The sequence below is a fragment of the Malus sylvestris genome, chromosome 2, assembly GCF_916048215.2.
Source record: "Malus sylvestris chromosome 2, drMalSylv7.2, whole genome shotgun sequence".
Taxonomy (NCBI): domain Eukaryota; kingdom Viridiplantae; phylum Streptophyta; class Magnoliopsida; order Rosales; family Rosaceae; genus Malus; species Malus sylvestris.
The window spans coordinates 37010613-37081063 of record NC_062261.1 but is presented as its reverse complement, the minus strand read 5'-3'; the positions used below and the strand labels follow the sequence as shown (position 1 = coordinate 37081063).

General features: G+C 36.5%; 7 protein-coding genes and 1 pseudogene across 8 annotated transcripts; 5 read left to right on the top strand and 3 right to left on the bottom strand.

Moving 5' to 3' along the window:
• Window positions 1-5261: 5261 nt before the first annotated feature.
• On the bottom strand, window positions 5262-8374 carry LOC126599580 (zinc finger protein WIP2-like). The gene is made up of 2 exons (XM_050265978.1): window positions 7587-8374; window positions 5262-5943 (listed from the first exon to the last, which is right to left on the bottom strand). Exons 1-2 carry the CDS (start codon window positions 8283-8285, stop codon window positions 5545-5547), a joined length of 1098 nt encoding a protein of 365 aa, XP_050121935.1. The 5' UTR covers window positions 8286-8374; the 3' UTR covers window positions 5262-5544.
• Window positions 8375-16257: 7883 nt separating this feature from the next.
• Window positions 16258-25721, bottom strand: LOC126613718 (tubulin-folding cofactor D-like). The gene is made up of 17 exons (XM_050281294.1): window positions 25427-25721; window positions 24450-24997; window positions 23816-23918; window positions 23237-23413; window positions 22632-22823; window positions 21565-21681; window positions 21257-21361; window positions 20629-20799; window positions 20323-20538; window positions 19958-20156; window positions 18975-19180; window positions 18650-18874; window positions 17997-18557; window positions 17638-17904; window positions 17306-17350; window positions 16981-17166; window positions 16258-16826 (listed from the first exon to the last, which is right to left on the bottom strand). Exons 1-17 carry the CDS (start codon window positions 25634-25636, stop codon window positions 16536-16538), a joined length of 3819 nt encoding a protein of 1272 aa, XP_050137251.1. The 5' UTR covers window positions 25637-25721; the 3' UTR covers window positions 16258-16535.
• A 557-nt stretch (window positions 25722-26278) lies between these two features.
• Window positions 26279-29159, top strand: LOC126603707 (ADP,ATP carrier protein 1, mitochondrial-like; annotated as a pseudogene).
• Window positions 29160-35986: 6827 nt separating this feature from the next.
• On the top strand, window positions 35987-40707 carry LOC126583951 (E3 ubiquitin-protein ligase BIG BROTHER-like). Of its 2 annotated transcripts, none has more exons than XM_050248510.1 (8): window positions 35987-36554; window positions 36987-37165; window positions 37588-37816; window positions 38256-38290; window positions 38472-38516; window positions 39236-39363; window positions 40062-40170; window positions 40288-40707. In XM_050248510.1, the coding sequence occupies exons 2-8, from the start codon at window positions 37025-37027 to the stop codon at window positions 40336-40338; spliced, it is 738 nt and encodes a 245-aa protein (XP_050104467.1). In that variant the 5' UTR covers window positions 35987-36554; window positions 36987-37024; the 3' UTR covers window positions 40339-40707. The 2 variants fall into 2 exon arrangements, with proteins under 2 accessions (XP_050104467.1, XP_050104472.1); XM_050248515.1 differs by lacking the exon at window positions 35987-36554 and adding an exon at window positions 36561-36686.
• Window positions 40708-42586: 1879 nt separating this feature from the next.
• LOC126611555 (uncharacterized) lies at window positions 42587-45446 on the top strand. Its single transcript, XM_050279860.1, has 6 exons — window positions 42587-42958; window positions 43072-43124; window positions 43432-43487; window positions 43583-44206; window positions 44420-44594; window positions 45056-45446. The coding sequence occupies exons 1-6, from the start codon at window positions 42811-42813 to the stop codon at window positions 45212-45214; spliced, it is 1215 nt and encodes a 404-aa protein (XP_050135817.1). The 5' UTR covers window positions 42587-42810; the 3' UTR covers window positions 45215-45446.
• Window positions 45447-46205: 759 nt separating this feature from the next.
• On the bottom strand, window positions 46206-48495 carry LOC126611566 (uncharacterized). Its single transcript, XM_050279867.1, has 2 exons — window positions 48075-48495; window positions 46206-46781 (listed from the first exon to the last, which is right to left on the bottom strand). Exons 1-2 carry the CDS (start codon window positions 48278-48280, stop codon window positions 46778-46780), a joined length of 210 nt encoding a protein of 69 aa, XP_050135824.1. The 5' UTR covers window positions 48281-48495; the 3' UTR covers window positions 46206-46777.
• Window positions 48496-49707: 1212 nt separating this feature from the next.
• Window positions 49708-53428, top strand: LOC126610673 (ATP synthase subunit O, mitochondrial-like). The gene is made up of 6 exons (XM_050278781.1): window positions 49708-49962; window positions 50373-50423; window positions 50833-51076; window positions 51966-52078; window positions 52950-53036; window positions 53121-53428. The coding sequence occupies exons 1-6, from the start codon at window positions 49828-49830 to the stop codon at window positions 53247-53249; spliced, it is 759 nt and encodes a 252-aa protein (XP_050134738.1). The 5' UTR covers window positions 49708-49827; the 3' UTR covers window positions 53250-53428.
• A 5020-nt stretch (window positions 53429-58448) lies between these two features.
• Window positions 58449-62101, top strand: LOC126586335 (transcription factor MYB83-like). The gene is made up of 2 exons (XM_050251160.1): window positions 58449-58824; window positions 61074-62101. Exons 1-2 carry the CDS (start codon window positions 58514-58516, stop codon window positions 61774-61776), a joined length of 1014 nt encoding a protein of 337 aa, XP_050107117.1. The 5' UTR covers window positions 58449-58513; the 3' UTR covers window positions 61777-62101.
• The last annotated feature ends 8350 nt before the right edge of the window (window positions 62102-70451 follow it).

The window sequence follows — 70451 nt, the reverse complement described above, 5'->3', positions numbered from 1 at the left end:
GAGGTAGTACGGGCCTTTGAAGTCGGCGCTGTTTGCATTGCCATCGGAGCTAACAGAGACGCCGCTCAGGGGAAACGGTGAGTACACCTCGGCCGTGGAATCGTCGTGTAGGAACCACGGAAGGACGTGGACCGTTGGATTGGGACGGTGCGGTTCTCTGAGCATCATATTTTCGGTGGGTTTTTATTTTCCTTTTGCGGTGGATGTTGGTGTTTCTGCGGCGGCAGAGTGGGCAGTGCGACTCCTTCTTCGACCACTTCATAATGCAGAGAAGCAGAAGTAGTGGTCGCAGCAATCGATTTCGCCTCTGATCACTTTGCCACCGTCCAGGAAGCAAATTGGGCATCGCTGAGAAGATGAATTTTCGGGTTCTTGGGGTTCGTGGGGAATTGAGCCTGGAGGTGGTGCCCTCGATGAAAAGAATTGACTTTGGCCAAACAACGACGGCTGCTGCTGTTGCAAAGGACTAGTACTACCCTGCTGTGTTGGTAGCAGCGAATTGAATATAAACCCGCCTGCCGACGATGGTCCGCCGTTACCACCGCTGTCCCAAGCCACCATTCTCTGGAATCTGTTCATCTCTTGCTGTTGTTGGTTGTGGTGATGCTCTGCCCACGAGCCGGGGGATGAGCAGAGAACCATCAGGCCAAGAATTGGGCTGAAGATGGGCAGAGAAGCTGGGAGAATTGGGCCGAGAAGTTTTTTTAGTCTTCGGCGCCCTTCTTGGCGAAAAAAGATGGCAGAGGCAGAAATTCGGCAAGAGGAGGGGTGTAGGTGATTGGAATGGAGAAGGGTTTGGTTGGAGGAGAAAACCCGAAGTGGGTTTTGAGAGCTGGGCTTATTGGAATTTAGAAAGATGGGCCGCCCTCCGCCCTTTTTTTTTTCTTTTTTTTTTATGTGGAAAGACCCCACTTTAATATATATATATATTTCTGGTTTTTTTTTTTTCACAAAGAAAATGTTTGTATTTGTAATAAAAATAGACTCTCAATAGTCAAATATTTAATAAAATCATTTTTTTTTTATTTTGATGTGACTGAACTCGAAATTGAATGCTCGAGCTGCCTACGTACCCTTCCAAAGAAAAGATCAAGTCAAAACGTAGTTCAAATGAGCGATGAATTTAACAATGATTTTGATGATGATTTTGCCGTACACAGTTTATGCTCTTGTGGGCCAGGAGTTTTGGTGTTGCCTTTTATGCTCATGCAGTTTAGGCTCGTGCAGGCGAGGAGCCTTGTGTCTTGCAGTTTAGGCTCTTACAGACAAGGAACTTTGGTTCGTGCAGTTTAGGCTCGTGCGAACAAGGAGCATTGGTTCGTCAAGCGATCTGAGAAAGTCGTTCCTCGCAATCTTTATAGCAAGGAGCCTTGACTGAGTAGTTGAAGAAGTCTTCTGGGAAGATGTCACGCATCGTGATGGGGATGGATGATCTTCGCGTCGCAATTTCATCATCTTCAACACGTTCACGTTGCTTTGAAGGTTGACAATAGCTGCTTTGCCCCCTTTCCGATTGGTGGACTTGTGGAGGAGACGTATGCTTCTTGTGCAATTTCTTAGGAGTGACTTGAGTCCATCCTTCAACTTTGCTTGTCTTTGAGGATGCCCCCAGCGGTTGAGGTGAAAACTTTGAGTTGGAAGAGCCAAAAGTGATGGTGGTATAGTTTGACTTCACCACATCGTCAAGATCTAGCTCGATGATTCCTTTTTGAGCCAGCTTCATGATGAGATCTTTCAGCACGAAGCACTTTTCTGTCGGATGACTGATGAAGCGGTGGAATTTACAGTACCTTGGACTGTCGGTGCGATTCATCTCTTCTGGCCGTCTGCACTCAGGCAAGCCGATCACCTTCTTTTCCAGCAAGTCTTCTAACATGGCAACCACATCAGAGTCGGGGAATGGATAAGTTTTCTCCTCGAGCTCCTTCAAAGTGCGTCTACTCATCTCTTGATCACGAGAGCCTTCGGCTTGAATCGCCTTGCCTCGTGTAGGGATTTTGACGGGAGTTGTGTTGACTGTCATTGCTTCCTTGGTGGATTTCCACGCAGCCTTCTCCACCTTTGTCTCAAGAACTTTTTCGTTCTTGTAGTCGGCGATCGGTTCCTTCTTCCCATGATGGGCGATGCTTAACTCCATGTCATGGGCGCGGGTGGCTAGCTCTTCGAAAGTCCGTGGTTTGATGCCTTGGAGGATGTATTGTAAACCCCATTGCATGCCCTGGATGCACATCTCGATTGAAGAGGTTTCCAAGAGCCTATCTTTACAGTCGAGGCTTAGAGTGCGCTATCTGTTAATGTAGTCAATGACTGGCTCGTCCTTCCACTGCTTTGTGCTCGTCAGTTCTAGCATGCTCACAGTGCGGCGGGTACTGTAGAAGCGGTTGAGGAATTCCCTTTCCAATTGCTCCCAGCTGTTGATGGACTCAGGCTCTAGGTCTGTGTACCACTCAAAGGCGTTTCCTTTCAGCGAGCGCACAAACTGCTTGGCGAGGTAATCCCCTTCGGTCCCTGCGTTGTTGCAAGTTTCGACGAAATGTGCAACGTGCTGCTTTGGGTTTCCTTTTCCATCAAACTGCATGAACTTTGGTGGTTGATAACCCCTTGGCATCCTTAGGGCATCAATCTACTTGGAATAGGGCTTCGAGTAGAACAAGGAGGTATGTGAGCTCCCTTCGTACTGTGCCTTGATGGTGTTGGTGATCATCTCCTGCAGCTGCTGGATAGAAAGAGATCCCATGAGTGCCGCTGCTTGGTCTGGCTCCGGCTTCCCATCTATTTTCTTCACCGGGGGTTCTTCGTCTCCGCCAGCTCCTCCCTTTAGTGGATCATCCTCTGGGTCGGGTTTATCGCCGTCCTGCGCCTCCAGTCGGTTGACTAGTGCTGCAATTTGCAAGTCTTTTTCTTCCACAGTTCGGGTTAGCCTTGCGATTGCTTCATTCATTTGAGCCAGCTGCTCATCGATTGAAGTTGCTCCAATGGTCATGACTTGCATGGCTGAACTGCCGCTCGAATCGGCATCGGAGAGCATGGATTCGGAGTATTTCCTTAGACTTTCGCCCCTTGGTGCCTTTGGTGAGGCTAAGGTGATCAAAGGCTCGTGCCTTGGGTGCTCTTGTTCCCTTGGCAGAGTTGATGCAGAGGTGAAAGAGGCGGCATAAGTAGCTCTTGCCTTGCTTCGAGTCGTGATGCCTAAAGTGACACCACTTGCGACGAGGACGCTCTTGTTCTTTGCGCCAGTTACGGGAACAGTTTGAGCCTTCCTTGATGCCATTGATTTTGGAAGTGTGCTCGAATTTCTTGAACGGAGAAAGATATGAGAGGTAGAGATTATCCCACCGGGCGTGCCAATTTGTGAACTCGGAAAATTCCTGAAACGAATGAGACAAGAACAAACGTGCACAAACAAATATTTGTATTTGATGATTTTGGGTTACAATCTCTCTCTATTTTGATCCTCTGATTCGATCTCCGTAAGGTGTTGATTTATGGATATTTCGTTGATCCAAAGGCCGTCGGGACTTGATCTTGGATGAACTGTTGAAAGTTTCTTCAAAGGGCCGTGGGCTTGATCTTTGAAGGTGGATTTGAGCGGATCTTCAAGGAGCCGTTGGGGCTTGATCTTGAGGATGAATGTTTCTTCAAGGGCCGTTTGAAGCTTGATCTTGAATAACGGTGATGAGCGGATCTTCAAGGGCTTTTGGGCTTGATCTTGAATAACGGTTAGATGTGTGGATTTGTCGACGTTGTTGATCCAAAGGGCCGTTGGGGCTTGATCTTGGATGAACGGATGATGAACGATGGTGCTTTCTTCAAGGGCCGTCGAGTCTTGATCTTGAATTGGTGGATGGTTGATCCAAGGGCCGTCGGGGCTTGATCTTGAATTGGTGGATGATTGTTGATCCAAAGGGCCGTTGGGGCTTGATCTTGGATTAACGATGAACGAAGAACGAAGAAGGCTTTCTTGATTCTTCGGGAACCTGGATGGTTGAGAGCTTCGGAGTTTCAGAGCTTCAGAGCTTCAAGGTGTCATATGAATTGGTCCCCCCAAATGAATGAATTAGCCTTCTATTTATAGAAATTTCCAAGGCCTAATTTTGAATATAATATTCCAGATGAAATAAGTCGTTTCTGCCAGGTGTTGACACATGTCCTGTTTGATGACTTTTCCAACTTATTTCGATTTTCATTGAGTCACACGCTACGTGTAAAATTTATGTAATACATGAGCGTTGACACTTTGATTTATCGGTCAACATTTATTTACCGAAATTTCGATGTCTACAGTTATGTTTGTAGCTCTTTTTACTTATTATTAATGACATTTTTAAACATGCAATCAGTGAGTGCTAAGTTTTGTTTTGATTTAAGTGATTGTTTTCTAGCATCAATACATTGTCCTACATTTTTTAAGACTTATCTTAAGGAGGGGCGCTTTTATAAATTTCATACAGGGCCCCCAAAATCTCAAACACAGCCCTGGGGGGGGGGGGGAAGGAGATAACATGACATATTATTTTTTACTATCTTCCATTATGTGACCCTTTTTAGTATTTAGTTTTTGGGAAAAAGTTGATAAAGACACATTATTATAAGGGTAATGTTATGAATACTAAATTTTCTAAATTAAGTGATATGGAAGTTGACAGTTGAATTATTACTTAAATGCTGATTAACGTGTTTATTTTTTATTGGAGACACATCATTTAATTTGGAAATTTAATCTACAAATTTAATTTACATTACTTTTACTACAATAAATTGAAAAGTGGGATAAATCTAGACAGTGTTGAACATTTGCTAAATTTGGAGACTTATTTGACAACTTTTTTGGAGTACAAAAATGCTATGTGACACTTCAAATTTAATTTTGTGAACTCTCTTGGAGATGCTCTAAAAGTTATCCCATTTTCATAGTTTTTTATTATGTTTACATAAAAGTTAAAACATAGTGCTAAGTGCTAACTACATGTTACACCCTCTAGGTTTGAAGTTATCGCTAGAATAAATTTAGAAAATTCAATTTTCTCATATTGCACCTTAAAGTATTGAAATTGCATCAGTATTTTCTTTGGTTTGATTGATTTTATGACAAAAGGTGTAAATTTGTTTTTTTTTTTTCAAGTTTCCAACCAATTGTATTATTACACTTGGTGTATCGAATCGTATTCCCAACAAACTCCTGAGTCAAGTTCCCAACACATTGAAAAATCTCTCCACACTAGGACCTGAAACTGAAAATTGATGTGGGAAAAAGGTGCCTCTTCAAAAAAATTCATCAATTTATATTATCTCAACCATGTATACTATCTTAATTGTATTGTTTACAGTTGAAGTTCATAGGTTGAAATATATGAAATAAAAATATACATAAGAAAGGCAAGGCCAAGTTACCATATGTCCATTCATGAGGATGAGGAACAAATATACATTTGGAGATAGTACATAAGAGCTCAAGGTAGAGATATGACATACACACATCAATCTTAATTTTGCAATGTACACCGTCTTGAAGCCTCAGCATCATGTTCGATTTCGGGTGCGGGTTCATCTTCTTTCTTCGAAACACTTAATATCGAACGATCCATGGCCATGACCAAAGGCCTTGATGTGGTCTTTGAGAGATCGCTTGTGCTTAAAATCAGAGCCACAAATGCAATACCAAATCTTGCCACAATTTTTCTCATGGGTTCTCCAATCACCTTTCACAGAAAATGCCTTGCCACAGCGTTTGCACATGAAGGACCGGACACCGTGCTTTCTCTTGTAATGTACCTGAAGAGTTCTGAAGTCTTTGAGTGGCTTTGCACCTATAGGGTTGTCAATGTTGTGCTTGCAACCTGGTGCACAGCAGTAGCAAGGGAGTCTTAGCATGGCTGTGGGTTGAGTTCTCTTTAGAGAGTCTGGTCCTTTCCTGTATTGAGAACCATGCCCCCACATATGCATCTGTACAGTTAATTAATTTCATGCATGTGGAAGAAGAAGGAAAAACAAAAAAAATGATGTTAGAGCCCAAAGATGTATATATATATATATATATATATATATATATATATATATAATTCCATACAAATAAGAAACCTAATTATATGCACCAAGAACTTTTGACGCCTTATAACTTCTGCAAGTTAAAGCTATACATTTCAAACATCGATGTATATAATATGTATGAATAATACTTTTCTCTTTCTCTTCAAATAGAAATTCTTAGATTCATACCAATTACAGTTAACATATGTGTTTCTATTTTCTCTGTGTTTTAACAAGTTATGCATAATTTAAAAAAAAAACGATTATGGAAGGATGCAAGTATTATCCATATATAAATACCGATATGTTGCCTATGAGAGAAAAAGGAGCAGAAAAAATATACAGAAAATTGGCAATCTTCTTGCACTGTGAAATGAATGTCGTCACTTTTGTACCCGTCACTAGGTGGAGTGAACGAAGCTAGAATTATCATTGGCCAAGAAAATTCATCGTTTTTGAGGTAGGTATGTTTTCAGGCGCAGGAAACAAGTTTGATATAGGGACAGAAAACTATTAAAAACTATGTCAAACAGGTACCTTTCACACATTTTTTTAGCCTAGAAGAAATAATCCACATTTATATTCCCCACTAAGATGAAAGTTTAGTTTCAAAAGTCCTTAGGAGATTCAAACGTCAATAACATACTAAGACTTAACGAATAAAAAAAATATGTAAATCATAAATTAATTCCATATAAACTATTGCAAAGTTTCTTAAATTTTTGACATGGGACATTATTCACATTCTCACATGCTTAGCTAAATTTTTAGCTAAACACGTTAACAAGTTAATTAATTGGATGATTTGAAGCACATATATGTAGTGTAGTTTTGTACTTGACATGAGCTTACCGACCCTAATACCATGAAGAACTTCTCATATATGGGATTAACTACTTCCACCGATTCTAAATAAGAGGTTTGAGGTTTGAATCTCGTGGATGACGAGTTTGATACCAATTTATTTCCCGACCGTAGTTAACATATAATTGTATCAGGAAAAAAAAAAGCATGTCATTAAATCTCCAAAAATGTAAAATGCACTACAGTATTCTTTAGTTCTTAATTCAACTGATTATGCAAATAGTAGTATACATCCAGTTGCCACCAATTGATATACATCGTGATCTCTCCATCACCTTCATCATAGCTTCATCTTTTCTGTTAGTGAAGCTGTCCTGCTAGTTAACAAGCGTTGGTACCGGAAGTACTACTACTTCTTGGTGTGTGTGTGTGTGTGTGTGTGTGTAATTAAATTGCTTCTGCAGCAGTTTAAAATTCTGCGCCAGGGAGGCTTTTTCAGATCAGAAGGAACATGAACATCCAAATATTAATGGTAAGAGTACACAAATAAAAATCAAAGACACATGCATACAACACATAGTTTATTAAGCCACAATTAATTAAACACGCACAGGCGACCTCACTGAAACTAATTAACCTTCAATGGTAACTGAGGAAACTAATTAACCTTGATCCAGATAAGGAAATAAGAAATTGCAAGGCAATAAGAGAATTTGTAAAGGGATTTCTTTCTCCATATGTATATAAGGAAATACCTGCAAGTTATTGTATCTGTTGAAAGTTTTGGAGCAAATAGAACATGAGAACTGAGTTGGGCCACTAAGAATCTGAGCAGGGGTGGGAATCCAGTAATTACCACCCTTGTTTAGTCTGTCCACGGCCACAATAGGGTTACCTGATGAAACGACATGACTAATAGTACTACTGATCACTCCTTCCGTAATATGATCATGATCTGCAAACTGAGATTGCACATTACCAGAATTAGAAGAACTTGGGAGGCCTATGTGTAGGGCTACACTCAAGTTCTCGTCGTCATCACCGTCATCATAAACAGCATCATATTTGTTCATGGTTTCCACTTCCATTGGAGTAATCGTACTGCTGCTTGAGGGCTCATGACCACGTTCCTCTTCTAGGACCCCTCTAGGGCTTAATAAGTTGTTTAGTAGAGGAAGAGCTTCTTTCAGAGGAGGTGAGGAAACATTAATATGGTCATTAATGGATGAGGGCATCTGGCTTTGACTATTAGAGGATTTGTAGTCAATGAATAAATTATGTGAAGAGTAAGAGTGTGGAGGATTGGATATATTCAAATTAATGGGGGTACCTCTAGAGGAGTTGGCAAAAAAAGTAGCAGTAGAGAGCAATGAAGGGCAATGGTGAGGGCGGAGAGGCATAAAGTTGATCCATCCATTATTGTAGAGATTGGAGGAGTTATAGGGGTCTGCCATGGTAGAAGAGTATTCTCAGTCTCAGTGAAGGACAGTACTGTAGAAAGACACAGTTTTGGCTGACGGTGTGGCACTTTGGCCACAGAATGAGATTGGAATATATATAATGAGAGAGAGAGAGAGAGTATGATCCTGCAGGTAAAAGAAATAAACTGAAGCTGTGGAAAGTCAAGAAATTTTTACCACCCTGGGTGGCAAGTAAAAAAACCAGAAATTGACAAGATGGGGAGATAAAGTCAGGTAGCAGACCTGCAGCCTGTCTCCAGAGAGAGAGAGAGAGAGAGAGAGAGAGAGAGAGAGAGAGAGAGGAGAAGAGAGTGACGGGAATTTAGCTAGGTTATTTTTGGTCTTAACATTTTCACTTTTTATATCATGCTTCAATCAATCAAGTCGTTTCTTGATGAGGGTATGAGTCCATCCATGCATTTGCTCACTTTTTATATCTTGCTTCAAGCAATCAAGTCATTTCTTGATGAGGGTCTGAGTCCATCCAGCATTTGCTTGGATGGGCGTGAACAATGTTTCATATACATGCAGTACCGCTCCCTCTTTCTTGCTTTGCTGGTCAACAAACTCGTGAAAGCAGGTGTGACGTTGGGGTTTGAAATTTTTGAGGTGTAGTCTTCAAGTTTTTAGGTGCTCTTGAAAGGAAGTCAAAGTTCGAATTCTAAAACGAAGTAAGATTCTCTCCCCTTCTAATTCTTTCTCTTCTCTTTCTTTTACTCTCTTATTTTTGTTTTTGTTTTTCTCTTCCTATAAAACAAATCAATACAAGATGTTAACATGATTTAATCGTAACCGTTTAAACAAGAAGAGATAGAAGAGGAGAGAATTTTGGAGGGGAAGAGAATCTTACTCCCTCTAAAACGGTAAATACTTCACATCTTTATAAGCCCTTTTAGGGGTGGGGATATTCAAGCCAAACACATATAGCATGTGTGATCAACTTACTGTGATATTATGAAGAAAATTAAAGTTCTATCTAAAAATAATTGATTATAGGGTGAAGTGTTAATTTAGTCCCTGAATTATCACCTCAGTAAAAACTAAGTCCTTGAATTATTTTTTCAATAAAAGAAGTCCCTAAATTCATTAAAAATTGTTAATTTCATCCTTACTGTTATATTCAAAGTTATTTTATCCAACTTTTTGTCAACCACGAGTTGGTGACCTAGTGGTAAAGGGCAGATTGCGAGGCTTCATTCAAATTAAAAATTGGAGGTCTTAGGTTCAAAACCCGTTGCTGGTGTAGAACTCAGACTTATGGCCAGGGGAGGCTGAAATGACTCTGTGAATCTTCTCGGCCCCGGAAGGGGTGGATAACCGTGGCTTGCCCCCAGTTGTCCCCCTTAAAAAAAAAAAGGGATGTAATTTGCAGATTTTAATACTTCAAGAACATTTTTTTTTTTTAAATTTAGAGACCTAATTTTCATTCAGGTGATAATTCAGGACCTAAATTGACAATTCACTGTTAATTATAAGAGAGGAGCTCAACTTTTTATAAGCAAGTATAAGGCCCTTTAACTTGACAATGTTAAACAACACCTCCACTTAGTCACACCATTCAAATATCATCCATAAAAAATCAACAAAAAATTAAGGGTAAATTACACAGTAGCCCCTTAGGTTTTGAGGTCTATTACAACCCCATACAACATCTTTAAAACATTTCACTTTCATACCTCAAGTACTATTTTATTTCAATATAATACATCCATTAGATTTTCCATCCATTAATCTGTTAAATGCTGACGTGGCTGCCACATTTGTGCCACGTGGCAAAAAAAGTAATTTTTTAATATATTTTTTTAAAACCTAAATCTTCTAAATAAATTATAAAACTAAAAAAAAAAAATCAAAAACCAAAGCCCACTTCCTCTTTCCTCCCTCCTCCCCCCCCTCCAAAACTCAACCTGCAACCTGCAACCCAGAAGAAGAAGAGGAGGAAAAAAAAATCATCTTCATCTTCCCCATGGCACCCATCGCGCACCCACCCCCTGCACCCACCCTCTTCCCTCCTCTACACACCCCACCGCACCCATCTTCTTCCCCATCTTCATCTTCTCCGCAACCCAGAAAAATAAAAAAACAAAAAACAAAAAAAAAACGTCAGAGACACCTCCCTGCAACCCCTACCCCCGCAAACCAAAACCCAGAAACTTTCCCACCCTTCCCCCCACCACGCGACCCACCTCAGCCATTATCCCCCTACTCCCCCCCCCCCCCCCCGACCCCAACGAACTCGACCCACCACCACCCTAGCCCAACCGGAAAAAAATTCACTCTCTTCTTCCCACCCTAAATCCACCACCATGAACCCGAGCTCTCCGACCTCGTGCACTGGAAGCTCGCCCACCCAAATGGCTACCCCTAAGGCTGCATCTTTTGAACCCCCCTTCCTCTCGATCCGGTCACGGCTTCCGACCCACTGCTCCTAATTGACTGGAGCTCGCAGGCCCCGCTCCGAATCGACTGTGTTCCCAACTGGCTTGGGTTTAATTGGCATTTCTGAATTTTTTTGTAAAGATGTGATGTTGCTTTTGTTTTGTTTGATGGATTTGGATAAACAAAGCAGGGGGTTTGAGGAGGAAGACGACGGCGGCGGGACACGGGTGAACTGGAGAAGAAGGGTAAGGGTGACGGTTTGTAAGGGATGAGAGGTGTGGGTCTGGGGAGAGAGTAGGGATGGGAGGGTGAAGAGGGAAGAGATGGAGAAGTGGGTCGGGGGGTTTTTGGGTTTGTATGATTTTTTATTTTTTATTTTAGTTTTATAATTTATTTAGAAGATTTAGGTTTTAAAAAAAAAATTAAAAAAAAAAAATTTTTTTTTGCCTCGTGGCACACATTTGGCAGCCACGTGGCACAAATGTGACAGCCACGTCAACATTTAACAAATTAATGGATGAAAAATGTAACAGATGTATTATTTTGAAATAAAATAGAACGTGAGGTATGAAAGTGAAATGTTTTAAAGATGTTGTATGTGGTTGTAATAGACCTTAAATCTGAGAGGCTACTATGTAATTTATCCAAAAATTAAATATCATTTCGTTGATTTAATTATTATCTTGGTTATTTTAAGTGTTCAAATAAGACATTGTTCATTTGTTTATTTACCAATAGAAGTAATTAGCCAAACTTGTTGACACTTTTTAATTGATATTGTGGAATATTGTATGTAAGACCACTTGGATAAGAGAGTGTTGAATTCTTGAAGTGTGTTATTTTGGTGTGAAATCACTGTTATAGTCTTAGTCAATAAAAATAAAATAAAAAACCATTTTTGAGTTAGTTGAATTTCCAATGCGAGAAATTGATTTAGTTTAATCATCGTTGTGATCATTTTATATGACGTTCTTCAACACCATAAACCACTATTACACCACCATCTCAACATATGCGGCTTGATTTGTATCGTACAGTCGTTGTGAGATAGGAAGAGAAAGCTAGAGATGAGAGATTTTTTAATATACCCAAACATGAGTTGGTACACTATTATTATAATATAAGTGGAACGATAGTTAAAAAAAATATATATATTCTTTATTATATTATGATAACTTACCCACATTCGGAATATATAAAAAATTAGGAAAACTAATGAAAAGAGCTTAAAAACTTTGAGTTTTAATGATAAGGACAAAATAAAAGGTAAAGTGAATAGTACCATGATTGACTTTTTAGTGTAAAAATGTGGTTTTTCGTTAAAGTGAACAGTACCGGGAGCTTTTTGTTAAAGTTCCCTAAAAAATTTCTAGAGAGAGAGTAGCTTGCTCTTTAGAGCAACTCCACCCATGGAGCCCTCCCCCCTGGCAATCCACTATTCAATCCACCCTATTGAACAGTAACTGCCTTAAATGAATAGTAATTACCATTAATGAACAGTAATTGTCATTTACATCTCCACCCTTGGAACCCTCCCCCCTGGCAATAAGCAATAAAAATAATAGTTTTTTATGTTTGTTTAAATAATAAAAAATTACAAAAGCTATCTCTCTCTCTCTCTCTCTGACACAAAAAAAATAAAAAATTACAAAACCCTCGGGCCACAGGCCCGTCGACTCCCCACCCCCCCCTTCGCTCGACCTCCCACCCTCACTCGGGCCCTTCCCCGCTGGATTTGCTCCCACCGGCCAGAGGGCCCTTTCTCCTCGCCTGACGCTCGAGCAACCAGCAAGACTGGAGTTGCTCTTAATTAATACTCAAAGGACAAGCTGCAGGGGACAATTTGAATTGTGACATGTTTTCTTTGACTAATACTGGAACAAGCAAACTCATTGCATATGTTTTTCAATAGATGTAGTCGTACTTGGTACGAATCACTCGTCATTTCATGATAGAAAGGTTCACATGGTATAGGCATCATGGCCTCTAACTTTGTAACTGAAATTTAAGTGGTGTGTAATTTCATGTTTTTATATTCCGATTTTTAAAGGTGCGTTTGGATCAGGAATTTTGAAATTCCATAAAACTTAATCGACTTAAATTAGTTAAGAATGCACCACAAATTTATGTGGAGGGACTTTTAAAATGATCAGATGTTATACATTTGAGAGGAGCTTTGTAGTAGCCTTTTAATATTTGAGATGTAGACCTCGTCTTGGTGATCTATGATTTTATATTGACTAAAGTTTAACTAAAATGACTAGAGACAGCTGTTTTTAGCAAACTAGCAAATTTTTATTCTATGTGGCTGCTTCCTACTATCTTCTAACCATCTCCATCTTCTACCTAGTTATGATCGTGCTTTCACTTTGTCAAGAAAAACTTTCTTGGCGTTGATCACTTTCTCACTCTATTGAAGAGTCTTTTATAACGGTTATAACTTAATAGTCAACAAATCTTGGAGTAGCGCTTGTTGTTTAGATGTAAAATATTTTTGCTTTTATGGTCAGGCGCTTAGCAAAGGATTATGAGGAGGAAGCTTGGCATATATTAGAGGTGACTTGTATATAGTGAAGCTTCTTTGTGGATCATTGCAAGATCAACAAAGTTTGGTGTATGTTAAAGGTGACCGTATATAGTGGAGCTTCTTTGTGGACCATTGCAAGATCAACAAAGGGTGGTGCGGTCTTTTCTTTGTGATGCTTTTACAATTAATTCCCGATTGGTTGAATATGAGTCTTATGTAGATGACTTGTATATTTCTATTGTATCTTTGATCATGAGATTGCAAGAAATCCTATGTACTTTTTGAGTAAAGTTTGCTAAGTAACTCACATTTGACATGTATGTCATATATAAATTCTTGGTCATTTTTAATAAAGTTACTTTTTATCTAAAAACACAACCATCAGTTATTAGTGTGTATCCAATCAACTGTTTTTCGCCTAATTGAGTTACTTTTCATTTGACATTTTTCTAAATTTTAGCTAGAGCCAGTTAGAGATTCGAGATTTTCTGATAAGAGAATGAATTGCCAAAGCAATGAAGAACTAATCCCTAAACCATCATTAAGAGTTGAAAAATACTCTAATTTTCTTCACTTTCAAGTATTTGTTTGACTAGAGTCCATGTTCATGGTTTAATGATTCCAAGACTACACGAGTGCATGTGTGTTTGGAAATTGAGCTTCAGCCTTTTTAAGTTCCCATGTCCATCACTTTCGAAGGATGAAGCTATAGGAGACCACATTTTCTTTAGATTATTTTTAAATCATATTTTTGTAATTCACATAATATGACAATTGATAATTGAATTATTTCTTTAAATAATGAAAATAAAATTCAATTATCAAGCGTCATATCATATAATTTATAAAATGTCTAAATTATTTTCCTGATTTAAAAAAAAAAAAAAAAAAAACCTATCCCTCCCAAGTTAGAACTCCCACAAAAGACCAAATCAAACCACATTTGGCTCGCTTCCTAATTGTTTATTAATTTGATTTGTACAACTTTTACTTGAAAAAAATAATTTACTATCGTCCTCGTCTGTCAACAAATAAAATAAAGAGAGGCTTCCCCCTGTTTTTTCATGCACACATCAAAAGTATGTTATCATTAACGGTTAAAAAGTTCATATCTTATACTTTAAAATACCATAGAATTTTCGTTGTCATTCAATCTTTAGGTAAAACCTTGAAAAATATTTTTCTTTCTCTTAATTTGTTGTGTAGTTTCTCAAATAGGTGCAGACATATTTGTACTCTGAGATCTGATTTCATTACCACATCCTTCAATTCCACACTTCTTTCCACTAATCAGTTGGCGTAGAAAAAGGAACTTCTCATCAACTGTGGAGCCTATCCACCATGCATGTACAATCTTAAGAATTATTAGATGGAGTAATGAAGTTTAACTAAAAAAAGGCCAACCGATGTACAAAATTTGCAATCTACATTAATCAATTACAACAATGTATTGAGTATATTTCATTGTCTGGCACATAGACCTGCATAAGAAACCGCAGTGTATTATGAAACCTTAGCCCCCGCATTTAATTTACCAAAATAAACACAAATAAATTCCAATGTATTTAGTTTCACCATTCTCTTTATAAATATGAAAGTGATATATAAGATGGATGAACTCTCCTGCATTTGATAATGAACAGTGTACCAAACACCAAAGGGTGACGGGTGAGGAGGACGTGCATTAGATGCTAACTTGACATGATAGGAAGAGTCACTGTTCGTGTACAAGTATGACTTTCATGTAGGGCATTCATACATATCACTCAAACACTTTCTATATTTTAATATCTGTTGTAATCTATTAGTTGTAAACATTATTCACTTAAATGTTCCTATTACTGCAATACACTATGATCATTTTATTAATGCTTAAACTAATTATCCAGACACCAGTAGATATCAGAATTCTTATCATAAAATGATCTTATTTTATTGACCTTTTGTTTTGTTTTGTTTTGTTTGTAGAGATGATCCTTAAAGTTTAAACGATGATTGAGAAATTGAACAATTCCAATATTTTTTTTATTAAATAGTGGGAGAAGAGCCACTTAGTACTATAGTTTAGTAGTATTCAATTTCACTTGTAAGTGAGAGGTCTTAGGTTCGATTCTCGCCAAAGGCGAATTTGAACCACATTATTGCTAGCCCACTCCAGATAATATTGTTTGTTAAAAAAAAAAATAGTGGGAGAGGAATTAGGACGTAAGTAGGATTGTGGGAACACCAGCACTAAAGAAATCTTATGATAGAACACTTTTTTTTTCCGGGAATAATAGGGAGACCAAAGTTTTAAACCAAATTTCGTAAACTATAAGGCATGGTTGTTGATGATAAGATTGTTACATAAGTATTGATTAACGTGCTTATTTCATATTAGTGACATATCATTTCATTTGCAAATTTAATAAATAAAAAATTGGTCTACCTAACATTACCTATTGTGTAAACATGTTGTATTTAGCAATTTTAAAAGAAAAAGATGTAAGGATTAACCTTTTTAGGCATTAAACCAATTATCATTTTAATAACTTAAAGTATGCTCTTATTATTATAATTAGCTTGTAAACTATAATTTGTGGGTTAAATTCCTAATTTCTTTGTCATTGTAAGCATACAAGTAGATGTCCATCAAGGATGAAAGAAAGAAAACAAATTTGATGAGGACAAACTGTGCTTATACTTCTCAATTCTCTGATTTTCCCTCCGTAGTATAACGTAGGAAACAAATTAACTAGGCTCAGCTATACACTATCTAGCGGTTATAATTAAGTATCGAACTCACCATGACATTGCCAGTCATATTCGGTAAAATAGTTACGGAACAAGGAAAATTTAGAGAAGCTTTCCACAAAGAGATTGCAGACTCACAACAAACAGAAGCAGGAAAAATAAGACTAAATTAACGATGTGAATTCCACAAAGTGAAAATTTGATTTATCATACTAAAGTGCAGAGTCTGGCTTCTTTGAAGGCTTAGGCCATCTCCAATGAATGGCTAATGGTACATTTTAGCCTGTTTTGCTCTAAAATCCATCTCTAACGAAGGGCTACATGGAATCATCAAATTCTATCGGGCTTGCTATATTTGGCCCTCAAAGTAGAAACGAGCCTAAGAATTTGAACTCAGTTATTTACAAATAACGTGCCAAAGACTCGTAATGTAAAGCTACAAAAAAGCGCTCTCACTGAATCCATGTTTAAGATCCGTGGAGATTTTCCAACCAAAATATCAGCAAGCACCTCGAAGCACATTTGAAGAACGAAACTACAAACAACAATAGGAAAGGGCTGTCGTGTTTAGCCAGCAGAAGAAAACGCGGGATTAGTGTACACATTTAGAACCCAGATGACTCAACTAACGAGGAATACGATGCATTTTCATCTGTAGTTGTTGGCTTTCTGTTACCATCCTTATTTGATACTCGACTACTAGCCTTTCGAAGTATATCTGTGTCAAGACCAGCTATATCATACAACTCCAACCTTTGGACTTTTGCAGCTTCCATGTCACCTTCCCAGCAGGTTTCTGAAATAATTTCAAGCGCTTTCTCCATCTTTTTCTCAACCACAAGACCCCCATTTTGCAAGAGGACAAGGTAAACTTGTTCAGCAGAAGCTTTCCGTATCTGGGTAGAGGAAAGAAGAAAAAAACTTATAGGAAACATACAATTGCAACTGGAGCTGCTACCCACTAGTGATACAATCGGTTAAGAGAGAAGACAATGCAATTATGTTTAAGATTTTGATCCATAAAATACTTAAACTTCATGGGAACCATACCTTAGGGTAGCGATGGCCAAGAAAACTGAGAAGATGAGAGAAGGCCCGAGTGTTGATGGATTCCGAAACTGAAGCAATATATCCAAGTATTGCAATGCCTGCATATAGCTTGGAGAAGTCCTTTGACCCTTTTAATTCAACTTCCAGAGAGTCCAAAACACCAGAACAAAAAACAAGTGTATGAGCCTGTAAATTGAAATTGAGATCCAAATAAATCAGAACTGTCCTCATGTCATATATAATCAAAAGACTGACTGCAAACCACTATATGAAACAGAAAACATGCACTTAATATTGAAAAGTTTAAAGATGATAAGGGACTAACCTCCATACTCAGAAATATCTGTTTGCTGAAAAGAATCTCGATGGTCTGCAATACCAAAGAGATTTCATTGAAATCAAGAAACTTGACCAAGGGAGGATTATGAATATTGCAATAAATAGGTTATGGACTTATGATTAGCCAAAGGAAACAACATTAACGCATGGTTATGGTATCATCTCTCTGAAGCCAGCCAAGGTCTCAGGTAAGAATAAACAAGAAGCTAACTAATTATTTAACTCTGCTCTCTAAAGCCTCTAATTCCGTCAGAATTTCCATAAAACAAAGAAATTCATATTTCTCACTTCTCAGAATAAGGTAGTATTTGACAATACCTTCAATGCAGGTACAATGACTCTGTCACATCTCCGATACTGTTGGAGAACCCAAAGCATGTCAGTAGATAGCATATACTCTCTGGACCTTGCATTCTGGTCTTCACTTTCTACAACTTGAAGATACTCTATCAATGCTGTGAGTGATGCCCTTCTCAAAGAATCTTGCAACCCACCAATAGAGATGACTAGCCCAGATAGCACTGATCTGCTAAAACAGCCAAATTGAAGCAGTTGTACAAAACGAGGATATGAAAAAGTTGGCACCTACAAGCAAGTACAGGATAGGGTCTACGTCAAAGAACTTCATTTACTCATCAATAGTATTAGTACTACAGAAGTGGCATGTGTATGCTTACCCCCCACTTTAAATCAGCTTTATTAGGAACAATTTCCTCCAATTTTTTCCTGTGCGGTATATGTGGGACATAGGCCATCTCGTTGTACAAAAGCCTCTGTAGAACCTTTGCAGCTGCTTCTCTCAGTTTGTCCATTTTCTCTACAGCTTGCTTACTAATGCCAGCAACTATATTGGTAGCAAGATTGGCATCATACAATAACTGCAGCTGGTTATTGTCATCACAGTTCTGCAACTCCAGTGCAGAATCGACTCGACCTGATATTCCAGTGAGACCAACAGAATCACTCTTACATAGGATATATGCACATCTCTCAAGGCCATTCATAGCAGCCTCACGCACCCAAGAACCCACATCGCCTCGGTTATCAACAGAATAGTCATCAAGAGCTTTTAATAAAGTCATCATTATTTCATCCTTGATGAGAAGAAACAAGGACATGTCACCCTCCACAGCATCAATACCAGATTGTTCTTTTTCCCGAGTTAATGCTTCACACACTGACACAAGTCCTTTGACAGCATTTACTCGTGCTTCAGCATCTCTATCATCAGGATTATCCTACACATGAGAAATATAATTAGGAGACCATCATCTGATATTCTTCCACAAAAAAGGAGAAAGGAAATGAAGATCCAAAACTCCTTTTGCACCTCAATTAAACAAGAGTTGCAAAGCTTCAGAAGCACATCCTTCCACCTATGGGCGAAAAGTTCACAAGGCAAAACACCTAGCGCTAGTGCTGACCCTCTTCTTATAGCCACATTTGGGTCACTCAAGAGTTCGAGGTACTTTGATGTTATATCACCAGTACCTCCAACAGATGAAACAACAAGATAGGTTGGCACAAAATGCTTCAGAGCTTCAGCTGCAGCATCCTGCATATAATAGTAAAAAAACATGAGTTGCAATTTAGATAGCAGAAAAATATAAATAAATAAGAAATTAGTTAGAAGACTTAAAGCAAGAGGTAACCACCTGAATTTGCGAATTAGGGTGTCTCAAATTCTCATTAAGACCATCAAGCAGACTACATTTTATCTTTTCGGGCAGTGACACAGATGATATAGATACACATTCAATGAAGCGGGAAACAGCTGCACGCATTATTTCTCCGCCTTTTCCACGATAAAGGCGTGCTTTCTCAATAGCAGGCACAACACCAGCAACACGTTTTTGCTTATCTGTAAACGCCAAGTTTAGCAAAACAGTAATGGCTAATGCAAAAAAACTACCAATCTTACACCACACCTCAGCAACTGCCCCCAACAAAAAAAAGCATGGATAAGAAAAGAAAAGTAGAAAACAAACCCGGTAAAACTGCTTTGCTTGAATTGGAAAGAAAAAAGATCTATTTTACTTGAAATTTGAAAACCATCTGAAAAGGAGACATTAGGAACTTATGGTGTCAATGACCTCAGATGAGTTGGCTCCTAGACATGTCATTATATAACTTCCTCCTCATGGATTAGGGCTTTTGGTACAACATCTAAACTGGTAAGCAAGGACTTTGTTTTCTGTGACCTAGTTCTATCTAACCATTTTGTTTCTAAGCAATCATGTCTTTCAAGTTTCAGTAATGCCTCAAAAAAAATTTCACTGTTTTTAACATTAAAAAAAAACAGTGAAAAAAAGAACATCTGAAAACACTTCCCTATGTTTTCACTCCTATAATTTATCTCCCTCTTATCCCACTGCACCTACTTTTTCTGTTCACTTTGGTGAACAGTACTACTTCCTTATCCTGATACCTACCGGAAAATATATAAACATACATACAAGTCACTTTCTAAGAAAGTTACTCGGTTCACGTATGATCCAGAAACTGTACTTCTGAAATGTTTCTGAATCTGAAACCTTCTGCTTGGAAATAAGAAAATACTTTAATCTAAGGTAGACCCAAGTTTTATCTTGCTCATTGTAATCTTCTACTTGTAATTCTTAGAGGTTAGAACACCAACCTGCAGAAAGAGCATAACCACACTTGTGCAGTGCTAAAACAAGTTCCCCAGCTGCCAGTGTTGCTCCATGGCGCATGCACAAATCAGATGAGAGAGTGCAAGGAATTATTTTCTCCACAGCATAGTTTATAAGATATTCAGGATCATATTTAACAAGGGCAGAAAGAGCCTCAGCCGCAAGTTCTCTCAATCCTTTATCCTGATGACATTGTGTAAAGCATAAGATCTACACTGATAGATAAAAGCAGTCTGTACGGAATTTTAAAACTTTAGCAGCTAAGATTGTAGAGAATATAAGCTTAAAGTAACTTCAAAAACTATAGGCAGTTGAAATAAGCATCAAAAGAATTCTAGTTGGAGCCTACCCAGTGACAAATTTTGTTATACAGCAGCTCATCCACAAATGGATAAAGATAATCCTCATATTGAGCAATAGAGACAGCAACATGAACATAAGAGTTTATTCGTGAAGAAAGTGCAAAATAGTCCGCAGTGTTCACTATGTCAATTCCATGAGGGTAACTACCCTGTCTTCCAACATTCTCTTGAAAAGCCGCAGCGGCTGCTCTTCTACAATTAACCTAAGCATCATAAAACTAGAAAATAAGAAACCTAAAGCAAATGTGGTACAAAATAATGATTCAAATCATACTATAATAAAAGTTTAGTACCTCACGGTCGTAGCAGGCCACTGTCAGAAGGTGTGGCGCAAGCTGGTCCAGTATATTTCTCATATCCGTGTGATAATATGCACGGCCAAAAGCCCAACAAACATATGCTGCAGCATCCCGTACATGAGATCCAACACTATGTGGACCTCTTCGAATATCATAATGTAGTGCCTATTTAGAAGATTTACTCTCATCAGTGCTAATTTATATCTCTACAAGCCAAGAATTTATAGTTTAAACTTAATTCAACTTTAACATCGATCATTAATCTAACGTAGAATACAACAGAGAAACAGCACCATATTAGAGCAACCTACTGCGGTGTAAACTTGAAGCTCAATAAAAGCTCACAAAACCAAAGTAGAGTTCAAATATGACATGATGTACCGGAAGCATATGTTCATTGTCACTTACACCCAGATCGTAGTATAACATATGGAAAGAAAAAAATAAAGGAAAAGAAAGAAGGCATTCAAATTTAGAGTAAATGTAAAATCATTTCACTATTGATGAAAAATGTTCGATAGTGGATCAACCATAATGACATACACTTCGCTACAGTTCAACAAAAACGTCAATTAGCATAAGCTAGATTTATAAGTGGTAAGAGAATATCAACTTTCCAAACCTTCAAAACAACGGGTACAACTTTTGGAAGGCTGATAGGTAAGAGCAACCCTTTACGTGCCAATTCGGCCAGTGCTAAGCAACCACCATGCCATGACCCATCACCCTGAAAAAACAAAATATCAGTACATCCTTTGAGCAATAAAATTGGTACAATTACTTACAATTAATGAAAGGGCATGAAGATGCTATATTTTAAAGGATTACAGAAATCCATGTGAGTATGAAAGATTTTTCAGCATGGCCATTTGAACCAGTTGAATGGTATAAGTATGGGAAAAGAAACTAAAGAAAGAGACCAGACTATACCTCGCCTGGTGAAAACAGCTCCAACACAGATGACAGGACCTCCTCTGAAAGGGCAGATGTAAGACATGATGTAATGCGGCCTATGCCTTTTGCAGCAGACCAACGCACAACCGTGTCCTGCATAAAATGCTATTAACAACAAGTACATACCATATGACTTTTGGAAAGATAAATTCAAATAAAGTAAAATAAAAATATCCAAAAATAGGATGAATCACTACCAACTTATGTTGCTCTGTGGTGCAATCTATATCCATGCAATGAAGCTCTCGTTTTTAGTTTTATAGGAGATTAACTTTTGGAAGAGTTCGACCCAAAAAGAAAACTTGTGCGAGAAGCTGAAAGAAAGGCTTACTGGAATTCATGTAAAAAATAGTGGACTCGCATCTCAAAAGAATCAGGAGACATGATGACCATTTCATTCCTCAAGGACCACCAACTATTTTGCGCATTGAACCTCATGGATCAATGAAAAAGGTGGTGGAGAGGATAAACCAGTGAACTAAATAGAACTGTTCCTGAGTATTTACCACAGAAACTTATTATTCCCCATTTCCAAGGTAATTTAGGAGGATTTCATCTAATTGATGGGACTTTTTGTACGTGTTCTTTCTCATTCCAACATTGAAAGCCTCAGCCAAATCATCCACATCTTGGAAATCAGACTTTTAGTTAGTTTTCTTTATCTTGCAAGTATAACTAATAATCCTTTAGGTTCGTCTGTATAGTAATTGTTAAGAACGAACTCACTTATGAGGAGAATCATTTCAAAGCTGTTATGCAGATGCTTGGCTTTTCAAGTTCACAACAAACAGTTTGGTTAAAATGCAAGATCAAAATGTCTGCAGATAAGCAGAATATTGAGGAATGATGGCATCTCCAAAGGTTACTATATCAGAAATCCAGCAATGTTCCCAACCAATAAAATTCTAAAGAAAGATCAAGTAAATGACCAAGATGGGACCAACAAAAAAAAGAGATCCATATTGTCATTGAAACTTTAACAGCAGGAGTTACTAACTTCAAAGTAATCAAGTTTTCATGGAATCTCACACCTTTAAACATACCGTGTCTCTCAACCCAGTAAGTAGCATCTCAATAATCTCTTCTACGACTTCTGGAACATCCATTTCTTCATCTTGCTGGCAGCTTGAACTTGGTTCGGAGTTGGAAACCTCATCATCTAAAGCATAATTGTATCGACCAGTTTTTTCAGATGCAGACAAAGTTACGTTCTCTCCCAAAGAGCTTGTTTTCCCCTGCATCAACAGTACATGATTAAGGCAAGAGAGCCATCAGAGAAAAAACGAAATTATCCAAGACATATCAGGGCTTTTTTTTACAAAAGTCAGTAATCCATTGTGTGGTCATTTGTAAAATGCAAAGAATTGCTTAATGTGCAGCCCCATTCAAAAATCTTATGCTTCTAGATGCAGAATCACATCTGGTATTTGAATTCTGAAGTACTCTAATCATTTAACAGGAGCATAAAAATTTGAAAAGAAAGATACTAAAAGGTGGGACATATTTGGAACTCAACAGGAAATACATACCATTTGTAATGAAATACAAGTGTAATAGATTAAGTTTCTTAAACATTGACAGAAACAACTTATTATTTATAAAACTAAGTTCAAAATAAGGAAAGAATAAAAAATTTAGTATTTCTAACCACATAGCACCATGAAGGTGTACGATGAGGGAGGCAAATAAGCCCAATCCTCTGTGTTAATTTCATCAGATGCTTGCGCAGTAATGGGCTCCTAGCGGCAATGCTAGACTTGATCAACAATAAGGTGTCAACCCAAACAATAGTAACCACATCAAGCAAGAGTTTCCGCCCACCAACCTGTCTATTGAAGATAGTATATAAGATACTGAAATATTATAAACTGAGCAAAATAAATGACAACCTTTCTAGAAAAATAGATTTCTGCTGTACGTAGATTTGTAGCATCCATAAAAGTTTAAAACAATCTCCATAACTTAATAATATACAGTTTTGTTTTTATATTAAAAAACATGTAAATTGAAGTATGTGTATCAGAAGTTAAAGGGATATTTTATGCCTCAAAGTGGAAATGAATGAACATATTTAATCTTAAAACCAAGTAGGTCGAACAGTTTTTAATATATAATATCGTTACTAGTTACTACTTTATCATTATATCAAGCATAGTTTTAGATTGTGAGCTTTAGGCCTCGTTTGTCATCATAATCTCGTATGAACAACAAAGAAGTAAAAGCAGACCTTGAAAATAGCAGCCAGTGCTTCTGTAGCTCCAAGTAACCGGAAATGATTGATGGCATCATTTTTCAGAGAAGATAGGACTTCGTGTGACCATTGAACAAAGCTGAAGAAGAATATGTATAAGAAATAGGTAAGCAAGGGCAGCAATAGAAGTTGTCTAGAATTACAGCATACTAGCTAAGATAGAAATAATGACAGAACATGCACATAAGCATGTGTGGGTAATGTACAAGCACTTAAGGTTGGGTATTTCATATCAAATTTATCACCCATTCTAAGACATTGGGTGAAAATCTGACGGTTCAAACAGCAAGGTCTTAGAGCATGTAAGGAGAGATAAGTTACTTGACGTTGAGTGTTCGTACTATCTTCTATTCAAAATATTAACCATAAAACCAATACTAAATTTTAAGTGTTTCCAAAAAGAAAAAGGGAAGAACTTATTGTGGTGCAGAAACAAAAACAAGAGAGGATTAACTCATATTCCCTTGGCTAGAAGGTTAAATTCCATGAGGGTGTAATCACAGCTTGCTCTCAGCTGGAATTTCAATCAATTTTTATCACATAATCATGGAATGCTAAAGTAGGCGGTTGGTATGCACCAGTTATGACCTATGTACTTGATGAAAGAAACCTGGAAAAGGCCCTTGGCATGTCTGGACGTGTTAGAAGCTTCGAGAGCAGCAAAGCAGCAATAGGGCGCATAGGGCCTGAATTTGAAAGGTAATCTTCGGAGAGCCCTACTATCCTCAATACCAGAGGAGCTGGCTCAAGTTTTCCAAGATTACTGTCGTTTGCAATGCTAGTATCAACAGTGGAGATATCAAACGGAACCAACACGAGTATAGACAGCCACAAAAGCATCACACATTTAGCTTCCATCTCTCCTGTACTTTCCTGCCGCAGTGATGACACTGAATTTGTGTGATGGCACTTCTCCAAAAGAGACACAGCAAGTTCCAAGTCCGAAACTTGATGCGGAAAGAACCTGACAACCGCCTTGTATCCACAAACGGTGACGAGAGAATAAATAATAAGGCATATGGGTTTAATTACTTCAAGAATTTCATCTGAAGCTACACCTAATTCTACTGTTTTAGAGCGAACAATAAACATGAGCGGGGTAACGATGCTTTCCAGGTAAGGTTCAACTAGTTGACCCTGTTCTTGATACTTGTCCATCTGCATACAAATAAGGAACAAATAGCAAATTTTCAGTATAGAACAAAAACATTTTCGCCAATCGAATAATGCCTTGAAAGACAAACTAAGAAACCAACTTGGAGCAGTGCAATCACTAGCTCACCTCTGAAATGATCGAAACGGGCCCAATCAGAAAAGCCTACTCCTAAATACAATAACTTGGATGCATCCCACAAATCCAAAACCAAAACCAATTCATTTTACAGTAAGCTAAAATGGTGTCTTGATCAAAAACTTAAAAAGCAAACTAATTTCATATCATATTCACTTAAAAATGTCTCCAATCACAATGTAATTAACGAAAAATGGTATTATTGGTCTAATGATAGTAATTCCAAGTGGGTTCTAACAAAAAATTCAATCTTGCAAAATGCAGAAAATATCAAAAGGGATGGAAGTGAGCGTTACAATGGATCGGATCTTGTGGGGAGCGGAGGGATCGGACACCCGCCCATTTGAGACGATGTCGTTTAAGATGGACTTGACGAGCTTCCATTCTTGAAGGAAGTACTTTTGGAGCACTGCCTCCTTGGCGCCATGCTCGTCGTCATCGTCTTCTTTACCCATTGCAAGTTCCTGCTTCTGCTTTGGGTTTTCTTCCGCCACCATGGCTGCCATTATTGGAGATGTTCCACTTCCCGCCTTTGTTAGCTTAATCGTTGAGAAGGGTGGGCTAATTGCATATTACATCACATGATTTTCGAGTCATTTGCAAAATGAATCATGAAGTTTTTATATCCGTATATTACACAACGTATTTTTTTAACTGCACCAACTTAACACCTTTGTTAATATCACTGTTGGTTAATGCCCCATTATTTGTTATTAAACCGTTATCTTGTATTTTCGGCTTAAGATATATCAGTTTTCTTGAATATGCGACAATTGGGCCTCAACAATAGAGAATTTTTGGGACCTTAACTTGTTTAATTACCGGTCCTTGCAGCTGAGTGTTAGACATGACTTAAGAGGCACTGAGCGCTTTAATGAAACTTTCATGTACCCAAAATGACCTTAAGCAATTAAAACTTCACACAAAGGTTCAGAAATTTACCCAGTCGTCGATTAGGAATGAATTGGTCTTTGATTAGTTGTAATGGCACCGGTGATGCTTCGTTGGTTTCTGGGCAGAAAATACAAAGCATGCATCAGCTCTAGTCCTTCAAATTTAACCTCAAACTTCACATATAAAGTCTAGAGAGTTACCCAGAGTTGAGATTTGGCGATTTGTGTAGATTCAATCTTGAGTTCGCCGGAAAAATGACCAAGAAGGTCACCAGATTTATGGGCTTGAACATAGAGAGGGCATTTGGGGTTAAATCCCAATAATTTCATGCCAAAATTCGATATGCATGATACATAAGCTGTACCTGAGATTAAATGAAGGTTGAATTAAGTTTGAAGCACCCCAATTTCGTCGAGCCTCAAGTCAACTCGTCGAAGAGTTTTTCACCTAAAGGAAGGGTTGGCTTTCTTCATTTTTGAGTACTTGATCGTCACATGCAACGCCACCATTCGAATCCATAGGTCAAATTACACCTAAAACAAGGAATATTGGTATGGATTTCACTCGAAAATTGGCATTGGTGTAGGTGATTCTCTCGGTAATTAGAGAGAGTGAGAGTATCATAGTTAGAGAAAGAGATAGAGAGAAAGGAGTCTCATGGGAAAAAGGGATGAACGAGAGAAGAAGAGGGAGACCAAATAAACTCCCCTCAAGGCACACTAAATAAGACCAAACCCTTTTTGGTCATTTCATACGATCACAACTGTTTTACATAAAAATTTACCAAACACTATAATACTGCTTTTTTTTTTCTTTTCCAAAATCACTTTTACAAAAAAGTTTACCAAACACTCTGCTGCTTTATTTTACAGCTGCTTATTTTCATAGCACATCAGAAGTAGTTTTTTTTTTTTCAAAGCACAGTAATACCAAACCAGCCCTTAGAAAAGAGGTTTGCGCAGAAGCTGAATAGCTAGTTTTTCAAAGCTGCCTTTTGCTGCTTCTGTTTTTTGGCTTTTTTTCATCCAAAACTGTGGAAAAAAAAAGCCGAAGTTGAAAGTTTACCAAACACAAAAATGCTCCCTGCTTGAGAGTTTTAACGAAAAGCCCACGGTACTGTTCACTTTAACGAAAAACCATATTTTTACACTAAAAAGTCAAACCTTGTACTATTCACTTTACCTTTTATTTTGTCCTTATCGTTGAAACTCAAAGTTTTCAAACCATTTTCATTAGTTTTTCTTTTTTCAAAATCACCTTAATACAAAACCATACATTATCCTGGCACCATCAATTGTTCAAATATTCCCTCTTCTACGACAAAATGAAAAGGAAAAAAAAATAAAATAAAATAAAACCTCCTCTCCCTTGATCTTCTTTGTACTCCAAGGAAAAGATCCATCAATGAAAATACTAACAAAGCGTCGACATTCAGAAGCTAATGACCATTTGACCTGGTCACACAAAAGTTTCTCAATGCAATTATTGATCATGGCTTGTTGATAATAAGAAAAGAGAAGTATTGTCCCACATTATTTTTGTTCAAGCCCGTGCAGAGAAAGGCCACTTTCTTATTGATTTTCTCATGGGCGGTGTCTCCGCTGCCGTATCTAAAACTGCTGCTGCCCCAATTGAGCGTGTCAAGCTGTTGATTCAAAACCAGGATGAGATGATCAAAACTGGTCGTTTGTCTCAACCTTACAAGGGCATTGGTGAGTGCTTTAGCCATACAATCAAGGAAGAGGGTTTTGGTTCATTGTGGAGAGGGAACACGGCCAATGTTATCCGTTACTTCCCCACTCAGGTTAGTGATGTTATTGTTCTACTAAATGTTCCCTTGCTAAAACAAAAATTTTGATGTGTGCTTGTACTAAAATTGTTACCTGGATTTGTTGTAGGCCTTGAACTTTGCATTCAAGTATTACTTCAAGATGCTGTTCAACTTCAAGAAAGACAGGGATGGTTACTGGAAATGGTTTGCTGGTAACTTGGCTTCAGGAGGTGCTGTTGGTGCTTCTTCTCTTTTCTTTGTCTACTATTTGGATTATGCTCGTACTCGTTTGGCAATGATGCCAAAGCTGCAAAGAAGGGAGGAGAAAGACAATCAATGGTCTGATTGATGTCTACAAGAAGACACTGAAATCTGATTGAATTGCTGGTCGTTACCGTGGATTCAACATTTCTTGTGTTGGAATCATTGTCTCCGTGGTCTCTACTTTGGACTCTGATTCACTGAAGCCTGTTGTCCTTACTGGAGGTTTGCAGGTTAGTTTATTTCTTTCATTTCTTTATTCACTACCTTTTTGTTCATGCTTGTATATTCTTTCGATGGTGTGCTTACGTTAGTTGCTAGCCCAACTTTGTTATTTTTTTACGTACTGTATAATCTCTTGTATGCATGCATATTGTTATGACATATAATGTTTCTTATGTCATTCATTTCCCTTCTTAAACTTGTGAGAAGGGACTAAAATAATTTTGCAAAAAGTTGTATGATGCAGCCGTTCTTCTGTTTATTATTTTTGGCTTCGTTTTATTGTAATGCTTCCTTTGTGAAAAATGCTATGCGAAGCAATTACAAAGAATTGGATGAAGTTGGTTCTTAAGTAATGATAGGCCCCAATGTTCTAATCTGTTGCCCGCAGTCATCGTCTATTATTAGTTGATCGTTACAAGAACTTGTTTTTGTTTCCTTTCAAGTGTTTGGGCTTATTGGCCTGTTGATCTGCAGTATGAATATGGTGACACGCTGCTGTTATATTTGGAAAACTACAGGACAGTTTCTTCGCTAGCTTTGCCCTCGGTTGGCTCATCACCAATGGTGCAGGTCTTGCTTCCTACCCAATTGACACTGTCCGCAGAAGAATGATGATGACCTCCGGTGAAGCCGTCAAGTACAGGAGTTCCCTGGATGCCTTCCAACAAATCTTGAAGAACGAGGGTGCCAACTCTCTCTTCAAGGGTGCTGGTGCTAACATCCTCCGTGCCATTGCTGGTGCTGGTGTCCTGTCTGGTTATGACAAGCTACAGCTGCTTGTCTTCGGCAAGAAGTACGGATCTAGTTATTTATGTCTCTTTCTGTTTTTGGTTTTTCCAGTTTGTGAATTCATGCTTGCATCATTTTTCCTTCAATGACGTCAAATAATTATGGTCAAATCAAATGTTCGTCTCTGAAATTTACGTATTGTTAAAAATCGAAGGAAAATTAATGAATTTTTAATTGAGGGATCATTGCTCCAATTTGATTAAAGTTGAAGGACTATTGTTACAATTTACTCATTGAAAAAAGTTGTTCGCTAAAGTCATATGTTGAATATGGTAGTGGGAAATGGATCATCCCCAGATCCCTTCTACCAAATCCACCTATCCGGACCCTTGAAATTTGATTCAACGACTAAAGTTATTATAACTTTTAAGGGAATCCCTATTTTTAGCCGTTAGATTAAATTTCAAAAGCTCAGATTAATAGATTTGGTGAATTTGGTGAAAGAGATCCGAAGATGATCTCTTTCCATGGTAGTGAACACCTGAAGCTAAAAATAACATTTTAAGAAGGGAACTTTAATGAAAAGCACCCGGTACTGTTCACTTTAAGGAAAAACCATATTTTTACACTAAAAAGTCAATCCTAGTACTATTCACTTTATCCTTTATTTTGTCCTTATCATTAAAACTCAAAGTTTTCAAACCCTTTTAATTAGTTTTCCTTTTTAAGAATCCTAAAAACTTGCTTTTTGAAAGTTATTACTCAAAAGCGATTCTCTTAATCAGTTTTCTTATTATCTATTATTTCTGAAACAATGTAGGGAGAAAGGGATAGTCTTCGTATTGGTTTGATACTAAGGTGCTTTTATAAAAAGTGGGTATAAAAAAAACTGAGTTTAAATATGTGTTTGGTAAACATTTAAAAACACCTTATTTTCACAGTTTTGGATGAAAATAAGCTAAAAACGTGAAGCAACAAAAAATGAGCTTATTCTCATAGCACAGCAGAAGCAGTTTTTTTTCAAAGCACAGTAATACCAAACCAGTCCTTCATCAATGGAATGGAAGCAGTTTTGAAATTAAATTTAGAAGTCTTATTCTTGAAACATTGTAGTTCATGAACCCCAAGGGGTTGGCCTAGTAAAGCGGTTTGAAACTCCTAATTCAAGTTTGAACTCCTGTGGATGCACTTTTTAGGGTCATCGATTCTGTTTTAGTGTACCGTTTGCTTGGAGGCCAAAAGTACGTTTTTAGCCTCATGTGACATCAAAATTATATGAAGAAGAGGATTAGTCTTATCATTTGTATGTGGTGACCGGTGACATACTCTTATATTAAAAAAAAAATAATGTTGTTCATGATCTTTGTGAGCCTCAAGTGGTTTAATTTTACCATTGTAATTTTTGACCAAAAAATGAAAGTACCCACTGATTCGCTTGTTTCCGTTGGGGCAATGATCTTACTTCTTGGTCCTTGTTGCCACTTATTTGCAAGCACATATGTATTGTGATCTCAATCATCGCATCAGTGTTCCGTTGACTGCGAGTATAACCATCCATTGCTCTGGTGTAGTATCGGAACATAGTAAATTTGTTGTGCTTGCATGTAGAAACTCAATACACTAGCCAAAGATGAAAGGCCAAAATTGATGTCACGTTTAGTGCTGCCCAAAATGGTGATGTCATTGCTTATCAGTTGATCTTGGTTGATTTCTGAATTCCAATTATGATACAGTGAATGTCTACTTTTGTATATGTGAATGACAAATCAATCGTACGAAACTGAAATGGAAGATTTTGGTTCACGTGTTTGGAAATGTTGTGAAAACTATTTCTCATCGCATGGAATAGCATACCATGGTACTAAGGGTTTTAGCTTTCCCCCCTTCAAAAATACCATGTAACAAGTATTTTGTCCTTAAAAAGCCCATGTAGGAGATCACAATCGAATTGGGCAACTTTGATCTATATTTGGATTCATTTATAATCGATTTATCGCATTTATTAAATTTGACTGGTCGGTTCATATCCAATAAGTATTGAATCAGATCAAATTGAATTTTTGTCGGATCTAATTTATGATTTAAAAATGATTATAATATCGTTACTAACATCATTCTTTTATTATATGTATCCATAGTTAATTAGAACTTTTCATTTTGTACAAACATAAAGTAGTGAATAAGTGTATTTTGAATGCTTACTAAACATGGTAAAACAATATCATACTCATTCTTAAACTTCTAATACTCGAACCAAAGAGATCTTAATTAAATATATGGGTGAAGGATTTAGGCGAAATTAAGTAGAAAAGTATCACAAAACATTAGATTAAGAGATTGAAAAATCACTACATGAATGTCATAAGACCGCGAAATAAAGGATTTTTAATGATTCATTTTAAATAGTCATATACAAATCTCTCTGTGCATTACATCGAAGTCATTTTAAATACATTTATCAAATGTTTTATCGAGCGCATTGTAGTAGCTAAATTCAGCAGTCTTCGGTCTTGACGAAATTGTAACTATAAAACAAAAAAACATCTTTGACCAAGTTAGTTTTTTTGAAAAGATTCAGTGTTTATGGCTTTCTGGACTTATATGCGTAGCAAATAGTTTATCAGAATTTGGTGGAGATGAGACATTTATAGGGAGGCGGCCGACCTAGTTGTAGGGCTTTGCCTTACACATGGCGGCTTCCCATTGACCAAAGTGAGTCATCTGTAGAATAGATAAGATAAGAATATTCTCAAGATATTTATTAGGAGATAATGTCTTGAATGTGATGAAGATTCTTAACTTGTTTGAATTGATATTCAACTAAAAAGAGTATTAAAAATAAATTTTGACAATTAATCATATCCTTAATGTTTTTTACTTCTCTTCCTAGCGACGATGAGCAGAAAGAGCTTAGAAGTATATCATTCACGTCTCCCAAATTTGTAGAATTCTTTTTAGCTACACACAATCACACATCTTACTAGTGTGTTTCATAAAACACTCTCAGATCTCTCGTCCTTTTACGTATAATCTTGACCAGCTTTTTTGTTGGAAGCCCCATGAATAACTTGCTTGTAGTACAAGGCCCTATGTGCTAGTATGGTCCCATCCATAGAACTCTACCCACAACCAGCATTTGATCGTATTTATATATCCACATTCAATGGCCTTTATGACCCCCCGAAAGACCAACTTATTTAATTCCATTAATATAGCTCTAGGGAACAACGGTTCTCTTCTTTTTATTTCATGGTCCCAACTGCTGCCTGCCGTATACATGTTTGAATTTAAAAGAGAGAAAGAAGGTTGAATGTCACATTACCCTTGTGGCCTATAGGTTCCAAATTTCAAAGTTGAAGTGAACTAATTTGAAAGGAAATGGAAGCATAGGTAGGTGAATTAGTTTTCAATCCCCAAGAGGCTTTGCAAAAATTAATATTCAGAGCAAAATTGACAGCTCCTTACAAATTTAGAGGAAAAAATCGGTGACTATCTCATTAATATTTGTAATTAAATTAACTGTATTCTCTCAAAAGGCATAGAGAGACCAATAATACCTTCTTCCTCCATCCCCCATGCTATCTAGATTGGTTTCTTCGTCTTCAGCCCCAACCACCCTCCACCAAGTTCTCTCCTCTGTCAATACCATCCTTCATCCCTCCTCCAACTGTCGACTCCACATCGTAGTGGCGTCAGTGGTTAGGTGGCTTGGCAATTGAGGTCGCGCTCGGCCTGAGTGCGGAGGACGAGTTTGGTGCAACCTTGGGCTTGAAGCTTGCAGGCAGTGATTAATCCGACGATTTACGAGCGATGTTTTACACTAATTTATACTACATGGAGGAGGGATGATTTGAATTCTGAACATAGTGAATTGAAGAGAAAAACCCTTATCATCAAAACAATCCATCACTTAAATGCGCATATTAGTTATGCTTCAAAATTGACACCTTTCTCAATGTCTCTACAAAGTGCCCTAGTTAATAAAGGTTTTCAAAACTTAATGTACATTGTAGTCTTTCCGACTTCCGGAAAAGGTGGATAAATGTGGCTTGCCACCAATTGTCCCACTTTAAAAAAAAAATATTAAAAATGTACATTGTGAGTACATTTACAAAGTCTCAACTAGGTTTACCAATTAAGATGGTTGGCCTAACATAGGATTAAACATCTGGACTAATTAAATCATGTTTTTCATTGTTACTCTGTTAGGTTTTTATATATTGTTTTCATGGTAGGGCCCCGGGCCCGAGTGCCAAGGTCTTTTGTGCGGTTTACAAGAGCAATTTATATAAAATAAATACATCATATTCTGACGTTTCAATTAACATACATTGTTAGGTAGAGAAAAACTTACTCATAATAATGCAAATCAAATCAATTTCTTTCTCTCAATTTATGAGTAATGTGCCCTGAGCCATGTGATGGGATTAGTACGATTAATTAGTTGTCGTAACTTTTTATAAGGATTGATTATCCTATAAAATGCGAATAAAAATAATACATGTTTTGTGTGAATTCATTCGTTGTAAGCAATCATGGAATCCTTTCATCCTAATCCATCAAGTTCAGAGATTCGGTCATTGAAATTTGATCCAACGACTAAAATTATTATAACTTTTAAAGTGAGCCCCTGTTTGTAGCCGTTTGATCAAATTTCAATGGTTCGGATTCCTGAACTTGGTGGATTAGAAGGAAGGGATCCCGAGAGGATCACTTTCCAGTAATCATACCCTAAGTACCGTGCATTAGGATTGAATTACTATATATAATGTGATGCTAGTACTTGTCCTATACACCAAACGAGACCAATTCTTGAATTGGAATCTTAGTTAAAAGAGAAATAAGGAGACTCTTTAAAAAGTGGGACTATTCATACTCTTTGCCAGCTCATGTTTTTGGCATGACGTTTTATAATGTTAGCAAGAGAATTATGCTAAAAACATAATGTGGTGGAGAGTCCGTTGAAAGTTTCACTTTTGAGAAAGTCTTCTTAGCATTTCTCCAGTTAAAAACCTTCCTTATAGTTCTTCCATTGTGATTTTGCATAAGATTCTTTCATTGGTTGAATCATTGACTTACTCAAAGTTAAAATATGTTGCTCCATTTTTATATACGTGCTAGAACATCCACTCTCCAATGGTTCAAAGGGCTAGATTATTTTCTATTGCGTAAAAACAAAGCTTTCAATGGCATATATATATATACTGAAATACATAATAAAGTTTGTAATGACCACTAAAGGCATCATTCAAAGGTGTAAAATTGACTTATGGAATTTTTTTTTATTATACATAGATAATATTTATACTGAGTGAGTGGGAGATGGGGCTAAACTACACAATAAGCTAGTCATAATCTAATGTGTCACATTTGCTGGTGAAAATTTATACTATAAGTCTATAATGCTTCTTGCTCTACAGAGCTTTGAAATAGTGGGCTTTTCATTAGGGGTGAGCGACAATCGGTTTGATTTGATTTGATATTAAAATTATAACCAAATTAACTAACATTCAACGATTTGGTTTCATTTAGTTTTGATCAATAGCACAATTGAAATGGAACCAAACCATTGTTAATCGGTTTAGTTTGGTTTGGTTTGGTCGGTTTAAGCCTATTGCCCACACATCAATAAGAAATGTCCAACATTTCGATACATCTCACACATGTCAATTGGATAGTTTTAGAACATAAAGATTTAATCAAGCCAACTAGGACTAATTAAGTTTCAATTATATATAATCTCATATTAGCAAACATTTTATTAGTTACAATTTCACATAATCCTAAAATACAAACAAATCTACTATTGGTTAATAGTCATTAATTACAACTTATAATATGTTAACACTTATTGTATATGTAAAATTAGACATCCAAAGAACCTATAATATGTTGACATATGTAAAATAAATAAAGTTATAATTAAAAGATATATTATCGTTTCCTGTTTAGTTTTGGTTAGTTTCAAAAGTATCAAAACCGAACCAAACTAACATAAAATTAGTTCGTTTTAGTTTTGGTCGGTTTTAAAAGTATCAAAACTGAACCAAACTAACATAAAATCAGTTTGGTTCGGTTTTGAAATTGTTTGACTTTTTTCTTGATCAAAACCAAACCAAACCGACCAATACAATCAAGATTGGTCAGTTTGGATGGTTCGGTCGATTTGATGCTCACCCCTACTTTTCATACTTATTTTGTTCTATACTGAGAAATTATCACTATTAATTTCATCTGCTATATTCATTTTCTTTTACTTGAAGGCACTATCTGTGCTCTTTTTTATGAATTGTCACCCTCAACAAAAAACACTGTGACACTCTATACTATAGAGTGATATAATAGTTTTACAATCCAAACAATCTTATGCTTTATTACCAACAACTCAAAATAGATTCATCACCACGTGAATAAATCAATATCCTAACCAACTCACTACTATGATAAGAGAGACAGACATCGGTCCACTACTAATTTTATCGATATTGTTCCTACTTAATCGCCTGTGTAATCAATAGGTGTGAGACTTTTACGTAAAAGAGCTCTAGGAAATTAGAAATAAATCGATTTGATATAAGTTGTGTTTTATTTTGTGAAATGGCCAAAGTGAGACATTTTGCTTTAATTAATAACATAAAACCAGTTCACCGTCACGTAGCATCTCAGTTTAATTATGCATTGTCTTGTGCAAATTTCTCTGATTATATGAATGCATTATTGAAACATTGTCAAACAACCCATTATTGAACTAAAACGCTGAATGACAGTGAACTCGTTTTGACATGTTTCGCTCCCAACAACCCTAGAAAACAAGGGTCGTTAACCAAAATTTACCTTTGTTTATGATCTAATGTTGTTTGGAAGGAGACACTTTTTGATATTAATTAACCTTATCCTGTTGCACTTTATAAGGCTATTTGCGAAATAGGGACCAAACAACTTTTTCTTTTAGGTGAACAAATTGTAGGGATAAAAAACCTTGAAGATCTTTTTACACTGCAGACCTGATCTGAGATGTACGGCAAAGATTCAACAGAGTAAAGCAAGAGACAGATCTTCTGGTAAGTGCGGCGGCCCCCCCACCCCGACTGATCTCACCGGCGGTAAAAACGGCTTTTACCCCTCTGCCCAGCCTTGACTCAATCGCTCAATGCCAAGGCATCCATGCATCCATGCATCCATGCATCCATGCATCCATCCATCCATAGATCACATGTCCCAAATATACTAGTATTAATTACATAAAGTGAAATGGTGTAGCATGGAGTAGACTCAGAGACGGGATTGTTGTTGTAATGTTTTTTTGGTAAGAAGTTGGCGTGGTAGAAACAACAAAACAAAACACACAACTCAGAAAGCCTCTCTCTCTCCTCTCTCTCTCTCTCTGTATATGTGAAGTGCAAATAAATTCAGGGGAAGAAACTTTGAACTTGAAAAGAAAGAAGGCTGCAATTTCTCTCACTTGTCCTCCGAGCTGCTTGTTCGGTCTCTCAGATTTTTTGCATTACAGCGACATGTGAAGGGATTTCTGGCTTAATATCAAGGTACTGCTTCTTTACACAACCTTGTCATGCGCTTGGCTGCTGAGAAAATCAAAACAGAAGGAAAGAGAAGGAAAATTTCATGTCTTGAAGTTCTTTCTTTCATTTTCTTAGTAGCCAAACAGGAATGTACAGGTAGGAGATGAAACAGGGCTTTAAATTCTGCTTCAGTATTTCTGAGAATGCCCATGTCCATATTTTGCCCTAAATTTTGCAAATTTTTAGAATATATGTTGTAATTTGTCACAAATTGTTGAAAGAAAAAGTTTTTATTCTGAATGTATAGTAAAAGTTTCTTAGTCTACGAGGATAGTGCTGCAATGTACACATAAATACACACACAAATATGAATATATAGTGAAAGTTTATATTTTTCTTTAGTTTAAATTTCATTTTTTAGCATAAGTATTGAAATAATTTGTTTCCGTTTTGTAGCTTGTTATGTGAATCTCAGTTTAATTAGTGGTGCAAAAATGAATGTTAATGGACATATGGAAATGCATTACCTGGACACCGGCTATCCTTACCAGCCTACTGAAGGCTTCATGGGTTTCTTTGACGGTCTTGCTAATGTACCGATGAATTATGGTCACACCATCCCGATGCATGATCAGGCAAGTTAGCTTTTTCCATTTTTGATGTGTTCTTTTGTTGTGAGAGTTATTCTGCTATGACATGTTTTGCGCCGCCTCATAAGGTTTGCTGCCTCGTAAGATTGTTTTAGATCCATCTTGCTTGTAAATTTGGAAAGCTGGTGTTTGTTCAGATGCATTTGCTTTCGTCTTTTGTCTGGTATTCATGAGAGTTTGGAAAGATCTGGGGAAGCCGAAATGTATTGATGCCTTTACTGAGTGTTAATTTAGAGTTTTCGTTACAAATTTTCTGAACTATACAGTAAATTTTGATTTTAGTTGGATTCAAGATATTGTCATATCGTTTACGGTTGCCATTTTGCTGAGTGAAATACTGTGTTATTTTGATGAACTTAAATTTTAGTTTTTGCTGAAATGCTAATCTTTATATGCTGTTTGTCCAGGAAACTGCATACTGGTCAATGAACATGAGTTCATACAAGTTTTTACCATCTGGTCCGGGGAGTACTTCTTATTACGGTACATATGAGGTAAATGATCATTTACCAAGAATGGACGTCAGCAGGAGGTCTTGGGAATACCCTACAGTGACAAATCCAGAAGAGCCTGCAACCTCCGACTCACAGCCAGAAGAAGACGCTGTCATGGAAGCTCAAGCTGTGCCTGAAGAATGTTAGTCAGAAACTTCTACTTATTTGTATTCCTACACTGAAAATTGTTTTGATTGATCACACTTAGACTGCATGCCAAATGTTTTAATTTATTAAGTTTCCCTTATTGTCATGCTTTGCTTCTTGTGCTTGGAATTTGAAATCAAATTTCAGTTCAATTCAGTTTTCTGTGTGACTACTTATCTGGTGGAATCAAAGATTATGCTACTGGCCAATTGGAGTTATCAAAGACCATTTTTCCTTGACGTTTCGTATTTTCATTACGTTTTAAAACCTGCAATACCGTTTGTTGCAATTGATTTCTGATGGTGCTATAATGCCATATTATGATTTGAATTTTCTGATAACCTTGATACTTCACTCATGTTTTGTGAAACTGACGTTTAACCAGTCGATTAAACAATATTTCTAACCATAAAGAATTTCTTTTGCTTTTTAAGGTATTCAGAATCAGCAAAATACAAATACTTCTGAGGTATGGATCCTGCTTTTTGGTTTGTGCAATTGCATGTTTTTCCTTCTGCTGGATTATTTGGTATTTAGATGCATATTTACTCTGCATTATTAAGCCTACTAATTTGTTTTGGAAAAATGCACTTAACTATTGCACAGCAGTTATGCTAAAGTTCAGCCTTTTGCTCTCTGTATATCTGCAGGTTGCATGGCAAGAGGACATTGATCCTGATAACATGACCTATGAGGTTCGTTATGTATACCTTATTCTATTATCCTGTATTGTTACCGTCCCATGGGTTTTTCAGAAGAAGTAAATCTTGTTGGAAGTAGAAATTCTTTACCATTTTGTTCCCACAAGGGACTTATTAAGTATTAACACAAACCTGGGCAGTTGCACGTCTACACATAACTCTTTGAAGTTAGTAATGCATGAAACTGGCCTTTTATGGCTCTTTAGATTTTGAAGATGAACAATATAATCACATTGAGGCTTCCGAAACTTTTTTATCACATTGTGATATACAGCATATAAATTTACTTCAGTATTATTAACTTCTTTATACCTGGCCCAAATTAAGAATATGAGACATATTGAACAACAACAACAAAGCCTTATCCCACTAAGTGGGGCTAGATGTGTGAATCGTAGAATACCATTGCAATCCGTTTTACGCCAAGTCTTTTGTTAGCTGCAAGTACTCCATGTCTTTTCTTAAAGTCTCTTTCCAAGTCTTCTTAGGTCTTCCTCTATCTCTTTTTCCCTGAGCCTTTGTCTCATAATTGCAATTAGCCATATTTGCTGTATAGATTGGGGTACTTAAGGCAAGTGGTTTCACTGATCTTGTGCATTGACTTCTCTTTGTTTTGTTATTTATATTGGTATGACACGTCTAGTACAAACTATAGGATTTTCCAATTTTTCATGAATGATATTGAAATGTTTTATTTTATGTATTGCCTCTAGGAATTACTTGACTTGGGTGAGGCAGTTGGCACTCAAAGCCGAGGTCTTTCTGACGAACTTATTAGTTTGCTTCCATCATCAAAGTACAAGTGTGGAAACTTCTTTTTAAGAAAAAAATCCGGAGAGAGGTAACATTCTGACTCATGGACAGTTGATAATGAGAATTTATCTGCCTGAAACAGTAAACCTGTTTTCCGACCTTATCTTTTCCTTATCTCAGAAGTAAATGTGATGGCCTCTCGTTTCATTTGTAATTCTCTAGACAATCTGGATATTTGTCTGGTATTATGCTAAATATTGTAGGCTCCTAATGAGAAAACTTTGTCATACTAACGCAAATAATCTTGTCATAAACACTTAACCTATCAGAAATGAGAAATTTTTCCTGCTTCAACTCTATCATCATCTACAAAGCACTTGAGACGCCAACCTCATTATATAGCAACTGAAAATGTGATTTCTCGAGAAGAGTTGTCTTAGAAACGTCTAAGATGAACTTTAATCCTTTAAAAGATGTAAAATATCTGGTGATGCTTTTGATTTTTTTTACTGTCTTCACAATGATTTCCCAAAAAATAAAATTATTAGCATATAATTGCTCTGATAAAATGGGCAACTTCGTGGCGCACCCTTTATTTGCTGATGATTTGTTCAGTTGGTTTGTGTTGTAGAAGTTATCAAAAGAACACTTCTTTTCCCATTCTTTTATCTGTTTCCAGAAAACTTGTTGGAGGATTCTCCTTTGACCAGAAAAAAGAAGAAGAATCCTCTTTTTCTTTTGATCTTTTGGAATTTGCCCCTTGATGCGAACTTTTTCCACGAGCAGGTGTGTGATTTGCCAGATGCAGTATAAAAGAGGAGATCGACAAATCACATTGCCATGCAAACATGTCTACCATAGCGAATGCATCAGCAAATGGCTCGGTATCAACAAGGTAGGCCAACGCCCTAAAATCATGGATTTCAGAATTCATTATATCACTATTTTCTTTCTTCCATTTGATGATCCATCCCGCTAACTCACTCTCATTTCCGTTTCTATATTTGTTTAGGTATGCCCAGTTTGCAACCTCGAGGTTTTCGGTGAGGAGTCAAGGCACTAGAGCATCAATTTCATTTCCTAGCTGAAGCTGAAATTTTATCTTCCTTCCCTTTCATATAGTTTGGTTATTTTTTCTTTGCCTATACATAAAGTAGTTGAAGACTATGGTAAGACTGTGGTCCTCCCCCTTTATCTCTTTCGTTTAACACGCTCCGGTGAAGTAGTAGAGAAAACAAACCCTATAATTCAACCTCCTGTAAGTGAATATGAGATTCAAATAAGAGATAAATTACCTGACAAATTTATATTGTGCGTAAAATCACTGATTCGCGTCGAAGCTAGAGGTTTAGTTTATTTGAGCTTTGTGTTATTGAAAATGTTGTTATGTCAGATTCATGTCAATTTATTTAGTGAATTTTGTAGTTTTGTATGATTGATTGAAGACTTGAGGAGATTGAGGTGGATCAGATCTTATTTGGGTTCTGTGAAGTTGATGATTTGGTACTGATTGGACCTATATTAAACTTCATTTGGTACTCATTGGATCTATTTACATCACACGAAACAAAAATTCACTTGTCCAAACAACATAATGAATTCCTTATTTTACAAGAAGCTTTAGCATGTGAAAAGTGCCAACCATTTGCTATGGAAGAGAGAGAGAGAAGAAAGTTACTGGCATTCTAAAAATTTCGTTATTTTGAGATTCTGTGGTACAAGCCTACAACCAAGGATTTAAGTTTCGATTTTGTTGATGTATCGATAGTCCAAATTTAGAAAAATATCGAGTGAAAATATAGGTTTAAAATATAAAATAATGAATATATTAAAAAATATATAATATAAAATCATGGAAGATTGCTCAAAAACATAAAGTTAAGTTTGAAATTTCTACACCAGTAAGAATTTTGAATTTGAATTATATTGTATAAAATACATTTTCTATATTTCTATTCCTTGTTGTTTGTACTTTATAACATACATGAAACCTTGATAGTATGATTCAAGTTTTTTTAATTAAACAATGCAAACACATGCATGGTAGTTGAGACAATTGTTTTATGAAGAGAACTTGGCTGCTGAAAAATCAGCAGCAACTCCTGCTATTGACCAATAACAGATGGGTACATGTCCAAGTAATTGATTTTTTAATCACAGATTGGAGTCGTGTCCATTTGTAATTTGCTAGTAGCATGAGTTGTTGATTTTTTCAGCAGCCAAGTTCTGTCTTTGTTTTATTGTCTTTCAATTTTAAATTACACTATTCAGATATTGACTAGCCACTATAAAAAATCTTATGATTGAAATTGCACATTTTCACAAATTTTTTGTTGAAATATCTTTAAATTTCTCAAATTTGTCTAAGATTGGACAAAACTATCAAAATTCTTGATATTACTGAAATATCCCTGAAGTTTCTAAGATATCCTGTATAGATATTGCTTCACCCATATTGATTATGGACAACCCTATTTTACAGATGTATTGAGATATATTTTGGTAATATCAAGGATATTTTAATCTATGGTAGCACACGTAGATGCAAATTCTGTCAATTGTTGGTTTGACAAAATCACACCTACAAAACAAAAATCACCGTTAGCTTAATTGACGAACATCCGAGAATAAGGAGAAAAGTGTCTGCCAAAGGGCATTTGATACCTAAGTCATGGGTAGTTTGACAAAAACTAGAACAAGAGAATTTTGAGTAATAAGGGGCATTACCAATTTCCTTATTTGACTTGGTTATTTATAGAAATGACTCATCACAAGCAGCTAGGATGAGAGGTTGTAGTTCATGCTTGGCAGATCGCTATGTTTTGCGAGCGTGGTGAAGACCAATCTCCGTAGGTAGCTACGGGAAGTCCCTGATGGGAGGCCTCTAGCAGGAAGTGGCGCCAGAGGATGCGACACCCAAGGGAGAATTCGAAGAGTGGACCCATGCCGCATTGAACCGGAAAAGACATGGTAGCACGAATGACATATCATGGGCCTTAAGGACACCTTGATATGTACGTGGGCCTGAATGCCATCGACCCACAAAGGCATGCATATGTTTAGCCTTTTAAGATCAAGTGTGGTATGCTAACAATTCACGTGTCGTTTTTTTATTTGATGTGCTTAATTTATATGTCATCGTAATTATCTAATTTAGTATGATGCCTTTTTTTCCACAAATCTTAAAAATCACATGATTGTCATCCAAAAGCCACGTGTACCTCCGAAGCCCAGATCCAAGAATGGGAAATCCTACTAAATAAGCCACGACCCCAACACTTAATTCTTGACAAGGAAAAAAAGACCCCAATACTTAATTAATTAATTAATCTCCAACGGTCGAAAATTTGGTAAAACCCCACCGACGCCACCAACGTTCGCTCTCTCTCCCGCAACGGTTACTTCTTCTTCTTCCACTGTCCACCTCTTCAGCTCCAAAACCCAACAAAACCCCCCAATCTCTCTGTCTCCCTCTCTCTCTTGCAGTGGTTGTTGTACAGCTCGCTTTCTTTCTGGGTTTTTGTCTGTGAGAGTTATGGAACCGGCAAAAATCGATTGGAAAAGTTTGGAGTGGAGATTCACAGAGGACAAATACTACGAGCAAATAAACGCCCCCAAGTGGTTCGATTTCTTGAACCCCAATGACAACTCCGTCGACGATCAGACCTGGTTCTGCCGCCCCGGTACCTTAATCCTTCACAAATTATACTTCAACCCCTTCTCTTTTTCTTTTTTAGAATTTTGACTCACTCATGATTTGCTTGGATTTTTTTTTTTTTTTTTTTGTAAATTGCAGAATGCAAGCATCCGAAGACGGCTGAAGATTTTCTCAAGTCATCACCTCCCAAGGTTTCTTCTTTTCCAGCCTTTCTTTCTTTTTGGTTGGTTTTGTGATGAGGGTTTTGTTTATTTGATATTTTATTCTTGTTAATCTGCTTGGTTGCTAAGAAATGTGATGGGAAAGATTGAAAATTGAAGATTTCGATTTTCCAGCCTAAACCCTTTTTGTATTCGGGATAAGATCCGATCTTCGTTTTCGTCTTTATTTTCCTTGCGTTTCGGAGTTACCCCAGCATAGATTTTGTATACTTCTCTTTACTTTTACTCTTTCTAGAGTTTCTAAATTCTAATTTCTTTGTTTGTTGATTTGGGAAAGGTTCCGAGGTCAGCTGTTGTTTCTGAAGTTTCTCCACTTGGTGATAAAATCCAGAGGTAACAAGAAAAACCCATGAATCCTTTTCTTTCACAGTACAGTTTTAATTCAAATTCGGAACGATTTAACCTCCTTTTTTTTTTTGCTGATTCAGAGATGTGAAGTTAAAGAGAAGGGGATTGAAGCAATCTTCGATTTACCCGACTAATAACTCAAGATTCAAGGAAGATGGTGAAAATCAGAACCCCAATTTATCAACCCCTCCAATGAACCAAGCTAAGGCCATGAAGGCAACAATCAAATCAAGCACAGAGAAGAAGCAACCAATTGAGAGCACACCGCCAAACAATGAGGTGCTTCCGAAGCTGAGAAGCACGCTGTCTGCAAGGAATTTATTTGCGGGGAGGGACATTCTGAATCAGATTACAGACTTCTGTTCTGAATTGAAGAGAATGGCGATGAGAGCGAGGGAGAGAGAGGATGTGGAGAATTCGGATGTGAGGAAAAGCCCAGCGGGTTTGAAGGAAGAGGTAGTGAAGAATGAGGAGTGTAACAGTGAGGTTTTAAGGGAGTTGAAAGGGAGGGAAACAGAGAGAATGCCACTGCTTGAGGTGGGTAATGGAAAAACTGAGAGGCAAACTGAGACAACTCCATTGCTGGAGCTTAATATAGTGAAAAATGAGAGGCAAGCGGAGAGAACGCCATTGCATGGGGTAAGCAAAACAAACGCTGAAGGAATGGAGGGGAGCAATACCGAGGAGAAGCCGACGAGGAAGAAGTAAGTTTGTTCTTTTTCTCTATGTATTTGTGTGTAATGAAAGCCTCTATATTTGTGCACACTTGTACGCCTTGTTCTGTATGTAAATGTGTGTTTGCATCTGTGTTTTTATGGCATGATCATTTTCTTTTTCATTTGTTATGGTAAAAACATACATGTGATGCAGTTAAAATAATGATCATATGGTTAACTTTTGATGACCACCTTCTGCAGAAGAGATGATGAGACAGAGAACGTCCCATTCCCTCTAAGTTTAGCGAATGTCAAGCGCAAAGGAGGCGAGAGCTTGTTGCAAATCCGCACCAACCCTCCCTCTCCTCAATGCTTTTCTGCCACAAGGCCCTCCAGCAACATCACACCTTCAAAAGCTTCCAAGTCTAAGCTGATGGTATGTACCTAGCTGCGTCCTTCTCCTTCTCCTTCTTCATATTGTATTCGTTTACTTAATCACAGGGTGAAAGAAGAATTGCATGAAGAACTAAAACTATGGTCTTGGTTCTTTCCCTGCCGACGATATCGAAAAGTCGGTAGGGAAGGAAATATAAGCTAGCTCTTTGGTCCAGTCAAGTCAATCTTTAACTTGATTGAGATATTCGAGTCTTTCTTGCAACTCAAGCTTGTTAGTGCTAAAACTTTGGTCCAGTCAAGAAGAATTTCAGTCACCAATTTGCTTGAGATTTACAAATAGACATTTCATCCCATCAGTGTTACGGTGCTATCATTCCACAAACTCTAAACCATTTTTGATTTGACTCAATTTGCTGCCCCAAACTAAGATCACCTCGTATATCTAATATTTATCCAAGTTATGTCATTTTTCTGATTGACTTGTAACTGAATGATGATCAGGAACGGGGAATCCTTGGAGAGGAAGAGCAGAATAAAAAGGTGGTGAGCAAGGAGGATTCCACAGAGAAAGGTAAACCTGCCTGTATAGTCGATGGAAGAGAAGCAAGAGCGTTGGACGTTTTCTGGTTTTTAAAACCTTGCACAACACTTTCCAGCTAAAACATTGAGCAACAAATTACATCCATTCTTTCATTCTTTCGATTCTTTTTCTTAGTTCTTTGTTACCGTTCGTTAATTGTTTCGCCCTTGTGGTCTACAGTTTTAATTTGCTTCAGACAATTGTAGCTTTGCTAAATAAAACTGTATACACAATAATTGTACTGAGCTCAGCTCCCATGAATAAGCTTTCGATATTCAGCATTGAGTTTCATGCACCGTAAGCCTTTTGGAATGACCGTGTTTTGGTTTTTCTCTTCTTCTGGTGAAGGGCCAAATTATGAGTTCCATGTAGTTTGGCGAAGTTCCACTTTTGAACATGTAGTTTCAAGTTTCCAAATTTTCTTTACTTCTAGAGTCTATCTGCCATATAACATAGACCTATTTTGATGGTCCGACGTCCAACGATACTATTATTCTAAGGAAAACTAACGAAAAATCTTCAAAAACTTTAATTTTAATGAAAATTGACAAATAAATGTGTCAATGAATAGTATCATAAAAAGATAAAAATGAACAGTACCGAAAATGTTTCTTTAAAGCTCCCATTATTCTATGCCATAAGAGTGAAAGGTAAACCCGTCACATCTAATAGTTTAAAGAGTTGACGTACACACATTATGGTATACAGTTTCACATGATAAATGCTTCTAAAATCATAGGCGTCACTTGTTAAGGTTCCCTTTCGTTTTTCTTAGGTGTGGTACCAACTTCAGATGTCAACAATGAACCAACAATGACAAACCGCCAAACCTTCTCAAGAATCTCAACCTAATCCACATAGAGATCAAAAACCCACCTCACATCCCATATTTTTTTGTTCTTTTTCCGCCTTGGCTACAAAGCCCACAATTGGAGGCTCCAAGAAAAAACATTAATTTTGTACTTTTCCGCCGTATTTAATCAATTACAAACAGATTCGAACTTGAGATTTCTTTTACGATTTTATTTCGAATGTACACAACTAAGAGTAAAAAGATTCAAACTTGAGACATTTTATGATCTTCAAAGATTGAATCTCATTAATATGCTAACCAATACAGTTTGTATCTTAGACAACTCTCTCACTATCAACGTGTTATTCATTCTCACAGTTTTGTTCTTTTGGTCAAACTGGGGCCAAAAGACCCAAGAAAAACAACTAACTATAGAACACTCTTCCAGAAAAGTACTATTAACAAAACGGTCTGCGGAAGCCCAACAACATCCTCAAAGATCAACCTATCCACAAGAGGAGAGGCTCATAAAAAACATGAAGACCAATGTCAAATTCATGGCCTAGTTCTGCCATAACATCATCCACTCTATTCTTCTCACGATAAACATGTGAAAACGAACAAATCCAATCCCTCCGCAATAGCTCTTGGCAAGCAGTAATGAGATGAGCAAGAGGGTGAAGTAAGGAATTAAAATCCATTACTAAAGTAACCGCCACAACAGAGTCCATTTCAACTAGCACTTATTTATAACAATCTTCAAGCAAGAGAGTGGCCATGAAAAAGACCCCATAACTCAGCATTAAGCACACTCCCCACACAAATATTTATAATGTAACGAGCAATCGACTCACCTGCAGCAGCACGTAAAATGCCATTAGCACAAGAGCACCCCTTGCCACTCTTTGTACTTCCATCCACTTTCGACTTAGCATAATTAGGGGGAGGAGGATCACAGGCTAAAAAATCTTATGCCTCACAGGCTTTAGCATCAAAATTTTGCACCTCAAACCACTCTTTAACAGCTTTAAAAATAAGGAAAACTAATGAAAATGACTTGAAAACTTTTAGTTTTAACAATAAGGACAAAATAAAAGGTAAAGTGAATTGTACCAGGATTGACTTTTTAGTGTAAAAATATGGTTTTTCGTTAAAATGAATAGTACTGGGAGCTTTTCGTTAAAGTTCTCTAAAAAATAAGAATCTAAGGTTCACTAGGGAAAACAAAACCGTGCGTATCTTAGACAATTCTCTAACTATCAATATGTTACACATTCTAATAGTTAAAGCCACAAAGTTCACTCTTTGTTCCTTTGTTCTTATATTATCATCCTATAGTTTCCGGAAATTTAGGGCTCAACTTTGAATACTTATCCTTAAAGACATCATGAATCATGACATATGACATTCTTGACCATCCAACTCTAGAAGCAGCCGGCTTATAGCTTGAGCTGCCAAGATCATTGATCCTGAACTTTGAACCTCAAAAGTCCTGTGTTCGATTCCCCTCGATTTCAGTTGTATAACAAAAAAAAAAAAATAATAATATCCAACTCTAAGTAACTTAAAAAGCTATGAAGTTCATAACCATAGTTTTAACTCAAATCATGGCTATTAACTACCTAAGAGTCTAGCTGCCCATGAAAACCCAGAATCTAAAATCCAGATTGTATATACCATGTATATCTAACAATTGAAGGACTTACATGACACGGGCACTGCAACTGTCCAATTGTAAAAGAACATATTTAGTTTTTGTTCACATATGTTGGTAGACACAAGAAACTGCTACAATAGCGGTATATCAATACCATATAAGTTGCTCTAAAATATGAGAGATGAAAAAAAAAGAAAACAGAGAAAAAGAACATCTCTGCAATATGCCATGAAAATATTCTCATGAAATGATGAAATTACAAGACAGAATTTTACAACATAAACAAAAAATCCGGCCGATAAAACACCAACATCACCACCAAAATCAAACTCTCCATAACTCACACCTTATTTACCACAAAAAGGAAAAACCAAAAACCAAAATCTTAAACATGTTTCAGAAGTGAAGCTGGGTGATATGCAGTTGACTACATGTTACCAACTGAAATCAAAATCTCTATATATATGTGTGTGTGTGTGTGTGTGTCTACCTTGTGGTTCTGCTGCAAAGTAAGCAATCCAAGATCCTAAACCAAAGATGTCGGACACGTGGGTAGACCCTATTGGTGTAAGCTCTTGATTCGGAGAAGAGTTCCTCCATGGTCTCCACTAAGGGGTTTAGGCTTCTGATTGGAGGCACGTAGAGAGTGAGAGGCACTGCAGAGAAGGCCACTGTGAAGAACAACTGCAATAGCATCTCTATCTATCAATTCAAATCAAAACCCACAAAAATATGATCTCAAAGATTGGATTTTGATTGAAACCCAATTGAGTTTTGAGGATTGTGATGCAGAAAAGAAGAGGGTTTTGGAGAGAATGTTTCTCGAAATTGGAAGAAATAGCTGGAGAGTGGGTGGAGAGAGAGAGAAAATGGATAACAGATGGATTTTTTGGGGAAAGGAAGAATTGGAAAATGTAAAATGTCTGAATCTGACTGGTAGTTGCGTGGGGCTGACTAACTTTGATAAGAGAAATTTTTAGTTACGAAGGAATACGGATGATACATCAAGTGTTTTTATGTAAGTGGTGAAAATTTTTCATTTTTAAGTTATTAATCTTTTAATACACATCACACACAATTTATATAAAAACACGTAATGTAACATATCGTGTGACGATCACATTGAAAAATCTTTCTTTTGTGTTGGGGGATTTTGATGTTTGGCAGATCGGTGTCGGTGTGCAGCCCCTTATTATTCGATTGGGTCAGGTCGAGAAAGGATTAAGCCATGACCGAGTGCGCGTAATCGTTGGCTTTTCTTCTTCCTTTATCTTTTCTCTCACAGGATAAGGCAATTTTTTATTTTTTGGCTTCATTTCTCATGATACCCACGTTGACAAGCATAATATGAATTTGCTTATTAAATAATTTTTCGCCCCTTTAATATGTTGTTGGTATCATTAAATACTGTTTTCAGATAATTATTTTGTCGTCGCAATATGAAAATAAAATTTTAATATTGGAGTCCTAATGTAAAGCATCAAGTTTTATTTAGACGAAAGCTGTGCACGGCGCACGCAAAATTTCTAGGTAGGAAATTTCTCGAGCACTTGGTTGTGTGGATGGCAAGAAGACTTATATTTCTTAGTTTCAATAAGAATCCTTATGAGTATTGTTTCTATCTATTATTATCCAAAGACAATCAAATTATTAATGACTAGATGAACTAAGAAATAACCCTCATGTGCAAAATGTGAGATTCCTTTGTCGTTACAAGTCTTCGTATTGACATATATCAAAGAAGTCTATCGAGTGTTGTCGACATCCATATAAAATGTTGTTCATTTGTCTTACAACTGAAATGCTGTGGAGATATTTCCAAAAAACGTTTCATTAAACAGTTGATGAACCCAATAAAAAATCCGTATGTCTATTAGACATTCGAAGCGTCCCAAAAATATTCACAATCGTTTGTTTTTTTTGTTGGAGGAAAAAATCTTCACAATCGTTACACACATTTACAAAGAGCAAATCACAGGGAATAAAAACGTAATTAACCCATATTGATTCCCTTAGTCCACGTGTTACGCTGCCGTGTTAGTAGCACACAAAATCAGTACCACTCGGTAGCAATACAATGTTGCGTTCTCGCCTGGATGGCTAATTACCATTTACTACCCCTCCCTTCTCTCTCTAGTTTTCATTTTTCGAAGCCGGTGTTTGGCTAAGCAGCGGAAAGTGAAGACGACTGCGCGAGAGAGAATCACACAGAAACAACAAAAAAAAATTAGGGTTTATTAACAATGGCATTTGCTTCTCGAATCCGATCGAGCCTGCCTCTCGTCACCAAGATTCTCAAATCGGATTCAGTCTCCGCCGCCGCCAACGGATCCATCGCCCACCGCTCGGTGCTTTGCCCTGCTTTCATCAATTCTGAGGTAATGAGATTTCAAATTTCGCAGAAATACATAGAACGGGTCCTCGTTTTGAGTGTCTGATCTAATTTGCTTGCTTTCTCCGTTTCATTTTTCCCCAAAAGATAGGATTTTTAGTGATTAATTAATGAATTTTGTATTTCGTATTTTGTTTCTAGATAATGAAAAATGTGTGTCACTGGGACAAAGAGTTTGATTAGGATCGTTAGAAATTTTAGGGATTAAAATTTGATTAATTTGTTGCTTTCACATTGTTTTCAACCAAACACAGCTTTAGCAGTATATACAGTGTGTATCTGTGCGTGCGTTTTTCTTAAATATGGGTTTGAGGAATAAGCTTTAGGAGGCCGTTATTTTAAGTTTAGTCGAATTTTCAGAATGTGGATTAATTGTTTCGTATTTTGTATTTGTAGCCATCCAGGAACTTTTCTACTGCGCAAGGGAAGAAGGAAGTGAAGGTTAAGGTAATTGAACTCGTTGGTTTTCGACATTTTCTAGAATTATATGTGCTCAGCTCATTATTTTTATTTAAAAGACAGATTTTCATGGCAAACACATATTATTGTGCATGGGCTTGGAAACTTCACGCATTTTTTTGATTTTTCAGTTCTTTTCATGAAGTATGTTATATTATGGTACGCGTATTGCATAATTAACAAAATGGATTAGGATGTCACTTATTTAGTTATAACGGGGCATTGAAAAAAAAGTGCACATTTTCTGTTACAAAGTATGTTAAGATTTATATAATCATAGCTAAAATTATGTGAAGTGTCAGTAAAATAGAACATAAACTGATGTATGTGCTTACTGCGTCCGAATTTGCTTATACTGATTAGGTCTGTATTGATTTTTTCTGCCATGGTATGCCAGGTGCCTCTGGTGTTGTTTGGGGGTTCTGGGAACTATGCCTCTGCTTTGTACATTGCTGCAGTAAAAGCTAATACCTTGGAAAAGGTTGAGTCTGAGATTTTTGCCATTGTTGAGGCTATGAAGAAAAGTCCTACCTTTTCTCAGTTCACAAAGGATTTGTCAGTGCCAGCAGATACTAGAGTGAAGGCAATCAATGAAATTACTGCTGAAGCTAAATTTTCAGAAATTACAAAGAACTTTTTGGGTATGATTATTGCCTCTTTCTAGTAAAAAATTGTGATGTATTCTTATTATTTTTCCTTTTCTTTGTACTCTGATATCAGCAGTGATGAATTATACTTGCTCTGAAAATTTCATATATCTGTGTGCTGTTTTGTGAAAAGTACATCACTGTATGACCGTTCAAACAAATATGACCACCTTTTGACCATGGGTTGTGTGTATTTTAATTGGGATATGCCAAAAGAAAGGGAAAGTATATTCACATGTCTATGTGTTTTCCAAAAGAAACACTATAAGGTGTCCTTGGTGTCAATTGTCAAATATGCTCAGAATTCATAACGTGTATCTTTTAAGGCGCTTAGATGCGCTGTTTTGCAAGAGTTGTAAAGCCCATAAGGTCGAACATCTGGTTTGGCCTGGATTCTTCAGAAATTTAAGAAAGAGCATCAAACCAAGCACAAGAAAAGTCAGATGTGCTCCCTCCCAATAGAAAGTTAAAAACAATATAGCCTAATCCCATATCATTATCTTCTTTAGGCAGCCTCAAATTCAAAATTTAGGCAGTTCTAAACATCAAAAACTCTACTGCTTTGCATTTTCTTTTCGTTGTTCGTTTGTGTGGGCAATTTTTTATTTTACTTTTTTTTTTGTCTGAAGTATTTGGTCGAACTTATGTGAAAGAACCTAACAGAGAAAAATGATATTTACAATCACCAACGGAGTAGGTTATTTTCAGTCATGTATGTATTATAAATATATGATGGATGTGTTAGCAGCTGTAAAAGGATTTGGGTTCAGATTTTGATTTTTGTAAATTGTTCCTACTTGAGAGGTCTTGGCTGTAAAAGGATCTATATACATGTATACACTTTTATTTATTTATGCATCTATGTTTTTTTTTTTTTTTTTAGTTGTCTTGGCTCAGAATGGGAGGTTAAGGAACCTTGAAACCATATCAAAGAGATTTGCGGAGTTGACCATGGCACATAAGGGAGAAGTGAAAGCTATTGTCACATCTGTCATTGTAAGTTGTAGTCCATAAATGGTAAATTTATTTTTCTAATGAGCATTACTTAGACTTCCTAAACAAGGCCCTACTGCAAAGGAAGAGGGATGGTTACTTGGGTAAGTGATATGATTGCTTGAGTTGGTCAGTGGTGCATGTAATTGTTAACTGTAAGTGATCTATATTATAGACTGATATTTGGTTTAATAAACTGTTTATGAAATATTTGGAAGAAGCAAAGATAGCAATTTGTATCCCTAAAGAATGCTCAACAAGACCTGTAAATAAAAAAGTTAATTACAAAACTATGACTGTTAGGCTCTAGTGAATGGTTATTCTCGAGTATAAAAGTAGGCTGCCTGCTTTGGAGTGAATATTAAAACAAATTGATCAATAGCTATTTAAAGAAATGGGGTGTGCACAACTATGCTGGCCTGTTCAGGGGCCCTGGACCTTTTGGGGCCAGTTGTTATACGTTTACTTACTTTGTAGCTCATTTTTGTTTCGCTTTTATTTGACTTTGAGGGGCTATTATTTCCCTTGTTATGTCTTTGGGCGACGGAGGTACCACTTACGCTGTTTTTGCCTGAGTAGTTACCCTTTTGATGATTTGTGCTTTTTTGGGCAACAAGGGAACCTAATAGAATGATTACTATGAGAAGTGTATGTGTTTGATTTATGTTCTGTTTTTGTACTGTATTTTGAAGTGTCATTTGTCATGGCATGATTAATCCCAGTTACAACTCTTACTTGGATACGTAACTAAAATTAAGGTGCTCCTTTTGGTATAATTTTCATGGAAAGGAAATTTAATGGACTAAAAAATACAGGACGATGAATTGTATATTTTATTTCATATTTTCCTGTCTAATTGTTATTCTGTGATCAGCCCCTTCCCGCCGAAGAGGAGAAAGAATTGAAGGACACACTGCAGGAATTAATTGAACAGGGGAAGAAGGTCATTCTTGAACAAAAGGTATGTACTGGTTGTTCCGTCTGCTCTTCAATTCACAAATCTTTATACATTGGATGGAAATCTGATTCTCTGTTTCACATGCAGATTGATCCTAGTATTTTGGGTGGTCTCGTGATAGAGTTTGATAAAAAGGTGTTTGACATGTCGATTAAGACTAGGGCACGCCAGATGGAGAGGTATTTGCGGGAACCTGTAAACTTTGACAACCTCTAAAAGGTGTTTGAAGACTGAGTCTGCGATCTCCGCCCTTTTTCCTGTGTTCGTTATGGTCAAAATTCTATGAAGGAAAAGAAAGATTTGTTTTATTTTGTTGCGCGGACCTTGTTTAAGAAGATGGAAAGCAACTTGATCGGGATGCCATCTATTTGCAAATAAAAGCTTCATTTTTCGGATGTGTTGTGGGAGAACCGAGGGACTTCCCATTCTCTCTGATTTGATTCCTTTTCACTTTGAAGTTTCAGCTTGTTCCAGTTCTGCTCAATTGCTCCACAAGTTTTATATCGATATTTTTGATTCGTGACACTCAATTTCAGGCGCATTAGGGTGGCTTCTATACTTGCCATCGCCAAGGCTCGAATCAAATGTTCGATCTTCATCGCTTTGAAATGAGGAGGGTAGGCTGCTTGGGTAGTTCGATGACTTGGCCCTAATGTATATGTAGTTTTGCCTGTCTAATCCTCTGTTGCCTCGTTTCGATTGCGTGAAGAGGGTTTGTACGTCTTTTAATAGGTAATGCCACAACAATATGTTCTGGAACAATAAATCAAGTGCGCATAGAATTCAAAGCTGGTGGACATTACGGCTAAAGGCTTTTGCCCAAGGAGTTGGGGTTTAGTTAGAACTAGGAGTGCAACTTAGGTTGGGTCAACCTGAATTCATCTATGCTTAACTTGATTTCAAGCTCGATCAATGCTTAACTTGATTTCAAGCTCGATCAGGTGGATTAGAATAAAGTAAAAACTTGTCCAAACCCAACCTAATCTCAACTCGGTCATTTATTGGGTTGAATTGGGTGGATGCCTTGTCCCTATAATAATTTATTATTATTATTATTTATTAAATAGAGAAAAAAAGGTGCAAACAAAAAGCGGGAGGGCAAGAACCTTACCCCTCCTATAAATAGAGCTTATTCAGCTACTACAGTCTAAGAGACCATAACAATAAAAATACAAGTAGAGAAAAACTGAGAAGCACAAGCTAGGTCGTGAAGAAAGGTTATAAATGTAAGCAAAAGCCGCACAAGGAGGACAAGAATCTAATATAAACTCTCAGAATGATCCACACTGAAATTAGCCAAATTATAAGCAACTGCATCACCCTCTCTAAAAATATGAGAGACATGAACGTGCATGTGGGAGAGGAGCAAAGGCAATTAATCCAACGAACACGCAGACGCAAATGACTACTAAAGAAGAATTAGGTCGTGAATAAAGGTTATAAAGGTAAGCAGAAGCTGCACAAAGAGGACAAGAATCTAATATAAACTCTCAGAATGATCCACACTGAAATTAGCCAAATTATAAGCAACTGCATCACCCTCTCTAAAAATATGAGAGACATGAACGTGCATGTGGGAGAGGAGCAAAGGCAATTAATCCAACGAACATGCAGACGCAAAGGATTACTAAAGAAGAATTAGGTCATGAATAAAGGTTATAAATGTAAGCAGAAGCTGCACAAGGAGGACAAGAATCTAATATAAACTCTCAGAATGATCCACATTGAAATTAGCCAAATTATAAGCAACTGCATCACCCTCTCTGAAAATATGAGAGACATGAACGTGCATGTGGGAGAGGAGCAAAGGCAATTAATCCAACGCAGACGCAAAGGACTACTAAAGAAGAATCACATTCAATCCACAAAAAATTCCAACCATTTTCCCAAGCTTAATCCACGGCATGAATAACCGCATGCAATTCCACTTCTAAAAAATAAGCAATTCCGATTGAAGATGCTAAACAGCCTAAACAGTTGCCAAAACGATCTCGAAAGTTACCCCCAATCCCCGCCAAACCAGAGGCATCACGAGCCGCACCATTAGTGTTAACTTCACCCATTCTGCTTTATATATAAGCTAGGTACAATTTTTGAGACGACTTTAATTGAAGTATGTCGTTTTATTTGAACAATGAATGATAATATTGATTTTACGTTTCTTTTGGTTGAAATTTTGATTATTTTGTAATTTTATTTCAACTTCGTATCTGCCAACCCGCTCGAGTTGCACCTCTATTTATTAATCACACAAAACATGTTGAAGCCGAGATACTGTTCGTTACGGATAGTTTGGCATCACGAGTATTGTTCCTCTCTGTAACTGAGGAACACATCAAAAATTTGATAGTATCTGTCAGTCTCAAAGAGTTTCAGTTTTGGCGCTTCACAAGATTGAAATCTGAGATCATACGTATTCTCCAGCATGCAGGAGAGTTGGAGGATTTAGCTAAATCTGCCTTCAATTGCTTAATTACTGTATAAATCTATATATAATTCGGCTTCGTTGATGGTATTAGTGTAACTTACGCGACTAGTCATACATTGGTTAGATGTTTTTTTTATTTTTTATTTTGCTGGTGTAAATAGCTTCATTGCTTCAATTTACACATAATATGCGGCCAAAACAATTTCCTACATATTGTGAAGATTGAAGCAGTAGCTCCAATGAAGATAGTCAAAGAAACTGAGATTTAGAGAGAGAGAGACAGAGAGATTTCAGAGAAGATTTCTTTTGTATTTCTTGTATGTTTTTCATATCAATTACACCTTTAGCTATCTGTATTTATATTATTACATTCCTTGCTCTGTAAGCCAAGATATGAAGTATATCAGTTTTAACAACCTTAACAACCTTAGCACCATATCCTAACAGCCTTGTAACTTCCTTTGGATCTTGTGACACTTGTCCTCATCTAGACCCTTGAATTGCTTTCACTTGAATTCTGCTCTTGATGCTTGTTGTCCTTACTTATACTCTTACACATATAAGATCTTGTATGAACTTTTTGCCCTCAACCTTTTTCCCCTAAAAAGTGTGATGATAGAAACTCCACCGTCTATCTATCTACAAACAAAGTTATAAAGGGTCAAAACCAGTTGTGGGGATCAAACCTGATAAATCTCTCCACCTTTTTCTTTTGCTCATGAGTTTCGTGAGTATCCCCTTTTTCACTTATGATTTGTATCGAAGCACTGCAAGAAATTTGGTCTTTTACAAACTAAGCCAGATTTCGAAGACAAGATAGATATATTCTCAGTGATACACACACTTTTTGTAAGGTTTAATTTGTAGGACAAGTACAAGGTGTAAGAGTGAATATTATGAATTGATGATGAGGTGAGGTGGTCTTTCTTGTCTTTGTAACCAAGTGAAGTAGTGGAGTAGGGCATGTTTGCTTGGGACAGGCTCAAAAGCATGATATAGATGTATGTGTGTGTGTGTGTGTGTATGATGGATTCTGCTATCCTTCCTGGGACAGCTGTAGAAAAGATAGAGGACCTTTTGCAAACACTTGAGTAGCTTGAGAGTTTTGCACTCTGAGTTTTTCCCTGAAAAGAAATATATATTAATGTTTTTTGGTAAACAAACAAAGGTAATTGAATTTTCTTGGGATTATCTCTGGAGTTGAATATGACTGCTTATGAATATTCTATTTTTCCATTTGGCTTGGAAAATGACTGGGAAGTCGCAGCTCTTAGCATGCAGGGACAGGAGGATTAGGTAAGTACACAACATGGGATAGAGAAATCTGTGGGTATATTGTACTTTTGATGGCTACAAATCATGAATGATATATTCCCGCAGTTAAGTTTAACTCTTATTTTCAGGTCTATTTATTATCAGAAATCAGTTAAGGGAAATGATTTGTGCTGGCGCTTTTTCATCTGATGCACTCTCATTTTTTAGCCATTGAATTGAGCAAAGGAGTGTCAGAATAAAGAATTTGTGTGTAGAAGGTGACTAGGTATTCAGTTATGCACATAGTCAACTTGAAAAGATATAATGCGGATTCACAATAAGGCGATGTTGCCAAACAGTCTAACAAGATTATACACCATAAGTGTAGGAAATATATTCTATTTGCTTAGACAATTATCAGATTGTGAATCTAAACCACACAAATCAAGCAAAGAGCCAATTCGATGGCTTAGTTCATATTTATGGATATAGTTAAAGATAATTTTTTAGTCAATCGTTACACAAAGGCTGTGCGAATGTTACAAAACACCGATGGCATGTTCAATCAAAATCCTTTAATTTAACAGTGATAAAAGAGAAAATGTAAGATCGCGAGCTATATCTCTATACTATATGCTGGATCCCTATCACTATTATAGTTGATTAATAAAACACTAGACTTTTTTTCTAACAAATAATTAGTTAAGTCATGCAAAAACAACCCTTTTTTTTTTCTTTTTTCTTCATTTGATTTGATTTCTTGTGTATGGTTTAAGCATTCTGTTTTGGTCGTAGGCTTCTAAGGGCTTTAGATGCTAATTAAGGAACTATTAATAATTTTCATTTACTTTGAGTCTGGCCAAGGAAAGTACTTGAACAATTTGTTGTTTATTGCATGCCAGTAGTACTTGGGGTAGTAGATGTATCATGTTCAATTAATTTAATTTGATTTGGTAGCTGCGGAACCTTAACTTCTAATATGAGATTGAGAATGCATAATTTTGACCAAAGAGAGAACAACTGTAATTGATATCCGAAAGTGAGAGTTTGCTTCAAAAGCATGTTTAATTGATATGATTGAGTTATCCTCAATAAGTTTCATGCAACCACTTAAACAATCCATAACCATCACAAATTATGAATTAATTAAAGTACAAATTACAAGTATCAAAAGTGCAACACTTTGCCTAGTGTACAAAGAGTACTCTTGTACTCTCTCTCTCTCTCTCTCTCTCTCTCTCTCTCTCTCTCTCTCTCTCTCTCTCTCGGTCGGCATATAAACTTCAAATTCACGTGTAGGAGGGGAGGGTTTGTGTTCTTTGTCTTTGACTCTTTCTTGTCTTTTTTGATGATTCATTTTTCTTCACTCACAAGGTAATCATGTACCATCTTTTGTATATTAGACATCTACTTTTTTGCTTCCACTTCACATAATAATCTCTCTCTCTCTCTCTTTCTCTCTCTCTCTCTCTCTCTCTCTCTCTCTCTCTCTCTCTCTCTCTCTTACACACACACGCACATATGCGAATGGAGCCACGGAGGTCCCCCTCCAATCCGTTTCCCACTCCACCCATCGACCAACAAACATGTAATCTTTCTCTCTCTGTGTAAAATTTTTGATATGCATATTTTAAGCAAACCCCACAAACCATCACTATCATCATCACCATTACCACCCCATGAAGCCATCTTATCATCATATATAGCTTTCTTTTAGATCTCCATCCATCAAATTAACCACTTTGAACAACAAAAAGGAAAACCCTAAGAGAACAAGTCTAGCTAGCTTGCAATTACAATGAGAAAGCCAGAGTATATGGGAAAAGACGATCTCGGCGGAGCGAAAACTATTAGCAAGAAGAAGATGATGATGAACAAGCTTAGGAAGGGGTTATGGTCACCGGAGGAAGATGAGAAGCTGATGAGGTACATGTTAACCAGTGGACAAGGCTGTTGGAGTGACATTGCAAGAAATGCTGGTCTCCAAAGATGCGGAAAGAGTTGTCGTCTTCGTTGGATCAATTACTTGAGGCCTGACCTCAAGCGTGGTGCATTTTCACCGCAAGAGGAAGAGCTTATCATCCATTTCCATTCAATTCTTGGCAATAGGTACACTCTCTCCTTCTCTAAGCCGCAGTGTTTATAATGCACAAATATACATATATGATGATCACCTGTAACTGTTCTAAAAATCCTCACCTAGCGCCGCCTAGGCCCCGCTTAGGCGTTAGGTGGCTGGTCACCTAGACCTGTTGAGACACCCACCTAGACCGCCTAAGCACCTGCCTAGCCCGTCCAGACCCGCCTAGGCACCTGCGTAGGTTGCGACTAACTTAGATAGATAACTTTTATTTTGCATTTTATTTTTTTCAATAAATTGTAAGAGACTTGTTGAATACTTAAATGAACACATTATATGCTTGTTCTTCATATTTTCATTATGTTCCAATACTTTATAATATATATGTCATTCTATTTTGTAGTTTATGATGAAATTATATATATTTTAGGTATAAACAAGCACTTATTTACACAAAATATAATAGATTTACTTAAATCAGTCTAATCAGCCTAGGCGCTAGGTCCTAGCCCACCGCCCGACTAGCTCCTAGCGTCTTTTAGAACCTTATTAATTATTAAATTTATGTATTAGAATGAGGATATATCTTTCAGGGAAAGAATAAATTTGAAATTTTCTATTCAGCATCTAGGGTTGTAATGTTATGTTGCCAACAGTTTGAGACTTCACTTCTGTAAAAACATTTAAGCAGTAATTATATATAACTATTAGGTTTATAACCTAATAATAAATATGGTCAACATTTACATAATAAATAAGTATTTACGTTGCTGAATAGAACGATCAAGAAAACATTTTCTTATATATATGCACTGTTTTAAAAATCCCCAACTAGCGCCGCCTAGGCCCTGCCTAGGCGCTAGGCGGTTGACCACCACCCCGATTAATGCCTAGGCATTTGAAAATTTAGAAAGGGCGCCTAGACTTGTTGAGGCACCTGCCTAGCCCGCCCAGACACGCTTAGACACCCGTCTAGATTGCGACTCACTTAGACAGAAAATAAATAACTATCATTTTGTGTAATTTTTTTTAATAAATTGTAAGAAACTTGTCGAATACTAAAATGAACACAAATTATATGCTTGTTCCCCATGATTTCATTATGTTTCAATACTTCATAATATACATGTAATTCTATTTTGTAATTTATGATGTAATTATATATATTTTTAGTATAAGCAGACACTTATTTACATAAAATATGACATATTTACTTAAATCCGCCTAGGAGCCCCCCGGCGCCTAGCCGCCTAGGCTTTAGGCTCCAGCCTACCACCTAACTAGCGCCTAGCGTCTTTTAAAACCTTGTATATATGGCACCTTAATATTCAAATCTAAATTGTTATATGTGCAATATATCTGAGCATCATCTATGCAGATATTTTCCACATGCATGTGCCTCATTTTGACGGGTTATTGAAGTTCAAAATTAAAGTTCATGGTGAAATCAACATTAATTACCAAATATATAAGCACATAATATTGGATATTAGATTACATGATACAATATTATACTTGTCTACATGCATATTGAGTATTATAGAAGGGTTAAATTAAGTTCTAACGTCCAAAGTTCATGCACAGTTGCACACTGAGAAAAAGAAAAAGAAAAAGAAAAAAGGGAGGTTTCAGAGTGTTTTTCTGTGCCAGTTCTACGGATGCGCACAACCATTAGGAATTGATACATACATACATCAACTTGGGGATGAATTCTAGATCCATATTCTACATGGCATGTTTTGAGTTTGATTCCTGGTGCTGAAGAATCGCATGATGGTGGCCTGGGGAAGGCTGAAATGCTTATGTGAGTCTTTCCTGTCCCCGGAAGGGTAGACTGCTGAGGGAAAGCTACCAGCTGGTCCTCTTTTAAAAGAAAGAAAAAAACTTAGGGTGCATCATGCGTGTTTGAACATTGAAAGTAATCTTAAAATTAACGCATTTTGTTCGTGTCTTCCGTAGCTTCTTTCAGAGCTGAATTGGGCATGTAGGATATATTTACACACGCACACATACTGAATTGCATAAGTGCTTAAGCAACTAAACATCCATGGCATTTCAAGCCATGCATTTTGTTTTAGTCGTATAAAAGTCATGCACATATAAATTGTTTGATGTGTATATACAAATTAGTTAGCTATTCATATAGTGGTGCTTTCTCTTTTTAAATGATGAGCACCAAAATCAAATACTGATGTACTGCGTATCTTTCTTGGTTAGTATTTATTATATGTCTTAATTAATTAATTAGTTAAATTTGTTTTTCTTATGATTAATATAGGTGGTCACAGATTGCTGCACGTCTTCCAGGAAGAACGGACAATGAAATAAAGAATTTTTGGAATTCAGCCTTGAAGAAAAGGTTGAAAAATAACAATATGTCCACGTCCACATCGTCACCAAACGATAGTGATTCTCTAGATCCTAGAGATCATGTCGTTGGAGGGACATTTCTGCCCATGCAAGACCATGACATGATGACCATGTGCAACATGGACTCATCATCCTCATCATCCACATCCATGCAAGCCATGGCTGTTAACAGCAACACATTGTTCAATCCTTTCTATATGCTTGACAATCGTTACGACAAGGCCCATGCAGACGATATCGTCCTAAATCCCACTTGCTTCCCACACTTACCAAACCTTGAAGTTAATCAGGAGCATTATGGGGATTATGGAAACTTAGAGGGTGGTCATAAAATGGGGTTAGAAGGTGACCTTTTTCTTCCTCCACTCGAAAGCAGAAGCATTGAGAATAATCTGAATGGTCAGTTGGTAGCTGATAATATAAGCAAGAAGAGTATTAGCAACTACCACTTCCATAATAGTTGCTTTAATAACACGGAAATCGGCTTTAAACTATATGAGGAGGAGGACATGTTTGGATATGGAAATAATGTTGGACAAGGAGAAAACGTAAGAGTGGGAGAATGGGATTTCGACGGTTTCATGCAAGATATTTCCTCCTTTCTCTCTTAAAGAGGAGAGCGGAGCTACGTAAATTCGTATATAGCTAAGGCATTTGCAAAACAATTTTTTGGCATTTGCTTACTTAGCCAACCAAAACCTTTGGTGCATACATGAAATAATATTGTTCCTTCGGAGATCAGAAATGTCAAAAGTGATGTAAGTAGAGAATAGAATATGAGAGGACTTTTAGTTTGTTAATTTTGTTGTACACAAGAGAATAAAAAAGTTGGAGGTGGAAGTTGTTAGTGAAAGATGAGAAGGAGGAAATTTCATTATGTAAACAAACGTTAATAACGAGCAAAGTAGATTCAATATATTTTCAATGTTCACTGCCTTTCTCTTTTATATTTTTATTTTTCATATACAACGATAATCTATACTAAACAAACTTTGCACACCAGATGAGAGTGTGAATTTATATGCCTTTTATTAATTTATCACAATAGAGGTTTATGAAAAGGTGGAATAAAAAGGACGAATGAGACCAACTTCCCCAAAAAGTTCAGTTAAATCAAATGTTTCATCTAATTCTTCATAAAGAACTTCTTGTTGTGCCAATGATTATCTGTCAAATAAGATGGAATGCTTTTTTTTTTTGGTAATCAAATAATATGGAATATTAACAACATGTTGATGCACGAAATCAGGTGAACCTTAAGTCAACGTAGAGTGTGGTGTAGAGACCTTTGCGAGGATGCTCTGATCAAGAGTGTATCAAGGGCATCAGTGTGGTACCGGCCTAAAAACCTCCAATGCTTAAGTTAGCAAGGTATGTTTAAGATGCCACGTGGGTGAGTTTAATTTAGCATAGTGTTTAAGGGGTAATAGTGGTTAAACCTTTTGAAGGGAGTAGAGGTTGCCCTATTATAGAGGCAAGGTTGGAGATTTTTCTACCATAAGTTTGGCAAAAATTGTAATGTTTCACTTTAAAGATCCATTCATTTCATTTATTGTTTTTAATTTTTAATTTGTTATTTTCTTGTTTTTAGCTTTTACTTTTTATGATTAAAAGAAGTACATGGATAAAAGTAGGACCGACAAGAGTGAGGTACAATTTCAATATATATTATTATATTTATATTTTGATTTGTTTCTATGGCCACTTGCAAATAAAAATTAGAAATATGGCATAACCTTTCAATACATATATTCAAGGGAGTTTTAACGAAAAGAGCTTGATATTATTCATTCTTAATCAAAATGACATTTTGTGTGTAAAAAATCCATAATAGATCAAGCTCTTTTCTTTATTTATTCTTATGCCACTTTTATTATTAGTTCACAATGATGTTGACATTTCTGTCTGAAAATACATTATTTTACATGATGCTATTCAACTTATGCTAATTTGCTATTAGCTCTTCATGCTTCCATCATGTTGTCAATATTATGCAGCTCTTCTTCTGTCAAATTGTTCCAGTACTATTCATCGCATTCTACTAGCTCTACATCTCTTTCTCTATATTTTTTCACTTTGTAGTACATATCTTCTGTTTCTCCTTTGAAATTTTGAGGCTTCCAATATGACTTGAAGGTTGTGCTCAATATAATGAATATGTTACTGGTATTGATGGAAATTAAAATTAAAACTATTAAACTCTTGTTCTAAGGCACTAATTAGTTTTTCATGACCTAACCTCATGTTTGGTTGTTTAATTTGGATATTCTAAAAATTATCTAAGAGAACCTGCTGCCTATCAGAAAGTCCTGGTACTCTTGGCCTATATCTCAGGGTTGGATTTTTGATTCCTTCAACAATATTGCCATTAAAGTTGAAAGTAGGTACTGGTGGTGATGTTGGTTTGTTTATGCTATTTTGAAATCCATTGAATGGTGGAGGTCCATAATACATCATTATACTATTGAAATGTGCTCTTCTGCGTTGTGGTCTTGTGCTATTTGAGGATGATGGTCCACGATATTCCATTCCTGTTCAACAAATTAATCTTGATAAGATATCGGCTAATGTATTGTCATTACCTTTTATATGTTCAAAAATTGGTTTAAAACCATTTCCTGTAATTGAATCAACAAAATTAACCCATTTTCGGGCTGCCTGTTTATTAGCATGTATCTTGTTATAATGAAAAACTATTTTGACAATTTGTTCTAATGATAAATACTTTATTATGTAAAAATAAAGAAAATGCCTCAAGTGAGTTAATTATTCCTAAAATTTCTAAATCTGTTGATGGTAATCTTGACTGTACATCACTAAATTCTCCTGATGAATATCTACAAACTTGTTCGTTAGACTTTGGAGACTCCTTATGCTTTTTCTGGTATAGTATACCTGTCCATCCTAATGATGAAGCATTTGTTTCAACTATTTTGTAACTATCATCTAATGGCAATGTTAAGGGCTTAAGTTTAGTAATTTCTTCCTTTATATTTTGAACTAATTTAATATCTTCACTATTAAAATACTTCTGTCCAATTTTGCTATTTTACTGTGTAATATTGCTATTTTTCTTTCTAAATCAGGGATAAAATTTCTTGCATAATTTCACAATCCTATAAATGCTTGTAACTGTTTTTTATCTTCTAACTTATCTGGAAATTCTAAAACCTTTTTAGCTATATGATCTTGTAATTGTATTGTACCTGACTTGATATACATTCCTAAAAATTCTATATCTTGCTTTTCTAATGCTATTTTATTTTTGCTAATTACAATTCCATTATTGATAAATTATTGTAAAACTATCTCTAAATGTTTTCTATGTTCATTTATATTTTTGCTATGTACTAAAATATCATTTACATAAACACTACAAAAATTATCATACTTCTTAAAAATTTGATCCATCTTTCTTTGAAAGATCGATGGAGCATTTTTAAGTCCAAATGGCATAACAAGCCACTCAAAATGTCATTCTGGACAAGTAAAAGTTGTCCACTCAATTGATTTTTCTGGTAATCGTATTTGCCAAAATTTTGATTTACAATCAAATTTACTAAAATATTTACTCTCTTGAATTTTATTTATAAGCCCATCCTTATTTGGTAACTTATAACTATTTTCATATGTATTATCATTTAACTCTTGTAATTATAAACTATTTTGGCCTTACCTCTCTTTAGTTCTGAATGTTTTCTCACTATAAATGCTGCTGATCTATGTCTAAACTTTGAAGGTCTAATTACTTTTAAATTTAACAACTCTTTTATTTGCTGCTCAAACTCTTGTTTATCTAATAAACTACAAGGCATATCAGTTGTCTTTATGGTTAAATCTGGATTAATTATATCTAATTTTGCTAATATTTTATTTTTATTCCAATGTAACTGTGGGACTTCTCCTATAATTCTAGTTTGTTCTGCTACTTGTAATAATTCTTCTAAACTCGTTGGTTTATTTAACTGTAATATTTCTATACGGGCTCCTTCTTCTAAAATTGGATATTCATGTTCAAATATGTCTTCATCAAACTCTTCTACGTTGTTATGCTCATCATTTTCTTTTGAGTTTTTAAAACAATAACCATTTTGACTACTAGATTCTTCTATACTTATACTTTTGTATGCTTCTACAATATTACAATATTACTTTGGTTAGTTATTGTGATAACTCTTTTGAAAAATGTTATGTAAGGGTTCATAAATAAAAAACCTTGCAAACTTTTCAAAAAATTTAAACCTAAAATGAATGGGTATGATCCTACTGGTGAAACAAATGTTAGCGGTAAATTAAATTGTTGTTTTTTCTATTTTAATAGACTCATTATTAATGCAATGTGTTAAGTAAACTGGTCTCTCATCAAACTGTGTTATTCTTACTGGTTTTGCTAATTTTTGTCTATATTTTTCTGGTATTAACTCTTTTCTTATGACACTCTTTGTACTCCCTGTATCCATCATAGTTGTTTTTGTATCTTATGTTCTTTTACTAATTCTATTTCACAACTTATGGTAATTAAAGAACTATTTTTTGGCTTTTCTATACTATAAACAATATTTCCTAATATTTCAGTATTTTCTTGTGATTCAGCTGAATTAATTTCTAATAACTTATTATTATAACACTTTTCACATACTATTGAATATGTATTATAGTATTTATTTGCAACTAATTTACTACACTTATGACATTTTTCTGGCCAACCTAAATTAATGTATTTATATTCTTCTTCATGTTGTTCTTCTATGAATATACACATATACTCTTCTAAATCACTATTTGTGCTACTTGAATCTTTCGAGTCTGAATTTATCATATTTATACTTTCAATACTATAAATACTCTCATTATCACTTAAATCATCTAAGCTATATATTGACTGTATATCTTTATCTTCTTCTAACTTAATCAACTCCATTAAATGTACTTTTTCTCTGGGTTGTTTTCTTAATTTTGGACATTTAGGTCTAATATGTCCAGCCTCTTCACATGAATAACATGTACAACTACTCTTATCTTTTGGTGTTTTATATTTTCTAATCCAAGGCATGCCACTTCTTTTCCTAAATTGTTTTGGAATATATTTTATCTTCCTTTATGTTCTTGAAGGTCTTATGCTAAAGTTCTTATGCTATTTGTATAGTATGTATGACTTATATTTCTTTTTGTATATTTTCTTATACTTATGTTTCTTATGACAACTATACTGTTGTGGTAAATCTATATTTTTACAGCTCATGTAAAATTGTTTTCTAATTTGTCTCTTAGCTTTTATTTGCCTACACTCTTGTCTAAGTATATCATATATATGTTGAATTCTAGATCCTATTGCAATATCATTTTTCTTTGGATGCTTTTGCCATTTATTCCAAATCTTTTCTCCTATTGGTCTTTTTATTTTTGTCATATAAGTATCTAATAAATTAATATCACTAATTCTACCCGTTCTTCCTAAATATTTAAAGAAATCTGTAGTATACTCAGCTATATATTGTAAATCACAAATTTGTAATTGTTCTAAATTTCTAATTTCTCTTATTTGTTCTTGTTCGCTTCTGCCATCTAACTTATTATGATTTAAAAATTCTTGTTTAATCAAAATAACAAAACCATCAATATTAAAATGTGTTTTAGCTGCATGATGCTGTTCTGGATTTTGAACTTTCCATGACTGGAAATAATAAAAAACTAAACCTTCTAAAGTATGTTCAAAATAATCTAACATATTTTGTGAATTACTAAAATCTAACATTAATGTTGCATGTACGCAATCTTTTTCCCATCTTTCAATTGTTCTTTCCCAATCTTGTGGATCTACATTATCTAAATTTAACATATTACCAGCTATATTTAATTTGTTCTAACCCTCTCAAGTATGGAATCCTATTTTTTCTAGGTGGTTTTATCATACTTTCTTCTATGTAATCTACTTTTGCTTTTTCATTATATTGTTCATTTGTTGGTCTCAAAAATTGTTGATCAATTCTACTTGCGTGTCCTGGATTTTCTACTCCTGATGTACTACTTTCTTCTACTAGATTACATTCTTCTTTCAATTCTAATAAATTATTATATTTTTTTATCCTAAAATATGCTCTACTCCTATTTCTAAAATTAATTCTTTCATCTCTTCATCTGAAATTCTATGTAATTCTAAATCATATGTCTTATATTTTTCTAAGTACTATTCTTCATCTAAATGATCAATATATTCTATAAGCTTATCTACAATATGATTAAATTTTTTTTCAACTAAATTAATATCTAAATTATCAAAAGCCATATGTATATACTCTCATTTTCAATCTCACTCTCATCCTCTTCCATTTTTTCTAGTTGCTTGTAATTACTAAACTTAATTGTTGCTTGACATGTACTAGTTTTCTATATTTGTACTCTATTTGGTTGTTTATTTCTTGCTACTTGTAAATTAGGTAATGTCCACTGAGTTCATTCTAAAAAGCTTTTATCTACAAGTTTTTCTTTTATTATATTTACATGTTTACTACCTGTTGATGCACAAAATCGGAGGGGTCTTGGGACAACGTAAATCCGACTGTGAATCTGCAAGAAAGTAAATAACACAAGATGTATCGTGGTTCACCCCAATGTTTGGTCTACGTCCACAATGATATTGTATTTCTCTGAGATGTTGAAAAGGATTGTGAGGGAGATAGCTTGTGAGGGTGAGGATGAGATCTCTCTGAATATGAGAGGCCTCTGTAATGTGAGGCTTTGAGATGGTGAGGGGGTTTAAGAATTGGCATAGGAATTTGCCTCCGTTAATGAGGAGAGTGAGGGGTACTTTTATAGAATAAGGGCTCCTCACTTATTACATATTTGCCCATTCATTTATTACATAATTACATTTGAGTCCTCCGAGTATTTATACGAGATCTAAATACGGATGCCCCAAGTATGATATAAACAGTAGTCCCCCAAGTCTTCAATCAAGAGAGACTTTTGGCTGGAGACTTGAAATTCAGTCCATGTGTGGGCCGAAGTAACTAGATGTCGTCTAGAACTGAATATTCGATATGAGGCGGTGCTCAATCTGAAATGATGCTCAACTAGAAGTAGCACATGTTGTGAGGGTGCTCGGCTTGTGGCTTATGTTGCCTTGGTCGGCTCGGCTTATGACGTTGACGGTGAGGGAGTCCTTTTTATAAAATAAGGGCTCGCTCCTCAATACATAAATGATGGGTTAGGAGTGATGCTCACAGAAAGTTGGTTGCTCAACAGGCGGTGATGCTCTCTAATGATGGTGAGGGAGTCATTTTTATAGCATAAGTGTTCGTTCCTCAGTACATAAATAATGGGAAAGTGAGGAAGTCCATTTTAGAGAATAAGGGCTCGCTCCTCAGTACATAAATAATGGGCTAAATCCCTCAAGTATTTTTCATGAGGCCTAGTTGAGGCTCAATATATGGTACATAATATAGTCCTCCAAGTATTCGGTCAGTAGAGTCTGTTGGCTGGAGACTTCAAATTGAATCCATGTATGGGCCGAAATGGCGGTTGTTCAGAGGCGGACTTTGTAGACCATGCACTGAAGCTTTGTAGGTGAAGCTTTGCAAGTGAAACTTTGTAGGTGAAGCTTTGTAAGTGAAGCTTTGAAGCTGGAGTTTTTGTAAATGAAGCTTTATGAAGCTGGAGCTCTGTAAATGAAGCTTTCGAAGCTGATTGACATGAGTGATGCTCATGAATGTTTATGTTGATTGACATGAGTGGTGCTCATGGATGTTGACATGAGTGATGCTCATGAATGTTGACATGAGTGACGCTCATGAATGTTGACATGAATGATGGTCATGAATGTTTATGTATGATTGTCATGAGTGATGCTTATGAATGTTTATGTATGAATGACATGAGTGATGCTCATGTATAATTTTGGAGTACTGGACATACTTTTGATCACCTAGTGGGTGATAATAGCGGCAGGCTGCCGAACAATTTTGGAGTACTGGTCGTACTTTTGATCACCTTGTTGGTGATAAGAGCGGCAGGTTACCGAATAATTTTGGAGTACTGGGCGTACTTTTGATCACCTGGTTGGTGATAATAGCGGCAGACTGCCGAATAATTTTGGAGTACTGGACATACTTTTGATCACCTGGTTGGTGATAATAGTGGCAGTGTGCCGAATAAATTTGGAGCCATAGGGCCTGACTCTTTTGGGCTTGCCGTTTATTTTTTTATTTTTTTTATTTTTTTATTACCCTCTGATGGGGTTATACAGATGTCTCCGAAAGATAAGAAAAATAAATTACATCATTCAAAAATAAATCCAACCCTTTGCTTAATGGGTCACGCCCATAATTCCCTTTTCTGCATGCCATCACCACCGCAATTATGTTTGCTTCTTTTTATCTTCTTTTGCTTTCTGCTTTTACTTTTACTTTTACTTTTACTTTCTCTTTTCACTTTCTTAGAAAATGATTTCACATGGCTTTCTCCTTTTGCTTTCTCAGAAATCAGAAAATGATTTCACATGCATGAAACTGCGAGCACATGGCTTTCTCCTTTTGCTTTCTCAGAAATCAGAAAATGATTTCACATGCATGAAACCGCGAGCACATGGCTTTCTCATTTTGCTTTCTCCCTGTTTTTGACATTATGACACTTCCATAGCAAATCTATTCAATAGATCTTGCTCTTTTCAGCAGAAAGCGTCCATCTAGAATTGGCTTATTGATCTGCACCTTATCAGCTTTCCTCTTCTTAAAACTTTCTTTCCCGGCCGGCAAGCTAAGCTTTTGAGACAAAACGGTGTCACTGGACGTCTTCTCGGCGGCTACAGTGGGCGGGTAGCTAAAAGTCCTGGAGATGTTGTTATTGAGAGCATTACCCATCCCCTTCAAACCCTTCAGTGCCATTATTATTCATGACCAACCCACAAGACCCGAAACCCAATTTAGCCCACTCGTTTTTGGAACTCAGGTCGGGTTTCACTGCCCTGTTACCACTCAGAAAATCCTGAAGCCCCTGAGCATGAATTGGAAGGGAGAAAACCCCACTAAGCTCGCCCCCGCCAAAATTATACTGAATCTGCTGCTGTTGTTGATCACGATGGTCGTTCTGTTATCATTTCATTCAAGCCCTCTCGACGGTGGGATTGCCACGGCTATCGAAGATCTGCCTAGCCTTGACGAGCGCCACGTGTTCCTCGTTCGTGCTCGCTCGACCGACCAGCACTCCAGCGTTGCATCCACGGGTTCTCTAGCTCAAAGTTCTGCCCCACAATCGACCCGGGGATCCGACCCGTTTGGACCACAGCAGC

Bases quoted from the DNA above. Each gene is read 5' to 3' on its own strand.
- LOC126599580 (XM_050265978.1), bottom strand. From the start codon at position 8,285: ATGGCAGACCCCTATAACTCCTCCAATCTCTACAATAATGGATGGATC. The intron at 5,944-7,586 runs GTATTTCCTTAT...TTAACTGTACAG, and splicing joins ACAGATACAATAACTTGCAG to ATGCATATGTGGGGGCATGG.
- LOC126613718 (XM_050281294.1), bottom strand. From the start codon at position 25,636: ATGGCAGCCATGGTGGCGGAAGAAAACCCAAAGCAGAAGCAGGAACTT. The intron at 18,875-18,974 runs GTGGTTACCTCT...TATTATATGCAG, and splicing joins ACCCTAATTCGCAAATTCAG to GATGCTGCAGCTGAAGCTCT. The intron at 18,558-18,649 runs GTGCAAAAGGAG...TCTCATGTGTAG, and splicing joins GCAACTCTTGTTTAATTGAG to GATAATCCTGATGATAGAGA.
- LOC126583951 (XM_050248515.1), top strand. From the start codon at position 36,581: ATGCGCTTGGCTGCTGAGAAAATCAAAACAGAAGGAAAGAGAAGGAAA. The intron at 37,817-38,255 runs GTTAGTCAGAAA...TTGCTTTTTAAG, and splicing joins TCAAGCTGTGCCTGAAGAAT to GTATTCAGAATCAGCAAAAT. The intron at 38,517-39,235 runs GTTCGTTATGTA...TATTGCCTCTAG, and splicing joins CTGATAACATGACCTATGAG to GAATTACTTGACTTGGGTGA.
- LOC126611555 (XM_050279860.1), top strand. From the start codon at position 42,811: ATGGAACCGGCAAAAATCGATTGGAAAAGTTTGGAGTGGAGATTCACA. The intron at 43,488-43,582 runs GTAACAAGAAAA...TTGCTGATTCAG, and splicing joins CTTGGTGATAAAATCCAGAG to AGATGTGAAGTTAAAGAGAA. The intron at 44,595-45,055 runs GTATGTACCTAG...AATGATGATCAG, and splicing joins CTTCCAAGTCTAAGCTGATG to GAACGGGGAATCCTTGGAGA.
- LOC126611566 (XM_050279867.1), bottom strand. From the start codon at position 48,280: ATGCTATTGCAGTTGTTCTTCACAGTGGCCTTCTCTGCAGTGCCTCTC.
- LOC126610673 (XM_050278781.1), top strand. From the start codon at position 49,828: ATGGCATTTGCTTCTCGAATCCGATCGAGCCTGCCTCTCGTCACCAAG. The intron at 50,424-50,832 runs GTAATTGAACTC...ATGGTATGCCAG, and splicing joins AGAAGGAAGTGAAGGTTAAG to GTGCCTCTGGTGTTGTTTGG. The intron at 52,079-52,949 runs GTAAGTTGTAGT...TTCTGTGATCAG, and splicing joins CTATTGTCACATCTGTCATT to CCCCTTCCCGCCGAAGAGGA.
- LOC126586335 (XM_050251160.1), top strand. From the start codon at position 58,514: ATGAGAAAGCCAGAGTATATGGGAAAAGACGATCTCGGCGGAGCGAAA. The intron at 58,825-61,073 runs GTACACTCTCTC...TGATTAATATAG, and splicing joins CATTCAATTCTTGGCAATAG to GTGGTCACAGATTGCTGCAC.